Source organism: Corvus cornix, chromosome 2 (assembly GCF_000738735.6).
Source record: "Corvus cornix cornix isolate S_Up_H32 chromosome 2, ASM73873v5, whole genome shotgun sequence".
In the NCBI taxonomy this organism is placed as follows: domain Eukaryota; kingdom Metazoa; phylum Chordata; class Aves; order Passeriformes; family Corvidae; genus Corvus; species Corvus cornix.
Window position 1 is genome coordinate 97965556 of NC_046333.1, and position 72089 is coordinate 98037644.

The 72089-nt window shown below is 37.0% G+C and overlaps 1 protein-coding gene across 8 annotated transcripts; it reads right to left on the reverse strand.

The window, feature by feature from the left end:
- Nucleotides 1–22862: 22862 nt before the first annotated feature.
- On the reverse strand, nt 22863–35224 carry LOC109144185. 8 transcript variants are annotated; one of them, XM_019283976.3, is made up of 5 exons: nt 35181–35219; nt 29446–29560; nt 28675–28840; nt 24985–25135; nt 22863–23198 (listed from the first exon to the last, which is right to left on the reverse strand). In XM_019283976.3, exons 2-5 carry the CDS (start codon nt 29486–29488, stop codon nt 22932–22934), a joined length of 627 nt encoding a protein of 208 aa, XP_019139521.3. In that variant the 5' UTR covers nt 29489–29560; nt 35181–35219; the 3' UTR covers nt 22863–22931. The 8 variants fall into 8 exon arrangements, 3 of the variants coding, with proteins under 3 accessions (XP_019139521.3, XP_019139522.3, XP_039405936.1); XM_019283977.3 differs by lacking the exon at nt 29446–29560 and adding an exon at nt 29250–29321 and having other exon boundaries at nt 35178–35213; XR_002273349.2 differs by lacking the exon at nt 35181–35219 and adding an exon at nt 30665–35079 and having other exon boundaries at nt 28675–29560.
- Between the last annotated feature and the right edge of the window lie 36865 nt (nt 35225–72089).

The window sequence follows — 72089 nt, forward strand, 5'->3', positions numbered from 1 at the left end:
AAAAAAAAAAAAAAAAACAAAAAAAAAAAACACTTCAGAAAAAATAAATAAGGTTTTGAAAGGCTGGTCTTGGTGAGTAAAGATTATATTTGTTGGGTTTTACTGCCATAGAAACAATTATGGGAGACTTTAAAGCAAGCAAAGATTTTACTAGAGATTCTTTTAGTTTACAAAAATGTAGAAACTTCTTTGGGAACATTACTATTTAAAGCTTCAAAGAACCTTCTTCAAAATGTTCATGTCTTAAGAAGAAAACTATTTGGAACAAAAGGAAAACAAAACATAAGTTCTGAGGTGAGATAGAGAGCTGGAAAACATCCATGAACTCTTGGCATTTACAACTTTAATATCAGAGAGTCACTGATAATATACTGAATTATATGAAAGTGCAGCTGTCACTTTCCAGAATTGCGTGATTGAGTAGAAGGTGAAAATACACATCGAGGGTATCAGTATGGTATCAGAGGGAACAGAATTGTCTTTGTCCTTTTTTTTTTAAATTCTCTTTTAAATTTTTTTTTAAATTCTGTGGGGTTTTTTGCCGACATTTTCTTTCACACAAGAAGTCATGTTTAGTGTACCACAGTAAACCTGTTCTAGACAGTGCAGTGCTTTTTGATGAGCCCTTAACTTTTGATGAGCCCTTCTTTCCGTACTTATAATCACAGTCCTGGTAAAGTACTGCCACAGTACTAGAAGACTGTAGAGACATGGTCATGTGGTCACTGTCAATGTTTATTTTTAGTTCAGTCACTAACTAGTCTTGGCCTATGCTAGCTACCTTTATTCCAGACGATTACCAGGTGGGGTTTGCAATTTGCAGAGGTCAAGACAGGGTAATATGATAGTCACCTTGTTTTGAAGGACAAAATTCACCTTAACACCTCTGTTGGGGTTTTAGGAGCTCTCCTGGTTTTTCTTCTGTTAAAGGAATTTTGCCCATACATGTCGCATGGGGAGCAAATGTCTGGGTACTTCAGAAAAACAAAAGAGCTGGCCACAGAGTGGGGCGCATCTGGCTACTCTTTTGTTTTCACCTGAGTGTGTAGGGGCAGTCGGTCTCAGCGTTCGGACAGAGAGGGAAGCTGCTTTCTTCGGCCGCTTTTCCTTCTGCTGGAGAAGCCCTGGGATCCCAAAGCCCGCCTTCCCTGCCCCGCTTGGAGCCGGGCCGTGGCCGCCCTGCCCCGCTGTTGCTCCAAGCCTTCACTATGTTGTAGCCGTGCTCACCCTGCCTGCCCAGACCTCCAGGGGGTTCTCCATTTGGATACATCTCGTCTGCCATCCGGGATTTGTGCTTGTCCCTGCTGTTCCAGCCTGCTGTTCCCGAGGGTCTGGCTGGACACCGGGATTGGCTGCCCAGGGGTTTGTGAAGCCTTTGTCCCATCCCTTCCCGGGATCCCAGGCCGCCATTGCCGCGTGCTCCCCGAGCTCGCTCCGGAGCGCCCCCTGCAGCCGCGGGGGAACCATCGCACCTGCCCTGCTCACCGGGAGCCGCCAGAGCCCCTGCCGGCTGCGAGCAGAACTGCACCCAAGGGGAAAGGGCCCGACAGCCGAGAAGGCTGGGACTGGGTTTGTGATTGTTTGCTGTTATTGCCAGAGTTGTTGTTGTTTGTTTGACTGGTTATACACATATGGATATATAATAGTAAAGAACTGTTATTCCTATTTTCCCACATCTTTGCCTAAAAGCCCCTTGATTTCAAAATTACAAAAACTCGGAGGGAAGGGGGGTCGCATCTGCCATTCCAAGGGAGGCTTCTGCCTTCCTTGGCAGACACCTGTCTTTCAAACCAAGACAACCTCATAGATAATGAATTTTATATCCTGTGATGGCTTCAATCCTGTTTTCTGGTTAAGATGGCAGAGGAGCAGTGCATATATATCTGTACATTTGTACAGAAATTAGTCATTTTGTTTGTGATATTGAGAGGAACTAAAAATAACACATACTCTGACAACTTCATCTGAGGTATTTTATGGCAGAGGATAATTTAAACATCATAGCACAAAGGTCTTACAGATGTGTTTATGTAAGCATCACTCCTATGTGTATATATATAAATATAAATATATATATATATATATATATAAAATACATACATATATGTCTTAGAGCAGATTTGATTTCTAATCCATAAACATTTCTCATGAAGAAACACATTTTTTTGTGGTGTTAAGTGATTGTTGTGATAGTCCACAACAGGCAAGAATTACACTGCAAATTGTAATAAAAAAAAATTGGTTTGTAAAAGCTTGTAAATTCAAAATAAAACACACAGACACATTGCCAATGAAATGGATGTTTGCTGTGAAATAAATGTAAGACTGAGGTTGAATAACAGCAGAATATTTCCTTCTTTTTCCAAAATATTCTGGAAAATTTGTGTTAGTACGTTATTAAATATAGTTATTTTTTTATGCGTCTTTAAAACAGAAGAATGAAACCAAGATCCATCCAAAATGACGAAAGCAATGCCATGAGTATGCTTTTACTATTCAATTAATTTTTGAGTACATTCCTCTAACAATACAACAAAGTGGATTCTGTTTTTCATTAAAGTACCTCTTATTTTTGCACAAATAATTTAAATTTTGTTCTGGTAATGTATAACTTAAAGCAGGAAAGCAGGATATTGAGACATTTTATTTTGTTAGGAGAGGGATTTTTTCTTCCCCAGAAGCAATATAATCTGAAATCTCAGAGCAGAAGTGGTTACTTTGCCTATGCAGGTTTTTTTACCAGAAAATAAAGCATTTGTTTTTAAGAGGGAATTGTATTAAAAGTTCCATCCAAATAATTTCTTGGTCTCACTTTACATTAAAAGAGCTATTGAATATAGTAATCTCTTCACACAACATTCCTGTATTCTCAAATTTTCAGACTCTTATTATGATGATGAATTAATAGGAACGATTAGGAAGATGCATCCCAAGGTTTTCATGAATCTTTCTTTTTTCTTTTTAAGGAACAGATTGTGTCATGCAGGGCAATTGTAGAGCTGCATTAGCATGGAGTGAGGCTAAGGGCAATGCTGCATCTGCTCTGAAGAATACAAATAAAAGGATAGCCTTTGTATCTAAGCAACAGTCCTGCCTGATGCTGAAGGAGAACATCATCTCTCATGCTTAACTATTCCTTTAACATGAATGAACCCCTGGAGGCACTTGTATGAAGACTTGCTTGTGCTCCAGGGCTGCCATTCTGCAAAATTTAAAATACAGTGCCTTATTTCCTAGGTTTAACACAGTTCTCCAAACAATCACAGGAGAATTGAACTAGCTCAATAAATGACTGCATTTTTATCAGTTGTTTAGATTAATACCACGTCAATCCCTACTTCAGTCAAAACAGCTGGGAGTTTTTCTGAAGTCAGTGTAGAAATCATGACAACCAAGTATGATTCCTACCACACAGAGCTCTCTGCTGAGAGCAAAAACTAACTCAGTCTGAAGGATACAGAAAATCCTACAGCTCTGCAGATGTTTGCAGACTGCACTGGATTCTTCCTCAAGACCAATATTGTAAATTTTGATAAATTATTGAGATTTCTTCTGGAAAAATAGCAATAAAATCACACCACAGATAGTAAGAACCCATCTTTATGATGTTTTTATCTTTTTAAAATTTTGAAGACCAAGAAGATAGCGCATCAGTACATTTTCTAATAAGCTTTTTCACTGATCCTATGAGTTTAAGATGGACTAAATACTGTTCTTTATGATGTAAGAATCATGGAATGAAGAGAAAACTGTTTAAGACAGGCTCAAAGTATTGCCATGAACACATAAAAGGGTATTAATGGAAAATGAAGTGGGAACTGTGGGTTAATATTTGCAAACTGAAAGTGTGAACATGAAATTGTATTGTGTGGATCTATGCATCGACAAAATGTTCTTTGAGATTACTGCTTTTAGTCCTAAAAGCAGTAATCATATGCTGTTCCACCTTGTCTCTTCAATGTCATAAACCCCCATTTTTGAAAGCAAATTTTGTATTAAATCTCCAAGTTCCTCTTCGATTTGAGCAAACTGCATATTACTGAAACTGGTGTTAATTTTGCTCACTGAGGAAACATACAGACTTAGTGGTAGAAATAGGGAAAAAATGCTCTCATTTGCTAAGTTTCTAGCTTTACTTTGAGTCCTGGACGTAACTGCAGAATGCATGAGGGAATTTAATTTATAGGGTAGGCAGATATTTGTCATTTTCCTTCTTCAAGTTTTGAGAGGACAGGATACTAGGATCTCTTGTTCTCATTGATCAAAGCCAAGGTTACCTAGCCTATGTATTATGTCAAGGACAAGTTCTGCTAATTCCTAGAATGTAGATTTATCTGATTTTTGCTTTGATATCTGAAGAGTAATTACATTAAGCGCAATACTGTTTAAATGAGAAAGGTGTGTGCATCCAAACAATTGTCTGAATGAGAATAAGCTAAGGACCTGAGGTCCTGTTTGTATATGCATTTCCCCAGCAACAAGTTGCATTTAATATTGTTAATAAAACCACAAAAGTCTGTAATTTTTTAAAGAACTAATGGATCTCTCTTTAAAACCTATACAATCTAGGATAAAATCAGGATCTGTAAGATGCACTGATCTTCCTTTCATTTTTCTCCTACAACAATACATCTCGGGAGAGCAGCAGTCTCAGTAAGTCTGACAGATAAGGAGGTGGTTTGCTTTCTATGGTTGCTGAGCCAGTCTCAACACCTGCTCTGTTCCTGTGTAATTTCTCTGCACACAGCTTCAAATAGTGTTTGATGATCACCCACAGTATTCGTAATAAAAACCGAATAAGAGCTCCATACAAACAAAATAAATGTATCTCTAGTGAGCTTGAATGTGGATTTGAGACATGGAAGAAAATACAGTTCTTCAATATTAAATAAGACTTTCTCACTGAACTAGAGGTAGGACATTGATCTTCAGTTCTGCAGTCAGAGAAGAAATACAGTGAAGTCTGCTTTTATTTTGCTGGAACTGGCAAAGGAAATTTAATTCAAGAATGAAGAGCAGTTACAGGAAAACAAAACAAACAAGCAAAATCTTTTCCATTTGGCAAAAAGACTGCATAACATTATTCTGTATGTGGACTTTGCTGTGGTAATCTGGGCTTTGCAGTCCCTGAGCTCGAATGTAACAATGACCAGGCCTGAGAAACAGTAAAGTCTTCATCTAAGTAGTTCAAGAGGACAAGTACCAGCACAGTGAAGGTGACCTGCCTACCTTGTGGCAGTTTGTGCACCTGCCTAAAATTGAAGGATTCTGTTGATTTCAATACATCAATATCATTTGAATGACCCTGTGCTTAATTTGATTTGTCAGTCAGTTCCTGCAATCAAGTTCAAAGTTTTTGTTTGAACCTTATGTTTACTTCACAACCACTTGAGAAAATGGATGATTTTTTCAGTGGTTGGCCTTGAATAGTGATGAGGCATTGGGACATATTTTTCCTAGTAGTAGTTCAGGAGTGAGGGAGAAATACTGTTGTCATATAGATCTCTTCAAAATCATTTTAGCTTTTTGATTTTGCCAGTCTTGGTTTGGTATCACAAAACACTTGCATGGATATCTCATAAGTATTTAGATTTTTTAGATGTGGTTTAAGCAAAATATTTTTAAAACTAAGTATCTCAAGTCCCATAGTCAAACCCAGTTTAATTTCTGAATTTGAAAGCTATGATAATACTATGCTACAGTATTGAAGGATATTTAGTCCTGACTTCAACACTCAGTGCCTGCCACTATAAATAATGAATGATATATTGAAAAGTAAATCTGAAAGAAGAGTCCATTCCCATACTGAATTCAATTCAATGACATCTAAAAGCTATAAATATTTCTTTCTTTAACAAAGGATTCTGGGTTTTTTGGCTAATAAAATTTGCTGAAGATAATCTTCTTAAATAAAAGGACTATCTGCAACCAACCATGTTTGGTTTTTGCTGATGACCTTTATGAGAAAAACCTCCCAACAACAACAAAACAAACAAAAACCACCAAAAGATTTTGTTTACAGAAGAAAACTATGGCTGTTATAAATCTCTGCTGAGTCTGATAATATGTATTTTAAATCCCATTAATTAAATGCCTTCAGCAAAACCAATTTGCCTTGTTGGAGTTTCTGTTAATCTATCTTAAATGTCATCAACACACAGAAGAGACCTCTGTGCTGTTTGTGCTGCTGCAGCACACAGATTAGTGCTGTGTATCACGGAAGGGCACTGTCTCACCACGGTACCATCTGCTTGAAAGCGCAGGGGTAAATTCTGAGCACTACTCTGAGTTTCATGCCATAAAAACAGTGAATAGGAGCTCATTAGCCTACAGCAGTTCCCATTGTAATCACATACTCATGCAGAGAAAATTGCCTGCCTGAAGTAGTAAGTTCTTCCTATTGTTTAACACTGGTTGGATGCTTCCTGCCATTTCTGCAGCCCAGATCACTTTAATTGTTTTCACTACTGGAGAAATACTTTGTGGACTTTCAACTTGAACAGCATTCTGCAATGTCTAGTGAAAGTTACCGTTTCATAGAGCAATAGTCTGAATTGGAACTTGATTGGAATTTGATTTCTCATGTTATCGTATCTTTTGTTTAATGAAATAATTTTCTTCAAGGAAAAAGTAAATGATAAAAAGAAAATCACTAGCTCAGATACCAGAAAGACAAATTGTGTAAAGGGTAATCAAGTACATTGCAAGCTCTCTGAAATATTACTCCAGTACTTTCCCCTCCCACCCCCTGAGTTGCATAATCCTTGCAGTTTAAAAACTCTTTTGGTTTTGATCGTTGGTATAAAAAGAGGTAAGAAAAATACGCTCTATAACATTGAGTTTCATACTGATTAAAGGTTAAACAGAAGTGGTAGATGGACTGAACCATTTATGTTTTCCACTGTTGACCATAGGGCCGTGCTGGTGTGCTCCAGTTACAAACCTCAAACAGAATAATTATTTACTTAGAAGAAGTAAAAGTAACCGTAGAAGTTACAGGGTTAGGTTTGAAAAGCACCCCAATCTGTTGTTCTTCCAGCATTACATACCAGTGAATGAAAAGTTGAACCAGTCAAATGTAATAATATTTTCACACTTTTTTTCTGTTTGAAACCTTAGCCTATTTCTTTTGCTGTGCTGTGTGTAAGGGTAGGCATTGTGAAGCACAGTTTGCTGTAATGTGTTTTGCTGCATGTACACTAATATGTTCCAGGTATTTACCAGGGAGGTAAATTCAGTTGTGGTTGTCAACTGTTCCATGCTAAGTCTGCTTCTCTACACTCTGAATTCGGTGAGTACAAAGAGTTAGTGGCTTGCACATTTTGTTTAAATGAGGTCATCAAGAGGCAAATATGTAGAATGCTTCACAACCTCTGAGATCTTTCGCATTTGTAATGAAAAAAATTACCATGCAACCTGCACTCAGGGTTACTAAATGGAAAGGTTAAAGTATTTCTTTTTTATACTTTTCCCATCTGTCTTTGTATTTCAGTTATGAGTCGACTGAGATACAAAAAAGCTCCTGTAACCCTAAAAATTAATCAAATGTGGTGATGGTGGTAACAAATGTGGTGTTCATGGTGATGATATCTAAAAAAAAATATTTATTTTCATTTTGTTTCCCAACATACTCATCCTCAACACCATGCTCAGGTTTAACATCAGTCTTTGCCTGAAAGGGTTTTTATTTTATTTCTGTGCTCCCTCAGTGAATATGGGAGATTTTCTGGCCTTACTCGAGTGAAAGAGAATTTTTACTGTTTTTCATTTGAGACAGAGACTGAACATTAGTAATCTGATTTGTATGCAATTTGTTTATGTTTAGAGTTCTGGTATAACAATGAATATGAAGAGGTAGAAAATATTTCAAACAGCCTGTGGTCTAGGTCTAGGTCTAGGTACTGTACTTCTCCTGAGCTACAGGTGAATTCCAAAACTTTATCCTTTTTCTTGTGGTTTTATGAGAAACTGAGGGGAACCCATGGACCTATGTATTTTTTCCTTGTGCTTTGTGTCTTAATTTGCTTTCTTTTACCCTGTTTTCCCATAATTTTCCTCTTAATTTATGCTATATCCATCCAGCTTTTCCTGACAAACATTTTAGACTGTCTGGAAATAACCTTGGAACTTCATTTGGTAGCATTGCACCCCAATTGGGCAACTGGTGACTCTAGGGATGCCGTGCATCTCTTATCTGGAGCACTGGAGCAGAGCACAAATGGAAAACAGTTTATGTCCATTAAAAGCTACTGGGATTTTTTTTAATTACTTTTATTTGAAGTGAAAGCAAATGAGTCCCATCTAGTCCTTGAGTTTGAACTTTACATGTAAGTTTGGCATCTAAGATACAGATTTTATGGAAAGACCTTTTCTCTTCCTAAACCTCCCAATTTTGTCACATGATAAAAGAATTAACCTGCTTTATTCTATATGGAGAAAAACTATTGTGGGTTCCTCAATATTTTAAGGTTTTTGAAAATCTTCTTTAAATCCTCATCTCCATGATATGATCATACTGCAGAGCCCAAATTCATGCTTTTACAGAAATCTGGACTGTTTCAGTTTATTTATGAGCAATTTTAGTTATTAAAATGCTTTTATGAATTCTTTTCTTATTTGTTTTCAAGAAAAATAACTGTGGTAATTGATAAGATTAATCTGAATCATTATTGTAGAAAACTTAAAGGTAAATAAATTCCTAAGTGCTCATTCCCTATCCATTCATTGTATTGCAGCAGATAGGTTAGTTTTCACAGCACTTTGTGCATTAGATTTGTTTATAATCAAAGATTGGCTAATTACAATTTTAAAATGTAATTTGTTTTGGGTCAGGACAGAGAAATTTACAAATAAGTAAATGCTTGGAATTAATATGCCATTTTCTTTAAGGCTTAAGCACTTCTAATCCCCTATCTACCTTCATTAAATCTGTGAAATTGCTGTAGTCATTTATGGGTATACATGTTAATCTTGATTATAAAATAAATGGGGATGTGGTTTTTAATCACCATATAATTAAGGAAACAATCATCATCTCATGAGAAATAGTAAATATAAATTAAACTCTTTAAGTCTTAATTGTAAAGTGCTAATGGACTGAATTACGATTTAAGCATGAAAAACTAGAGATTTCTGAGACTGTATATTTGAAAGTTGAGGGGTTTCCCAGTATGGAACCAAAACAACCTGCTTAATTCATTCAACAAACACTGTGCCAGTTTCCCTCCATATTTTGGCGTTGTTTCATTGGGCTTTCTAGGGAAATTTTTGGAATAGATATATTCAGAGAGAACAGATATTTAAAAATATAGTTCTTACTTGAGGTGAATCTCAGAACTATGTTATCGGATTGTACTAGTTTGAAAACAAACCAGTGGGAGGCACCAAGTCAGAATAACAATTTAATGGAGAAGTTAAAAAAAAAGAAAAGAAAAAAACTAAAAGAAAACACTGGTGCAAACTGACAGAGTCAAGATACAACCTGACTCCCTGTTAGGCAGGGTGATGGTAGCAGTCTGATAGAATGGTGGCTGCAGTCCTCTGAAGCAGTGATCCTGTAGAAAAAGGGTCTGCTCTTCCTCAGAAGGTCCAGTGGTGGCTGTGTAGCTCCTGTCCTCTGGAAATCCAGTGGAAAGGTGTTGTCTCTGGTGTTCAGTCTCAGCTTATATCCACGATGATCGGTTCCTCCCTCTGGGTGGAGCATCTCACAATGGGGTAATGAGTCATGAGGCCAAGTGTTGATTAGGCTCATTAACAGAAGATAGTCCAGAGGGAGTTATCTCTGAGTCATGTGGCAGGACAATGATGGGCCATTAACAGCAATATAGTCTGGGTGGAGGAGGCAAGGAAACAGTGCCCCACCTGATTTCAACAGCTCATGAGGATGGTAATGGAATACACTGCAACCCAGGACACTGATGAAAAGAACAAATCTCTTACCCAAGAATGTATGGGTCTTCTCATCCCTCCACAACACCAACTGGGTAAACTGCCTTTTTTTTACATTGTTTTCCATGCAGACTTCTGCCAGAAGTTTGATTTTGTAACAATACAGGGAAAGATGGCTCTCTATTCACTGTAGAAGTCTGCAATTACTTCAGTTTCATGATGAAGAGATATCCCAGTTTCATCAATAGAATTTAAAATTTTGCTCTTGTTCACAACACTGCTTTCACTTCTTTTCGTCTTAGTGTCCTCAAAAAACTTTCAAAGTGTATTCCTTATTCTGTCACGTGCACCATCAATATATGAGATAGCAATGGCATTGGGGTTGCTCAAGTTTACCTTCTGCTACTCCCGCTTGGGTTGACAGCCCAGTTGACAATTCATGTTTGTTAATTGCCTTCAGAGGGTTTTGGTTTGTTTTGGTTTAGCTTTAATAAATGTTGTCTTTATGATAAATTAGCTAGATGATTTTTTAATGATTATCTTTAAATATCTGACAGAGTGACAAAGTATTGTAGAAGAAAGATCCATAACTGCTACATGGGAAAAGCTGCCCCCACACTTCCCCTGTGACCCCTTGCTCTTTTTGTAGTTAGCTTTTGGTATATTTATTGGTAAAAATTTAGAAGTGCAAATGTATTGCCTCTTTCGTTAAGTATCTGTTCTTCCAATTATTCTTCACTTAAAACCTTTACTATCTTGTTTTTATCTTGTCTGTGAAATGGACTTGATATTTTTAAAATAGGAAAGTGATCTTTTTACTTACTTTCTGCATTCCTTCCTCTTTTCAAGCACTAACATACAGCGGGGGTTTGTGTTTGTTTTATTTTACAGAGTAAATTTTATTTGCTCTAAGCAACTTGGTTCATTTTTCTACCTCTAGCAAGGAATTAGTTGTGCATAGCCATCTCTAAATTGAATCAGTTTGCAGATGGTCATCTTACCTGTTTGCTTTAGAGGGATTAAAAACTCAGTGTTCAGAATACTGACTGACCTCTGCAACTTCAAATTTTTTCTTCTTCTTTGTTTTAAAGCAATTTATTTATCAGTTCTAATGTCCAGGGTTTTATCTATGAAGCTCTTAAGCTTATTAGGAACCTGCCATCTGGAACAGTATATTAGGAAAAGCTTCTCAGAGGAATCTGTTATAATTATAACATATTTGTTTCGATGTGTGTGCTTAAAATTTTTATTTCTTCTCATCAAGGCTTAGAAGTCAACTGAAACTCATCTTTAAGTCAAATATGCATACAGAGTGAATTAAAATTTGAGGGGTCAGGATACATAATCTAAATGAAAGCAGATGAGGTATTTGGAGGGTGAAGGTTGATCATGATTTCTGTGACACATGAACAGATAGCAAAACACAAGCTCATCAAGCCTCACCAATTACTATTACACGTATTCCACTGAGTATAACTTTGATAAATAATAAGCATGGGTGATTAATAAAATTGCACTATTCTTCAGGCTAAGATTATTTATTTATTATAATCCAAGTAATATTGTTTCCTATCATTAATTCAAACCAAAAGGTTTTTGAATGACAGAGTTAATTTTAGCAATTTTCTAAATTTAAAAGAAAAACTAAGAGGATAATATTTTATAAATTTTACTGTTTTCAATTATTTCTTAAAATGAAGAATGTTTTACTGTTCAAAATTTATTTCTTAAAGCAGTTATGTTAGAAATGCAAACACTGAGAAACATGAAAGGAACTGTTAAGTAATATACAATATATACATGATGCAGTAATGTGAAGAAATGTCCAGATTAGTTTGTAGTAACATGCCTACATATTTTAGGGTGGCATTGCTCAGATATGATAATCCCACAACTTGGAAATCAACTAACAATGCTTATGTGGAATTGAACCCAGATATGTTGACACTGATTCTTCTGGCTCTGGAATGACCTTGAAACACTTTGTACTATGTAAAGTTGATTTATAATTTTTGTCTTCAAACTTCTGTACCTTAGAGCGGCATCAAAGGGAGTCACCTGGGGTGTGTTTGCTGTCTCTTTTTCGCTCCTGAGTCTGTCCCCAACTCAGAATGTTGATTCTGGGTTGCTGGGAGTCTTCCATGTTAAAACTTTGCATCTTCAAGACCATATTGACATCAAGACTGGAGGATTTTAAAACACACAGATCTTATTAATGGCTTCATTCTTGGTTTTATGGATTTCAGGAAGACCATCTTATGTTTATGTCCAAGTATTTTTACAAAGGTTCGGCTTTAAAAAAAAAATCATCTAGCTTTTCCATATGCAGTCCATGAAGACCAAAATAAAAAGTAAGAAAAACCTTTTTACAGGTTCAATTTATTAGTTAATTATTTCAAACATGATACTCTTTAGTGGTATTGTGAGTTAAGCAGTAATTTAATCATTATTTCAATACTGTCCATGTGATTTATTTGTGAGAGTATTTTGGGAATATTCTCCTAATCAATTTTATAGCTTGTTTTATGATGCTAAATATCCCACATTCATCTTTAATCATTTGCTAGTTACTGTATTATGGAGTTGAAATACATGTTTCTTGGTTAAAATTTACATTATTTTTCTTTCAGGAAACTGGTTTTCCACCCCCTCCTTTTAGTAGTCCTTCAACACAAGTTGATCACTGGTGTTCTGCAGTAGGAAGTTTGTTAAAAATAAACTGTTTCATGTTTTTAGTCTGGCTGGAAAGCTGTTAGAATAAATATAGAGGATCAGGAGGTGGTTCGAAACTAGTTTCTAGTGATGTCTGAACTAGTCCCTAAATTTGTTTGGTTTGTGTTAAAGAGATTTTCTAGAAATTCTTCCAGCTTCTGGCAAACTTGGACACTCCTGCCAGTCCTCTCTGGGTGAGTGAGAGCATAGAAACTGTACCAGTGAGCTCTGCGCTACTGCAGGGTTTCTGCATCCCTGAGGAAGTAGCCACAGAAAAACATGTATTTTCTTATGACTGGGAGAACTGTACGAACTCCATTGATACAGCTCTACATTTTTTCATAGCTTCCATATGAAGATTTCCCATTTGAAGCTTTCCTGGTGTCCTGGAGTGCATCGGGAAGAGCATGGCCCGCAGGCCAAGGGAGGTGATCCTGCCCCTCTACTCAGCCCTAGTTAGGCCACATCTGGAATTTTGTGTCCAGCTGGGCTCAACAGTATAAGAAAGACAAGGAGGTACTGCAGAGGGTGCAGCAGAGGCCCAAAGATGATGAGGGGTCTGGAGCATTGCTCTTACGAGGAGAGACTGTGGGGGCTGGGCCTGTTCAGTCTGGAGAAGAGAAGAGTGAGAGGGGACCTCACCAATACATCCAAACATCTCATAGCGGGGCACCAAGAGGAGGGTGCCAGACTCTTTTCAGTGGTGCCCAGTGACAGGACGAGGAGCAAACGGCCATAAACTACAGCACAAGAAGTTGTACCTCAGCATGAGGAAGAACATCTTTTCCTTGAGGGTGGGAGAGCACTTCAACAGGCTGCCTAGGGAGATTGTGGAGTCTCCCTCTATGGAGACATGGAAAATCCACCTGGACAGGTTTCTGGGTTACCTGCTCTAGGTGACCCTGCCTTGGCAGGAAAGTTGAACTAGATGATCTCCAGAAGTCCCTTACAGCCCCTAATCATCCTGGGATTCTGTTAAACCAGTGCATTGTGTGTATAATGTGTATCATTCTGTGCATGAGTGTAGATAGAGGCTTCATCTTCTTTCTTAACTACTTCTAGGGTCTTCTTTTTGTAAGTGTAATTTTCCTAAAGTACTTTTGTCGCTTAAATATTTAGAAAAAAAATGGGGGAAGAGAGGCAGAATTTCAATGCAGTTTTTCTCCAAATTTAAACTTGAGTGATGGTACTTCATGTGAGTTACAAGCATGGAACTGTAAGAATTGAGTTCTTGAGTTATGGTGGGAAACAACAGCATCTTTGATAATTTTTCATAAAATTTAGGGCAGAGAAGAAGCATGACGTTATGATGATATGACCTCTTGTAATTGCAGATGTTTCATTTTCATCTAGTCAACTGGATCAGGCTTTTAATATTTTATGTCATAAAATTTTTGTTTAATGAGATTAAGCATCTGCCACTCTACTCAGCAGCAGTTCCAATGACTTAGCATTCACATTGTTCATACCAAAAACCCTATGTATTTACTTAAAAGCGAAATTTATAGCAGCTGCTATCAGTTCTATAGATGAAAATGGAATTTATTTCTAATTTCACTAGAAATAAAAACAAATCAATATGGAAGAATTAAAATAAAAATTTTACTAATGGTTGAGAGACAAGAAAATCTTGAGAGAAATAGATACTTTTTTGTCCAAAACAAGAGAGAAGGCTGAAAAATGTTTATTAGAATTTTATTAAGTCAGGAATACTCTAGGTTGCCATTATCCCCTTAGTAAGATTTTATTTTGTTCAGTGAATATAGGGTTCTCAGAAGTATGTCTTGTATTAAAAGTTCAGTGTTCACTTCTTCTTTTTGTTACTCACTTTGAATTGGTACTGCACAAGAAATCCTGAAGTGTTTTTAAAAAAAGATTTTTAAAAAGTGCTGTTCACTGGAATTTTTCTTTGATCATAACCAATTATGTTCAATATCACTAAATTCTGAGTGAGCAATAATCCTAATACAAAACAAATGCTACTAACTCTTACTTATGCACCTTTTTTATTCCTATTGTAGCCTTACAAGACATAATAAAGACATTACAAGTGCAATTTAACTGTGCAGATATTTCTTTTACTGTTGCAAATTTCCCTGGTTTTTCTTTTCTTTTTTTTTTTTTAATTTTGTTTTGTTGTTTTTTTGTTGGCAAGAAATCTTCTTGGTTTTAGTTTTGACTGCCTGATCATGTTTTTTGGATTTCTAACTATTAAACTCCTTCTGAAACAGTCTTTTAATATCTCTCACTGAATGGAATCTCTCTGTATAAACCCTCATACATGCTGGCTAGCCCTTTGTCATATATAATCTGTTCAGTGCTCTGATTATTTTTTTTAATTATTTCATTGAATCCTCAGAACAGCTTGAAGACAAGTCCAGCAGCACTCTTAATCACCACAGTGACTATGATAGCCTCTGAAAATATGAAAAAAATGCACCAAATTGAAATTTTTTGGAACATGTGTAGTCATAGATGTGAAAAGGATCCATTCCCTTAAATATGGCTATCTTTACAGGACTGGGAATCCTTGTTTTTCACTTTGTCTTTTTCAGACATATTATTTAGCATCTGGCAGTGTTTGTTAGTCAAAATGTTAGTCAACTACAGTGATGAAATTTAATTACTCTTGGATAAAAGAAAAGTTTCAGTCATAAAATATATGAAATACACAGGAACTCTTGTTCTGCTAAAAAATGTTTTATAAGCTGCATGCATGTTATTGAAATTAAGTTTGTGTATAATAGAGAGTAGCATCATAGATGCTCTCAACCAGCTCCACAAATCAAGCGATTGCTTCTGACACAAAATCATCTGTAGTTGTGTGTGATATTTGGCCAAAGTACAGAAAGGATTTCGTACTAATGACAAGTACAGTTCTTCTGGAAAATACTACATGCCACACTTCAGCAAGTGTTCTCCAATATTGTGATGAAATGAGATTTTTGATTTTTTTTTTTTAGTTCAGAGGTGCATGTCGGTGTGAATGCAGATGAGATGGATTTTAATTAAATTCTGTTCTTCATTCTGTGAAGACTGCCATCTGATTTATATTGGTTTTCTGGACCTACACACATTTTAAGAGACGGTGTTTGTGCCAAGTGAATCTTTTTGAGACTGCATCTGCAATGACATGTTTTTAACCCTGCTGTCACATTGAGGATTTTCCCAGCAACTTCACTGAAACTAAATGAGCCTTTTCATGCAGTGAGGATGGAACAGAGCTTTCTTTTTTGATCTACACATAAACATTTGTCAATGACCAACTTCAGTAAACACTGATCCTTACGTTTCCCTTCCTATATTAAAGGTTTAGATATTCAGTACCATAAAAAAAAAATCTATTTATAAATACACACACACACACACACACACACAAACGTATCATTACCATGTATCACTGTTTAGATTTCTAAAGCTGGAAATTATTTGTGAAAGTAAAAAAATTCGGGAATCTATGCACTATGTACAGACATTCTGGGTTATGGAATATACAAGAAAAATGAGGAACAATGTGTGTGTGTTGACTGGTCTTGATCAACCTCTTTCGAAAGGGAGTGGCTTAAATGCCCGTACAATAAAGCAGAGAATATTACTGTATGAGAAAAGTGTCACAAATGTTTCTATTTGAACTAACTAAACTCATACTCAACTGCGGTCATCACAAAAGTTCATCCCCTCTCCAGTCAGCAACTTTGATTTCCTTTTACCACTTTTTCCTAGTAAGTTACTTTCCTTCCAGGTTAGTGATTTTTTTTGCTCTAATTTAATTTATTACATCCAGATTTCTTGTAAAAACACATCTGAAAGTAACAGCTACATTTTTTATGGCCAATATGAGGGAAGAGAGGGAAATCTCTTACCTCACTATTGTTCCTGGTGTCATATTTGTACTGCACAGTACATATCATTGCTTTATCCCACTTCTTAGTAAAAACGGTATTAGCAAAAGTTGCAAGGTCTGAGCTGCTATGTTGGAGCTTGCTGCAAAGGTCTTAGGACAGCACACCGTAACAAAACACTAACCTTGTAAGATTAGCAGCTTATAGGAAAGCCTTTACATTTAAACTCTAAAAGTTTCAACTCTTGAAGTTATTAACTTGAAAATTCCAATATGCCCCTTATTTTTCCAATGTGGTATGTAGTACCATGTAATATTGTTTTACTGACCACTTTTCCTCATCTAGATCAGCACATGCTGTGCCAGCAGTAAGATTTTTAGGCTAAAATTCTGCATTAGAAGCCTACTGACTTGGTTAAAGCTTTCTGCCAACAGCCAAAAAGCTATGGAATTGACAAAGGTCACCTCCATCAGAAAGAAATTTGCAGGACTCCCATGACAGCTGAAGGGATGTGTATTTCCAGCACTGCAGTACTCCTGAACGCCAGCTTGTGCCTTAGTAGTGACTCAGACTTCCTCTTGCCATATAAACTCAGATATACATCTTCTGATACATCCAGCCAGGTGGGAAACTGTTTGTGGCCAGCTGGACAGAAATAAAAACACAGCAGGGAACTGCAAAGGCTGTAAAGAGAAGATCTGAAGGGACTCTGCCCTTAGTCTTTAGGATAAGGCTCACATTTCTGCATGTAATCACAGCATGTCTGATGCCCTCATCACATAAGCTAGGAGCACATGTGGAAATGGGAAAGACAAGAAAGACTGGGACATCTTGTCAGGCAAAGAGCACTTGATTGTTTTTGTATGTCTGTATTCTGCTATCAGTTGTTTTTAGCTACGTATTCAAGGGCCTTTTGAAACTACACTCTTCAATAGCTGGATTTCATAATTTTTAATTTTCTGTACCAAGTCTTATAAGGAACTATTAAATTTGGCTATTTTTATTTGAATCCAGAAGTAACCACAAATTACAAATTCCTTTATATTGACTGGATATAGTGGGATCTAGTGTTTTGAGATTGTGAACAAAATTTCACTGCTTTGAACTGATCTGGAATTAAGTAAAACCTATTAATTAAATAAAACCATAATGCTAATTATAAAAATAATATGAAAACTCTTATTTCAGCCAAAATTTATGCTGTAGCTTATATTTTTGCTGGAAGAAAAATGAAAGTTTAATGTAAAATCAAACCAGTTTGATACTTCCTGCTTTTAATGGGCTATAAAATTTAATAGATGCTGTTTTAAAGGCAGTCTCCAATATCATATTGACCATAACATGAACAATGAGATGTCTATTTATCCTAAAGTTTAAAAGAAGTTCAGATTCATAATTCATTTAGAATCACAAAATATTTTGTGTTGGAAGGGACCACCAGAGATCCTGAAGTCCAGCTATTAAGCCAATGGCCCCTACAGGGATCACACCCACAATCTTGGCATTATCAGCACCATGCTGTGACTAACACCTTGTTCAATACCATTGTTTCTTTTTTCCCAATGAATTATCATGATTTATGTGTAGTACTTTTCTTGGGAAAACTGCTGTTCACTAGAGACTTGGTTGAGCTCAAAAAAGTACATTTAATTTATAACTGCACGTTTCACTTGAATAAGATTGATGTAGCCCAAGTCCACTAAATATGAACTGAGAGAATGAAACCTATTTTCTTCGAAAGTATTAGGAAAACACCAGGGAACATTATACACAGGACTGTAAATGCTTTCATGTTGCAACAGATAACGTTCCTTACCAAAAGAAGGGAAAACACAGAAGTTGTCCTACTGTACTTAGAAATGCATTCTCAAAAACAGTGTATTACCATGTCAGTTTGGATGTTCAGTTTCGTATGCCGTTTAGGCAGTAACTGCCTTCAGGAAATGTATCTTTTTGCCCCTTGGAAAGAATTGTACTAGAGCTGAGGTAGCAATGAAAAGTTTGTCTTGAATAACCTATTAATTTTGAGATGTCTTCTCCAAAGTTAACATATGAGAGGTGCTATTTGGAAATAGTTCCTCTAGCTGTGGACTCATAATTTCTTTTAAAAATAGGTATTGGTCTCTGGTTAACACAGCTGAGCACAGATTGTATTGTGGTTTTCATCTGAAACTGACTGTGACAAGCACAATTCCTCTCTGTAGAAAACAGGGAAAGGAAGAAAAGATGGAGGAACATAACCTTGTCATGCTTTGGTACGAAGAGAGAAATCCATGGGAGAGTGTGCTATGGTATAAAAGCTAATTTTTACATTCCTGTTGATTGTGCATGTTCCTATTAATATTCCTTCATGTTTTGACTCAGCACTGCCTCAGGAGTGTAACTGAAGGTGAAATAAAGAAGAGAATAACTTGTGTATGTCTTACAGGGTCTTCCCATCACCATGCCTTTATCCAGTAACCTACCCATGCATGTGCAATAAACTGTCTTGACAAATATAGATCTTCTGTGGCCAAAGTGTCACCTCTGTTGTTTTTTGTGAGTAGGGGCATTGCAGATAAATTCTGTGTATTTTCTTAATTCCCTAAGTAAAACCATCAGGATTTTGTTAGGAAAGAAGCATCTTAGCCTGTGACTGCTGTGAAAATCACCAGATTTTCCTTCCTAGACATAAATTAGCTTCCATTTCAAGAAGATAATTTCTCTATCTCTTAACTAAGTCTCTGCAAAAAATACAAGGTAATGAAATATAACATTTACATGGAAAGTCTTAAACCACACTATATTAAATGGATGTTGCATGTATTTTGAGGTATTTGGGGTGATGCTAATAAATTCCAGCTTCATTTGCCACAGGACATTGATGTAAAAACAAGCATATTGGTTTTGGTTGCAAAGAATTCTATTAAAGATAAATATAAATTTCCATTTGTTTTGGAGTTTGTGAGGCAAAAAATACAATCAGTGAGAGTCATTAACAACCCTGTAAATACACAGTGCAGAACTGGATGGTTGGAAGTTGTGTTCAAATAGATTCAGAAGATGAGAAATTATGACAGTTCAAAATTTCACAGTTGAATTCAGCCAATATATCTTGAAAAAGCCTTTGGTTTCGATAAGAAGCACAACATTAGAGAGCTGCTTCAAGCATTTTAGAGGGGATTTTTTAAATGTATGAATTTAAAAACAGATATGCAATACTTTTTTCAGCTGCTCAGTTCTTGGATAAAATAGTGGCATCAGTGCTGAAGAGCAATTTATATTTAAGGACTACTAAAAAAATCAGGGGGGGAGGGGGTGTCCTTTACAAGGCTAACCCTGCAGGTGAGTTAATATGGATCCCAATTTGAAGGAGACATCTCTCTCCATACTAGAGTAAATAACAAAAATCTGGATTTACTTTGATTCATAGACTCTGTCTCAGGTACGTCTGCTAGTAAGCTCCCTGCTTAGAGCGCTACCTTCTCTTTGGAGCTGTAAGCTCCTCCTATACGTTATACACAATTTCAATGCCCCTTCAGGAAGCTGTTACAGGATTGGAGTCTCTGCATGCTTGGGGGCATGTAAAGTCCCTTAAAAGTCAGGAGCCCAGCCTTTAGATTCAGCATGCTGTATACATATCCACCCTATGTCAGTGCTCAGACCCTGTCCCCCAAAGAGAGCTGTTGCCTGCTGGGCAGGACCGGGATCAGAGGCTGTAGGGTATTCAGCTCAAAGCAGCAGCCTGGAGCCTGGATGGAGTTCTGTGGGTCTAGTCTTTTCTAGCCCTTTCAGCTCACAAATGAAAGCATTGCAGTGTCACTTCATGTCAGCAAGAAATCAGGATCTATTTGCATATCTTCCCCCTGCAATGAAACTAAGCTGTCTAAAACATTTTTAGGCTTTTTTTTTTCTCCCCTGACTATGCAAGTGTTGAATGGCTTCCCAAGTATTTTACATTTATTCAATTAGTCAGATGGATTGTTTTGTTGGTTTGTTTTTCAGTCTGGTATTGTAGCTGGCTGTTTTTCTCACAACCTGGCTGCTAACATCTTTCACTCCAGACTCGTAGTTCTGCTAGTTTAGCCAGGTGCTGGCTGATGTTGCCAACTGAAGCATCTCAGGGATAAAGCTATGCTTTTCAGAAGTGTGCTATTAATTCTGACTTCTGAGAATGTTCCCTTGGAGGCTTTAGCATCACTGCTATCTCTATGAACTAGTTGGCCTGGATACAAATTCTCTCATTCGTTTGTCAATGTGATCTGAGAAACAGCATTTTCATTATCCTCCCCTCTCTTATCTGTGTGTAATGACTTGGGTATTGTACTTTTCCCCAGTCAGTTTACAGAACATGATTGTGGCATAGCTGTGGTGTGATGACTTTTATGGGTTTCCAGCTGTTAGAGTTTTTGAGGTAAATTGTCAGTACAAATTGCTGGTTTTCTGTGTTTGTGCTTGATGGTTTTTCCTTGTGTGTGCAACAGTATATTCTTACCTAAGTATTACTTTGTCAGGCTTTTAACATTTCAAGTATGATATGTAAGTGGACAAATATATTTATATAATGTAGGAGATCAAAGTCTCTTTTAATGAAATAGCTTGGTCTGGGAGTTAATCTCTCCTGTAAATACTGAAACAAATTATGACCTACTTATTTAGAGTAGCTCATGAGCTTTTGGCTTTTCATATTGTGTTATCTGCATATCTCTTTATAATATGTCCTGAACTTTTCAAACACTGATTTGATTTTTTTCTGTAAACCAGAAAGTAGTTTTGTCTACTTGACTTCTTTCAAACAAAAATAACTGAACGGAAAAAACCTGTGCAACCTCAAGCTAATTTGTCTTCTCAGGTTCTCTGAAAACCAACATAAGCTGTTAATATATTGAGGCCCATAAGGTCTCTCCTGCTCTGTTAAAACATGCTTTAAATAATGCCTAAAGATTTTTAGCTTTTACATATTTTCACATATTTGTAGCTTTGTTGATTGCTAATACATGGTTGTAGCTTCTAGTACTTTTCCTACCCTTTTTCCCTACATTTAAGCACATTGCAGTGCTTTGTAATTCTTCACTTCCTATGAAATAGTTCAGATATGGAAGAGCAGCTTAAGAACACATTATTACTGATGTCACTAACATTTGATTTTCTCACAGGTATTTTTATTAGTTCATCCCAACTAAGCAGGTTCAACTGAACTTCATATTCTGTAGCAGATTGATTTCTAGGTTATACCAGCTTAGTCAACATATCTACAAAAGATAAAGAGCAAACAAAAGTAAAAAATCATTAGACATTGTCCTGGTTCTGGCCAGGACAGTGTTAATTTTTGCAGTAACCAGAAGGGGCGATGGCTAGGATCTCAAGGTTATTCCATACCACCTCACTGTGTTATGACAAATCATAACAGCATGAGAAATCTTCTTCTAGGTCATCAAATCCTATTCTTTCAGATTCCATCTGTTTGCTGTATTTTAAAAACTGTTTTAAGAAAGACTAAGCAAGATTTACTATTGTTAGAGAGGCAGATTGGGCTTCTCAATCTCACAGATTTAGGCCTTTAAGCAGTACTTTCTGTACAAGATGCTCTCATCAGAGACCTGAAAGGGGCTGTGCTAGATTCTAAGTGCACAAGATAAATTTAACTTTTACTCTGTCATTTTTACATTTAAACTAAAGTAGATCCTGTGGTTCAAGAGGAAAACAGTAAAGAATAGTTTTGCAATTTGTGCGTGTATGTACGGAAATAAATCATCAGTTTTCATTGCAAATTTCTGGAGTCACATATTTTTTCTAAGACCTATTTCCCTTAAATGCAATTTCAGATACTGTTTCTTTATAGAATATTTATTATCTTACTATTGACCAATTTATGTAATCTTTAGCAGTATCAGAGTATAGTGTTTCGTCTATAAATCCACAAATTTGTTGACAAAAGCTCAGGTGTTTAATTTACTTGTGCAGATACTTCAAGTAATTTTGCTTTGTAAGAGTTTTACAAATTACTTGATTCAGAGGGGCAAAGAGTCTTCAAATGATCTGTGATAATGTTGTCTTAGATGTCCAATATATGGACATTTTTCCTGTCTAGGAGTGACTTGAATGAAGCTGGTTATAATATTATTCCACTTAAAATGTTCTATGAAATTTCAATTATATAACAATCAGTCAGTCAGATGTTAATGGATAACCATCCTGCTTCTTCACATCATGTGTGTATGTGTGTTTTAGTGTTGGAAAGCCAGCAGGCTCTGAAAGGAGTGAACCACAGCAATATCCAGAAAGCAGACTGAGGACTTGGATTATGGCCTTCTCTCCTGGTTTGAGACAAATTAGGAGGAATGTCCAAAGATGAATGTCCTCTGATAGAAGGCAGGTTTCAACCATCCCTCCCCCACCAGGTTTGGGAAAAAAAATTCTCCTCCAAGGAAAGTGAAAGGAAAAAACTATTTATTTAACAGACACAATGCACAATGGGAAAAGAATAATAATGCTAAATAATAAAACCTCTCACTGGGGAGAGAAACCTGATAAGATTTTAGAGGCCTTTCTTTGGACGTAGTCTCTCTCTCTCCTCTTCGGAGCTGGGTCGGCATAGGCCCTGCTCCAGGCCAGTGGTGTAGGGTCTCCCAGTATGTTCTGGTATTGTTGAACAGTCCAGAAGAGAAGAAGCCAAAGTCCCAGGGAGAAAAAAATATTTAATGCTCCATCTCTCTCCAGATAAACAGAGCTGAAAGCTGGCTGAAAAGCAGGAAAAGGGTGCTTCCTCCGTGCTTGCTGCCGCAGAAGCACACAGAGAAGATAGAGTGACCTTGGAGCACAAACAGCTTTGAAAAGTTTGTCTGACTTTTTTTCTTTCTCTTGCACCCAGTTTTAAAGACACAGAAAGGCACAGGAATCATGTTGGGGCATAGAGTGATGATAGGGGATACGACATCATAAAGTCACCCCAAGACACCTTCCTTTTCTTTTTTTTCTCTCAGCTGTCGAGCTTCATATACATCAAATACAGACATTGAAAGCAGGAAACTGTCACATTACTTGTTACCCTATGAATCCACATGTCCTACCATAGTTGAGTAAGTGATAGTGCCAGGTAGTAGAGTGGAGGTTGCTACAGGGATGGCTTTTGTGAGAAGCTGCCAGAAGCTTCTCCCCTGTCCAGCAGAAGACTGGGAGACTGTAATTCTGACATTTTCTGGCTCTGGAATTTTCAGAGTTAATTAGGAATTTTAATATAGTTTTCATGTGCTTATAAAAAGGAGATAGTTATGTTCTAATAATATTCAATTACATGTTTGGGAATGGGAGCAAATTACTTGTAGTAACCAAATATGTATTCCAGCAGAAGGATCCATGCTGGAGCAATTAGTGAAAAATTGCAGCCTGTGGGAAGGGCTCACATTGGAGAAGTTCACGGAGGAACTCCACACTGGGGCAGGGGAAGTGTGTTAGGAGTCCTTATCCCAAGGAGGAAGGAGTGTGTCAGAGACTGAAGATAGTTCATGCCTCAAACATTGATATAAAGTTTTTCTCTTGATAAAGAAGCTACAACCGAAGAAGTTTCCCTGAAGGTGGGACTTTGAACTGAAAGTCAAACTGTTGACTAGATAAAGCATTGTTCAATCATCTCGGGCTGAGGGAAAGGTTTGCATCCACAAAAGGCCAAAGCCACCAGCTGCAGCTATCCCCGGCTGAGTTTGGGGTGGGGAGAGCACAGCTCACAGAAGCCAGGTTTACACAGACTCCCCGCAACCGAGGGGGGAGGAGGAGGTTTTGGGTGCATGGTGCAACCTCTGGTGAGAGGCAACAAACACCCATCCTCCATTACACAAAGTGGCCCAGCTGTGGAACCCCCAGCCCCACAGGCCACATCCACCGGACTTTCACGTGAGAGGCTTGGCCCCACAGGACTGCACATGGTGCAACAGACCCAGAGTCTGCTGTGAGAGACTGACCCCCACCCCAGGGGGACATGCCTGGACATTGCTACCTGGCTCAAGGGCATATAAACCCATCAGATTCTGTGCTTTTGGGGGGAGACCTTCACCACCAAGAAGACCAGCTGGAGAGGATCAACAAACATCACTGGGATCATGGTGATATTTTCCTTATTCTGTCCCTGTCATTCTTTCTGTCCCCCCCACCTATTTTCTACTTCTTTCTTTCTCTCTCTTTCTCTCTCTCATATTTACCATCAAATAAAACCCTTACTACTGTCACTGGCATGTGGTCTCGTTTGCACCTTAATTCAGGCAGAGGCATTTCTAAGAACCTTAAAACTGGATCATAACAGACTGGCAGAGACAAATGCAATGAACTGACTGCAACCCCTTGTGCTGCTTGGTGGGAGGAAGTTGCGAAAATCAGGGGTGAAATTGAGCCCCAGAAGTAAGCAGAGGTTGGGGGAAGGTGTTCTTTAAGGTTTGTGTTTATTTCTCATTACCCTACTCTGATTTGATTGGCAATAAAACTAATTTTCCTAAGTCATAAACCAGAGGTTGTAGTGAATTGGGGCACTGTGAGAAGAGTGTTGTTCAGTCTGTTCAGAAATGTCACTTACGGAATTTAAGAAACTTTTGTCCATGGCAGTTGAGCAGCGCTTGGGTTCTGTGGCTGTGAATTTGCTGTGTGGTGCTAGGAAAATTCCATAAACAAAGTGCCTGCAGCAAGTCAATGATGTCTTCCATATCTCTGTTGATGGAACTTGGGTTCTGGAAAGCATGAATAATTGAACCATTTTAGCATTCATGCTAGGAACATGAGAAGCCTCTTAATGTTGTTGAGAACTTTTAAAAAATTAGGCGGCTCAAATGCATAGTCACGTTCAATGATTTTAGCATAAATTTGTCTATGCCCACCTCTGATACATTAAATAGCTTTAATAATGATCTCAAGTAATTTTTGTCTCAGATGGGAATTGTGGCGATAAATGATGCGATAGGAAAACCACAGAAAAGCCCACGACAAAATTAATATAATTTGGATAATGTGCAGTTAATAATGCATTGATCCACACAGTGAATGAGAAAATAACCCCCAACACTAATAAGAAAACCCAAAACTCCAGCACTGAATAGCTCCACAGTCAGTGAATACCATCCATGTCAGGAACTGAATTAATTGAGGGCAGTATGTTGGTGACAGTATTCAGTTCATGATGTGAAACTTACACCATAAAACATAAAGCACTTTAATGTAGACTATAATTCTGGCATTTTCTGGCTCTCGAATTTTCAGAGTTAATTAGGAATTTTAATATAGTTTTCATATGCTTATAAACAGGAGATAGTTATGTTCTAATTATATTCAATTACGTGTTTGGAAATGGGAGCAAATTACTTTTACTAACCAAACATGTATTCCAGTTCTCAAAAGAGATAATACAATATGTTCTTAACTCAGTGGATCACATCTAATGTTCTGGCAAAATTTTCCGAATAGGTTTATAGTTAAGAAAATAAGATGAGGCATCAAGACATTCTGAGTCATTACTAATGCTTTATGACTCAGTATTCGTTGCTTGTAAACAATGAAACATCCTTTCGAAAGATACAACAAAGCAGCTCCTTTGGATTTTTTGTTTTAAACAATAGCTCACTTAGCAAGCACATTTTCATCTACAATGATATTAATAGGCAGAATTTTGTATAACTAGATGACAAGCCCTTGGGTCTGAAAGTATTTACTTTGTGTAAAAATATATTAATATATGGAGAATTCAGCTGAAGAATGTAATTACATTCACTTACTGCTTGCTTTTCATTCTAAGATATGTTTGTTTTCTAGATTTTTTTTCTAAAGTCTTAATCAGGGAATTGAATTTCTTTAATCAGTTTGTTCTCCATATTATATTGTATTATATTATATTACATTGTATTTTAATTTAAAATTATTTAATTTGCTGGTTTTCTGCAGTGCTATACTGTGACGAAAACAAAATTTAGAAAATACTCTTTGCAGACTAACACGATATTTCATCCATTGTCCTGCTCCTGTGTCAAGAACAGACTAGTCTTTAAATTGCAATTTAAGTGGAAAATCTATTGCTCTTTTATAATTTAAAGACTGATTTTATTTATGTGAAGGGATATTCCAGAAGTATATACTTAGGGTGTCACTCTGATTCTTGAATGTGTTGCATCATCCAAGAGGGAAAAAGGGACAAAATGGGGATCCGCTAATTGAGAAGTCCTTCAAAATCCTCTGAATGAGGGTGGTGAAGAGATAAAAGTCAGAGAGTCCAGTCATGGTTCTCTGCTGGAGCTGGTGGTGCACTCGAACACTGAAAATAAATTTTAATAGTAATTTAACCATGTCCAAGAAAGCTTGATGCTGGCCCAAGTTTGACATACTGCCTGTCAACTCCTGTCCCAGGAAACATTATCTATGCCAGTGGATTGGCATATAGCATGTCATGACTACTATAACCTCTGTGATAGTGTGGGCATTTTGGTGGTGTGTTTTTTTCCAAGCAGTTTTGAGATACAGGCATAGCCCACAGAAGTGTCTCCATTTCTGCCCTTTCAAATGCAAGTAAAACTTCTCAAATGGTTTTCTGATATGGTTAAATGTACTTTTTTTTTCTTGTAACAGCTAAGAATTTTTTTAATGTGGAATTATTTTAAATTTGCTACATACACTTTGGATAATATAACTGTTATTTTTTCTGAATTTCCTATGCTACGTGAGACGCTAATGGTTGTTCCCATACACTAATTAATTTTTCTTTAGATGGCAGGGCATTTTTCAAAGATTATGAGGAATGTTGTAGATATTTTATATACAAATTAAATATTTGTATTAAGTTTTGGCTTAAAGATTTCTTATTCCTTCTCTTAGTATTTGTAAAGAAATGCTGCTGTCTGTCAATGCATAAAAATTGATGAATTACATTTTTTACTTTTCTAATTTACAGCAGTTCAAGTATAAAGGCAAAATTTCAATGTCTCTTTTTTCCTTCTCTTGAATCTACTTGGAGATTAATCTCGTACCTAAGTAATGCTAAGTTATCAATCAGTCATGCTGCTAAATGTCAAAGGCAAAGGAACACACTGTGCAGTGACTGAACTCTGGTTCTAAAGAAAAAAATTCCATTTCTATAATGAAAAAATGTTTTAATTTTTTAATGATATTTACTTGAAAAATGGTAGACAGTTAAATTCCATGTTGTGTTGTTGAAAAAGCTTATTTAAAAAAAAATGAACAGTTTTCAGTTGTACTCATAGTCTGACAAAGAGGAAAACAGTCTACTACCTAATGAGAGATGGGCATTAAAATAGGAGACTGCTAAGAGTGATGATTCAAAGAGGCTGTCAGTGAGATAACAGATGAAGAGACAGAAGAGTGTAAGGCCAGAGGATAAAATATTTCAAGGTTTCTTTAGCTGTAACACAATCAAAGATGTTGGAAACTTTCATGCCTCCCTTCCACTCCCTCTCCTCATGCTAGCATGTGTCTGATTAATGCAGCTAATACCGTGTTTAATGTTTAAAATAAATGTTCTCAGGCACTTGTACTTCCTGCTGTCCAGGAGCTAGCAGAAACATTAACTGAATTACACATAGAACTAGGAAGGAAGACTCTGAAAACATAGTGCTTTCTTGGTACCACTGAGAAAATGCTGCTGCTCACATTTCTTTTCTTTCCTCCTATCTACTGTGTTTTGTTACTGCTAAAACCTCTCTGCAAGAGCACTCAAAATAACAGGAAATACTTTCAAGTGTGGAAAGCTTAGGTAATTTTATGATCCCTCTGTACCATATACTTCAGAGAGTACATCTTCACACTGATATTTGTTAATTCCAAACTTTTTGAGTGTGTTCAGGATGTTGGGAACAGCCATTATGGAGTCCTTTTGAGTCATCAAATTAACTGCTCTAAGTGATAGAAGCACAGCCCTACCCTCCTCTCTACCTGCCACTCTCTTTGACGCTCTCCAAGTTAACAAGCACACACAGACAGACAGGTCCCTCGAGTACCACCATGGACACTCTGTCTGCCTGGCACACCTGCCCAGATAGTGGCTCCTTACCTGCTTCACAGTCCCTGACTCACCAGCTGGTGCAGTTCAATGCTCGCTGGCAAATTTATCTCTCATGAGCTCCACATTCTCAAGTCCCCTGCAGCACATGGACCTCCTGTTAACCCATTACCCTGGCCTAAAACAAAGGGTCCTTTACTTGCTGTGGAGTCCAGTTTAAAATTTGAGTGGAAGTTCTCCAGACACAATCACACAGAAGTGCACACTCACCTGGTTTGAGTAAGAGACGAACACTTCTCAGCCCCCAGCGGCTGGCAGCTGGCACATAGGCTGTGCCCCATGGTCCTGCTCCAGCTGCCCGTGCAGAAACCCTCACTCACACCAGTCCTCCCAGAAGCAGGATTTGGGAACACACACTCCATTCCAGCCCCTGCAGCTGGAAGTTAAAGATCCCAGTTCATTTCAGTAGCTGTTGCTAAGACCCCACTTGCTGCAGTAGCTGACGCCACGGGCCAGGGGTGCCTGTACCCCAGTCTGGCTCCAGTACCTGACACTCAGTCTGATCAGGGTCCACCAGCTGTGCATGCAGGGCACACATACACATGGGATAGAGACTGAGATCATGCAGTGAGAGAACTGAGAAAAGAATTGATGAGATTATTGGATAGACTGGTGATCAGGCGCAGACAAGTGTACTGACCTGTCTCATTCTACATGAAGCTGGCCCCTTTTATACCCTTTTCTGTCTACTCCCCCTCCCAGATTACCTTCACTTGCACATTGATTCATCAGTTGGCATAGTCCCTCTGCCCTCCCCACCTGCAGTATCCTCTTTGTCTCCTTACCATTTGCAAAGACTCAGATGGCCTGCAGTTTCTTGGTAGCCCATCAATTAGTGTGAATTAACAGGTACATTTCTGCTTATTGTCTCCATTAAGGGTAATTGTTCAGGTTTTATATCTGTTTGTCTCTCTCCCTTATCAACCCAATTTTGCAAGGTCATTACTCAGACAATCATACGGAAGAAAAACAAAACCTCACCTCCACACCAATTAGGGTGATTGGCTGGGTTTATTCTTATCATGACTTTCCTTATCAATTGTCACTCAGGTTTCCCTCTGTAAATTCTTGTTTATGGTTCCTTTGTCCAGATACCCTTAAAAGAGCAGATATTATTCTCCCACATACCCTTGCAGATTGTTTATTTATTAGTAAAATGATCTTACATATAAATTCTCATTTACTTCAAGCTTTTATAGCAATGGGTTAGCGATGTCTAAACAGCTCTTCCTTTGGACCTCAAGATTTGGTTTGTTCAGTGCATCTAGTCAGACTAGACATGAACCTAAAATTCTTTGCAACCAGTTTGGGTATATATATACATATAATTGATTGGAAATGTTGTCAGTGATATATTGATTATGGGAATACAGGTCAATGGCTTATGTTTTCCTTTTTGCCATGGGGTAAGTCTAGAATTATATTTGTAGAATTACTCCGTATTTATAAAATGTTTCTGAAATCAGGCTGTGCCTGGTGTCTTTGACCACAATCACTGAAAACTGTAAACTTTACAAATTTGTGCTTCATTTTCAAAACAAAGAAACTTTATACTTTCATGCCTAAAACAGTAGTTGCATTGTAGGCTACAAGATTCATGGGTGCAAAAGCGCTATGGAAGACTACTCAGCATCCATATTGTAGGCTACAAGACTGAAAGGTAACACTGAGTGAAAAGATAAAAAGATCTCTTAGCCTGATAATGCTTGATTTAATTCCACCTTTTGAAGAATGTCAGAAAAACTGCCGCACTGAAACTGTTGCCTGACAATTTAATCACTGCTATCTAAAGAAACTACAATTAATTTTTGTGTGCAGTTCAAGAAAGTATTTGAAATTAGAAAAGTGTTTATCTTGCTAAGGTAACGAGAGAGACTTGGATAAGATTAGATCACAAATTTAGTTAAAGAAAACAAAACAAAATACACCCCTCAAGAAAGAACACCTCAAAAAACCCAACCAACCAATCCAAAAAAATACCAAAAACCCAAAGAAACAGACACCAAGAAACAGAGAACCAGAAATTTTATAAAGTTTTAGAGATTGTAGAAGACAGATAATGATGTACTCCCCATTCCTCAGAAGTCAAAGATAAAATCATCACTTCCTTTAGCTAGACTTTTGTCTCCTCTCAACTGAATTTAGCCTCCCTTTTTGTCCTGTTCAAAGAGTAGACAAAACAGGTGGAAAGAACAGACACCTCCCAGCTTGCTGTGAAGTCTTCCTGCTCTGTACACAGTGCACATCTTTGTCCATTCCCATGTTCTGTATGAACCTGCGGTGCATTTTTCCATCCATCTCTTGTTGATGCCTTTGCCTGACATATGAAAAAGCAGGATACGATGACTGCTTCATAAAACATGAACAGGAATTGCCTGCTTATATCCAAACAGCTCTACATACTTGCTGAGTATGTTCTGTGTGCTCTTTTCTTTCATTGACTATTTATGAATAAGGGAAGCAGAATTATTTTCCAGAGAAGATACCAAGAGTATTTGGATAGTAATCTAATTTTCTGTATCTAAGTCAAATCTAAGACTAAATTCACTGGCCCCAAGTACCCCACAGCCAGATGTTTCAGACCTTGAATTACAGATTGGAATAGGTAATTTGCTTACTGGAGTCCTGGACATAAATTACAGCTGGAATTACATGATCATCTAATTGACAAAAAAGGAAGTCAGTTTGTTTTTCAGTGGGCAAAAATTGTCTTTATAGCTCAAGATTCTTTGGTTTCATGGAAGTCTTTATCTCATGCTGCATTTTGTTCCGTTTTGTTTCCATTTGACTAATTAAGATAATGAAAGAGGCAAGAAATAGAATTTGTGGGATAAATATGATTAAGTAACATATTAATAAAATTCTTTGGTGCTACATCCAAACCAAATTTTTCTCAGTGGATTCCTGTTTGTCTAAAGGAAATGAAGCCTAGAGAGATAAGTTTTTTTCAATACACTTCAGTGAATCATTTAATTTTATCAGGCTTTCATACTGCCACTAATAACATCACCTGAAAAAATGCCTTTTCCTTTCAGAAAGCTTGGAAAGGCTTATGTGGATGGTGGCTTCAATGCAATCTGCCTAAGTTAAGAAAAACAAAGAAAGAAAGGAAGGTGGTATCTGCTTTAGCTAGTTAAAAACCAATGTATTGTGCTAATATTTCAGAAAAAATATTCTGTTGAAAGAGCTTTCTCTCTTATTTTCTAGCTGTGTACAGCAACAGCTAATAGGTTCTGTCTAATGTTTCATTGCTCTGATGTGAGATAAGAGGAAAAAAGCCTATGGGTAAGAATTAGATCTTAAAAGTTTTTCCTCTTGACTTTAAAAAAGCTTTGGACATGGTCTCCCACAGCAGTCTGTGTTGGGAGGTAACAGTCTTTGTTCTCTCAGGGAGTAATAGAGAATGAATGAAAACACGTTTGGACTGTGGTTGGTGACTGGTGCTTTGCTTGGAGGTCAGTAACAACTGGAGCACCTCTGGAGTGTCTCCTTGGAGTTGGCCTGTTTCTTATCTCTATCAGTGACCTGTAGGAGGAAGCAGAAGGTACCCTGGTACATTTCCCAAGTCTAAGTATGACAACAAACAAGGGACAGCAGCTAACAAGCCTGGAGGCAGGGCTGCTGTAGAGAATGTCCTGGGCAGGCTGGAGACACAGGCCCACAGAGACCTTGTAAAGTTGAGCAAGAACAACACAGGCCCTCACGGTCGCTTTTGTCTTTTTGTCTATGTATATAAAAGAAAAGGTGATTAGGAGGACAGAGCCAGGCTCTTGTGGGCAGGAGGTTAGATTGGAGACCTCCCAAAGTTTACCTGATCAGCCTGGATTATCTTACGATTTTATGAGCTCCAAAAGCACATAGTGACACACTAAGTATTTGGATTTTAGGAAATCAGTATTTTTAGGCAAATTTGTGTGCATGACCTCTTGAGCTTAATACATGAATTATAGAATTTCCATTGTCAACAATAGGTTGGAAGTTTATTTCTGTGGGGTTTTTATACAGTGATGAATTTCACCTACATTATCACCTTGCCTTCTCTGTCATGTATATCACACCAAATCTTGATATGTGTGGAAATTTATATCTATACTTTTGCACTGTTTAATTTTCTTTATATGTGTTATTTTTTGTCTGTTGCCCATTGATATCAATTGGAGAATGGTGAAGAATTTTTTTATAAATTTAAATAGGAGCCTATCAGTAGGGGTATTTTAATTAAGTAGGGGTATTTAATGACCAGGTACTTTCATCCTTTATCTTAAAAAAGGCCAACTCTTCTCCTTAATGATGACAAAACCATGATTGATTTCTGACAAGAGAAAAAAAATTATGCATGACTTTCACTGCAAAGAGTTTTCCTTTGAACTAGAAACTTCCTTAACATAGAGCTTCAGTAGAACAGTTCTCATCTATGATAATAACTCTAATTAGGGTTCATTTGAATTTTTAGTGCCTACAGTTTGAATAAGGATGTAAATGAAAGGAATATTTTTCATATTTTTAAAGGGTACAAGTATGTGTGTGACAAAAAAAAGAATGTATTTTCTTTATTTAAGGACATTTTTTCTTTCTTTTTTAAAAAAGTGATTTAGATTAGTTTGGAAGGATTTAAATGTGCTGTTTTAAGAATTTCAAAAATATATTTTTCATACTAGCCCTGTGAAGCAACATGCCTTCAAAATTTTAAATAAAAGAGTTACGCAATACTCAATATTGGTGATGTGGCAATTAAAACTGATAATAGAACTAGAATAGAAAATGTACAGATCTGCTTGTGATTCAAGTAAGTGGGTGCTTTAGTTCACTGTAAAAGAATTTTGTAAGCATGTGGGCATCTTGTTCGCTACCTTTCCTTGAAAAAACAAAATGATGTAACTTGGTGATTAATGGTGTGCAATAGCTTGTGTTTAGTGACAAAAAACATCAGGTAATTTAAAAATTAAATTTATAAAGTTTATCAAGCACTGAATTCATCAGCACACTGTGTTGCCAAAGTCTTTTCCTACTATGCAGAGAGCAAAAAGCCAGAAAACCCAACACCCTTTCCTAAATGTAATGCTTAGAAGCCTTGAAACTTGTTCAGCTTTTACACGATTGGCATAAGCCAGTATATTAGTGAATTGCTACTTTAAAGCCTTGGTCACTCTTGCTCACTCCTTTCTCCCAGTCCTTTTCTTCCTCATGCCCATCCTTCTCTTTACTCTCCTCTCCCTTTCAAGTATGATTTCACACACAGTCCTGTGTCAGCTCTAGCAATTGCGTAGCTATCTCATGAGATCAGCTGGATGTTCCATCAGTTGGTCTGATGGAAACGAATATTCCTTTCTGGTACAGTCAGAGCTTCAAGGGGAGTATGACAGTACTGTTTTAGCATGGCTTATTCCATCCATGGATACTTTTCCTGGAATAATTAAGTAGGAGCAAATGTAATCTTAGAAGCAAGGAGTTTCACCACATCATTATAAGCATGATGCAAGAAATGCAGGGCTGGTTAAAGAAAGAAAAGAGCAATGGAAGAACTATCAAGGTTTTGGGTTTTTTTTTGTTTTTTTTCCAAGCCAGATATTGTTCTCTGTCAGAAAAACAAATGAAATTTGTATACACACACAGGGAAGTGATATTAGATATTCTAGCACAGACTGTAAAATATTTTTACTCTGGGTAAGCATCAGATTTAGATCTTAGTATGGATGTCATTAAAGCAGTATAATTCATTTACACAGTCTCATGGTGCAAAAATTGGGCTTTATTTGGGAGGATATTGTCAATTTACATCAAGGTGTGTTTATTAGAGGAATAGAGTTCAGGACTGAGGATGTTAGTTAAGGCTGCTGCAAATCAAGTAACTGTTGTTGACTGCAAAGACACAATTTTGCATCATCTTTGTAAACAACTCCAGTTCCTGCTGAAAAACTCTCTTATCTCAAAATAGGATATTACAAAAACAAAGAAACAAACAAAAAAATCTAATGATCTGTAACTCTGCCACAAACCAATTTAATTAAATTATAATCCTCTTTATTTTTAATCTAATTCTGTTATGATCTCCCACTTAATTTCTGATGATTTTACGTAGGCACTTTTGGGTGTTTTTCATTGTCCATTTCCTTTAGTCCTTCCATTTTTTTGGTTTTTTTAATACGGAGGATTTTTTTGTTGACTACTGCATTGCTGGAAAAGTGTCCCAACTCATTTAATTAGTGTCCAGTATAATGCTGTAAAATTTAGCTTTCAGTTAGTCATCAGGGTCAAACATTGTCCTCTTGAGCACAAAGAATAAAAATTTAAAATATTTTAATCTCTTTATTAAAAGATTCTCTTGGTTACAGAATCAGATTAAAATTTATGCTATCTAAGGTGGTGAGTCTGCCAAATGTGCCTTTGTAACTAATTCTAAAAGTCTGGGGATATTTTCAGCATGTTAGGGAATAAAATGACAGGTGGAGATATCATACTAGAAAGCTGCATAAGCTGGCATCATTGCAAATGGAAATAATCCTAATTTTCTTTCAGAAAGATCCCTTTGTATATTAAATTTGCTTTCAATGTATTTTTTAAAATGCTGTTGCAAGGTGTGCTAGTTTGAAAACAAACTAGTGGGAGACACTAAGTCAGAATAACAATTTAATAGGGAAATAAAAAGAGGGGGAAAGAAAAAAAAAACCAATAAAAGTAGATAACACTGGGTTAAACTGACAGAGTTAGGATACAACCTGGCACCCTGTTAGTCAGGGTGGTGGTGGCAGTCTGGTAGAATGGTGGCTGCAGTCCTCCGGAAGTGGTGATCCTGTAGAAACAAAGGGTCTGCTCCTCCTCAGAAGGTCCTGTGGTAGCTGTGTAGCTCCTGTCCTCTGGAAATCCAGTGGAAAGGCATTGCCTCTCGTGGTCAGAGTCCCAGATTATATCCACGATGGGATGCTTGGTTCCTCCCTCTGGGTGGAGCATCTCACAATGGGGTAATGAGTCATGAGGCCAAGTGTTGATTAGGCTCATTAACAGAAGATGGTCTGGAGGGAGTTATCTCTGAGTCATGTGGCAGGACAATGATGGGCCATTAACAGCAAGATAGTCTGGGTGGAGGAGGCAAGGAAACACTGCCCCACCTGGTTTCAACGGCTCCTGAGGATGGTAATGGAATACACTGCAACCCAGGACACAAGGTTTGTTCTGCTCACATCTGGTCCTTAAAACATGTTCATTAGGTGAATATTTGATGGTAATTAAAGAAGAAATGTTGTCATGTTCACTGTCTGATATCAAAACACATGACTGTCATATTAGGATGTTCCTCCTCTGGATCTATTATTATGCAGGCAAAACATGATTGCAGCATCCAAAAAACCCCCCCAAACCAACCTAACAAACAACCCCAACCAAACAACCAAACCAAAAGCCACAGAAAGCTTAGAGGTGGATCAGGTACTCATTGCAAACTGTAATCCATACAGTTACACAGTTGAATTTCACACCTCCTCCCTTACACAGTATGCTTTTTTCTATAATTGTGTTACTTCATTCTAATATTGTATGCCAGACATGTCTTCCTTCCTTCTTGTTTTCTTTCTCTCTCCCTTTTTGTTTGGTTTGTTGATTTTCTCCGCAGGCAGGTGGATGGGCATGACAAGTCCAAGTCTTCATATGTGATACTTGGAAAATAGGATTGTAGTAGAGAATGGAGTGGAGTTTGGTCCACAGTTTCCAACATCTAATAGCTATGGGCACCAGTTTCTCCAGACGTTACTGATCATCTAGTCTTTATTTCTGTGGGAAAACTAATGCAATCATAGGATATGAAAGTGTAGGACTTGTAAAATATTCCTGCTTTGAGTATCATTATAATAAATGCTGAGTTATCCTAGATAGGGAAAAATTACCGTTGAATAAACCTTTCATTTCTATTTTGTGATAAACACAGCAGTACATTTATTTTCTGAAATGGCTGGGAGGTTGAGAGAGGGTAGTTATAGCTACACCTAAAATAATATTCAATTAGTAATATATTTTGGTTCCATTGTTACAAATTAGATTTCACAACCAATATAGAGTGTATAAAGAACTGTGAAAAGTAATTTTTATTTTGTGCTTATATATGTTTCTCTTCCTCTTTTTTTCCCAAGGGGTATATTTAGCTTTTCTTATCATCGTCTGTAGATATTATTAAGTCCTTCATAAGAAAGAATGGTAGAAGTGAGATATTATACTGTAACCAATAAATCACGCATCAGTGACTTTTTAGTAATTTAGAGGAGGACCATGGCTCAGAAAGAGCTTTTCATATGACATATTTTGTAATAAAAAACAGTTTGTAGAATTTGTTGTAATGAAGTTTTAGAAAAAAAGTTCAATGACATTTAAAATTGTTTGAATACTTTTTTTTTGTTTCACATTCTATTGTGAGATATAGAAACACTCACTGAAAACTTTTAACATTTTTGAGATTTGTGGGAATGCCTCTTAAAACTAGAATATTGTTACAGTGTGTACCCAGATCTGAATGTTTTTTCTGCCATCATTGGGTACCATATCCTGCAACAGGTCAGTGCAAGAAGAGCATCTCTTGTTGTTTATTTTAGCTTGATATGATTTCATGCTTCTTTTAAGATTAAAAAGTGTAAACTGTAGATACTTTTTTTTGGCTCTGCCCAATTTTCAGAATTTTAAGTCTTGGATCTTGTCAGTGAGGTCAGATACAAAAGAAATAAACTCCTGTGCCACAGCGGAATCTGGAAACTATTATAGCTTTTGCTCTTTTTCTTCACCTAACCTTTTTGCTCTTTGAACATGTTATCCATTTTATTTTTGTACTACAGAAATATTTACTACCGGAGAAAAATTCTGCCTTCAAATACGTGTAGAAAGTCTCATTCACATCAAAGGATGTTCTTCTCTACCTATATGGTAACCTCCAGGTCCTCATTTTGGAGAAAGAAAATAGTGAAATGTATTTGTTTTCAACAGGGCAAGTAGGTGTCCTGAGTATCAAGTTTGAGCAAGCTTTTAAAATATAACAGCAAAAAGGTTTTAATGTATTACAATTTTTTCAAATCTCAACAGAAAGTTTTGATAAATTTGCATTTAATGGCAAAATATATATGATTTAGAGTAAAAAAAAATTCTTCCTATATCAAAATAGAGTTAGTCTGAACCACAAATTCCACCTGCAGCTATCTGAGACCTTATCCATGCTTTGAAAATCACTACTCACAGTATCAGGTATTCCTTTATCTGCAGTATTAATGGTGGCTCACGTTTTCTCCTCTCTGACTGCACTGTATAGTAATATATACTGCACAATACTTAGTGATGTATGCAAACTACAGGAAGTTATTCTATGAAATGGGATTATATTGATGGGGAGACAGCTGGTAGAAACAAAGAGGCATAAGTAAGCAGAACAGAAAATTATGAGTATAAAGAATTTCTCAATGAGTTCCTGTTATCTCATTATCCCACTTAGACTGAATTGATTAGCAACAGTAAGTACACCAACACTGCTTTTAGCCTTCTGTTACCACAAGCTCTGTTGACACACGTAAATAAGACAAGGTGGGAGACCTTTCTCTAGCCTTAAGGCCTAACTATATTACTTATCCTTGGATTTTCTCTTGGCTATTTGATATGACAGCTGCCTTAAGATGTATGAATATAATTTTTGTTTATATTATTTTCTTTTTTCAGAATGCCTAAAATAGGGTGAAAATGGAATCACAGGCTACTTTCATACCAAGAAATGGACAGTATATATTGAAATCCCCAATGTGTGGCAATTGAGCAAATGTAGTTCAGAGCAAGTGATGTAGAAGCCTGGAAATTCAAGAGTAAATTTGAGTTTTATTGAGCAGACTAGTTTAAACTACATTGAAAGTTGCAGGTATTTGTGTAGTCTCTTGTATATTATGGCTCACTTGATGACTCAAGTGACATAGATTGAGGTCTGAGCTTGTGAAAGTACCATTTCTACTTCCTGAGCCCATCCAATCCTTGGAGAGCTTTTGTTGGTTTTCTTGTTATTAAGCTTCATCTCAGAGAATAAAAGTTCTATTTAAATAGAGGTCATGAGAAACAAAACAACCAAAAAGCTATTATGGATTTTTAATGATGCTTATAAACCCTCTGTGAAACTGCACAAACTTGGTACTTATGCATATCCTTATTTACAACAATTCCATACCCACAGAAACAATTCTTATGTGTATGGATTTTTCTACAACAAGTTTATTCAATCAGGTCTGAGTCACGGAATTTAAAGCATGCAATATCTTTTTTTCTACTGGTCTGAATGAAAATTAACAGAGATACTACTTTTAAAAATACTAACTGTGTCCTCTGTACTTGTTAAAAAACAAAGTATAATTTATTATTCTTTTACATTGTCATTTTATCTCAGTTGTAGATACATGCTTTTTAAAAATTATTTCTATCCCTACACCTTTTTTTTTTCATGGGGTTTCCAATTCTCGCAATGCTTTAAGGTAAAAATAAATTTAGTAGAAAATATTAGGAAAGCACTAAAATATCAGATTGAGCTATATAAAGTTATTCTGCCAAATAGAAGGTGACTCTCTAAAGAAGAGGATAGCAGTTCTTTTTCTATATTAGTGCCAAGAATTCTTCTCTAATCTAATCCTACCTAATCTTATTATCTTGAAATGTATTACTCTGAAGATTTCCCCATCAATGTGTTTATGTATCCTTCCTAACAGTCTTCTACAGCATTACAAATGTGTAAGGCTTCCAAAATCAAAAGAGTTTTAGGAAAATTATAATTCAGAAACTGAATATGAAGCATATACAAATGTAAAAGGATAGAGGGTATGCAAAAATGAAGCCTCATTTTTAAAGGGAAGGAATGATAACCACCCAAAAGGAGATAAAAACGCATTTACAGTTCCAATCACTTCTTCAAATCCTTGATTTTACCCTCATCTAAATATGAAGGATGAAAATACAGTATAGCTTTATGGTTAAATCACAGGACACAGCAGACTGTTCACTGATCAATATTAGTGTTGAAATTAATATTTTTGTTATTAAGCTAATTTAATCAAAACTTAATGTGCAATAGAACTTAGTGTCTGAATACTATTTTTCTACCAGTTCTTTGTCTATATCAGAATCATTGCAGGAGAAAGGACTTCATATCTCAGAGCTCTAAAAGCAGGAAGATAATTATTCATTTCTGAGAATGAAGTTTTTTTCATCAAAGAAAATACAATGATCTTTTTCTCTTTTTGAGTCCTTTCTTTGTTTATTTCCAATTTTTCCTCTGGATATATTTTGGACATTTTGCAGGGTTGCTTGACATAAAAAACAAAGTAACTTCTGTGAGCATAATTATCCCATGTGCACTGAAGTAATGAGCTTATTACTTTTGAGACATCCATAGATTTTATCTGCATTATGTACAGAGCCAATTGTAAATAACCTTTGGTCTATGACAGTAAATAAAGTTATTAATTTAGAAGACAAGTGCTTCACTGTAGTTATTTTGAAAATCTGTTTCCAGTGTTTTGCAGTATGCTTCCCTCTTCTTGTATCATCTCCCCCACATTACAAGAGTTCATTAAAAACCAGACCAAACGAAACCAAAAGGAAACAAAACAAAACAACAAAACTCCCCAAACAAAACCTAACCAAACCACACCAAACCAAAAAAACCCCAACCCAAAACAAAACAGAAAGCAAAAGCAAAACCAAAACAAAACAACAAAACTCCCCAAACAAAACCTAACCAAACCACACCAAACCAAAAAAAACCCAACCCAAAACAAAACAGAAAGCAAAAGCAAAACCAAACCCAAACACCAAACCAGACCTATCTATTTTAGTCAGCTAACCAATGTATAAACAGTAAAAAGGTGCATAGTTGAAGCCTGAGCTACAAACTCTGTTTTTCTGAGCATTTGCAAACTGTGTACTAGTTTGAAAGCAAACCAGTGAGAGACCCAAAATCAAAATTGTGAGAACTACAATTTAATAGGAAAATTAAAAATAAAAGCAGTAGTACAGAAACACTGACAGAGTCAGGGTACAACCTGACACCCTGCCTGGTGGGGTGGTGGTAGCAGCCCGATTAAATGGTGGCTGCAGTTCTCTTGAGGTGATAGATGTGGTTGTGTTGAAACAGTGATCCTGTAGAAGGGTCTCGTCTTCCTCTGGAGGTCTAGTGGTGGTTTTGTAGCTCTTGTCCTCTGGGAATCCAGTAGGTGAGGCTGGCTGTGGTGCTCCAAACCTCAGATTATATCCAGGTAGCAATGCTTGGTTCCTCCCCCTGGGCAGAGCATCTCACAATGGGATGATGTAATTTTATGAGCCATGCAGTGAGGCTGGATGGCCCATTAACAGAAGATATCCCTCTGGAGGGAGTTATCAGGGATGTGTCATGGAAGAGATAAAGAACACTGCCCCACCTGGTTTCAACAGCTGGTGATAGAATACATACCTTTGGTTACATCTTACATTGTAACCTAAGACACTATGCAGGCCCAGTAGTGTTTTTGAGAGAAGTGTGCACTCCCACTGTTTTAAAGTCATGTAGATATATCTGGTTAACTTGTTCTCGTAAGAGCCTGTGAAAATCCTGTTATATTGATATTTGTTTCACAGAGTGACCCCTTGAAAGGTTTAAACTAACTTTACTTCTGTACTGAGATCAGTTCTGTGATATAAATCCATTAGTCTTTTTTTCACATATGTGTTGCACATCTTTTTTACTTTTGATAGGAAAATTTAGCCATAGAAGAAACAATGTTTCCTCTCCTCAGGAACATGGTAGGAACACTTTATCTGTCAAATTATATTTTCATACGGATTCTTCTTTTCTGAGCAGCTTGACATGAGAAGATTAGGCTATGAAATCTCCTTTATCTCTCATCTCTGAGAAATGTCATTGCTTGTACATGTCAGAAATATTTCCAATACTGCAGTTATTTGTATTTGCCAAGCCTAATGTAAAAAATATGACAAAAATCCAGAAATTACATCTATTTGTTAGCAACCTTTTTCTGTTGTTGTGACTTACATATTTTATGTATACATACATACATATATATCTCTATATGTAATCAGCCACAATAATGCTAAGCTTAAAAGAGACCAACTCCAATATGTCACGAAGTATAAAGTGCTGCAAACCAATAGTAGTAGAGTATACCAACAAAACTAGAATGGACCGAGGAAAGGACTACTGATACAGTTTCCTCACATATGGTCCACCAACACACCTGTTCCGGTTTGGCCAAATTTAGAAATATATCCTCTGAGAGAAGGCACAACCACCCCTCCCCCACCAGGTTCGGGAAAAAAAAAAATAAATTTTCCTCGAAGGAAAGTGAAGATGATAAAACTATTTATTTAACAAGCACACGGGAAAGGAAAATAATGTTAAATGGTAAAATCTTTCGCTGTAGAGGAAAAACCTGGGAAAGCGTTCGAGTCCTCCCTTTGGTCTCCTTGGAGCTGGGGCTTGGGCCAGGGCCAGGCCCTCTGTGCCCGGTGGAAGGTCCTCCTGATGTGCTCTGATGTTACAGCAATCAGGCAGTCCAGTAGAAAAGGGAGAAAATCTGAAATTCCAGAGAAGGGAAAATTCAACTCTCAGTCTCTCTCTGGAGAAAAAGCAGCTGAACCACTGGCCAAAAAACTGTCCTGGGAGCAGCAATCCGGGTGCTTCCTCCCTCCCCTGCCGCAGCTGGGAAACAAATTGCTATCTTTTTGTGACCTTGAACAAGCTGCAAACTGCTTTGAAAAAGTTTTGCTCAGTTTTTTCCTTCCTCCTCTCAGGCTCAGTTTAGAGGCATAGAAAGGCACAGGAAGGAATTTCTGGGCATAGGCAGCGATATGGGATACACATCATAAGGTCACCCCAAGACAACACCTTAACAAAACCAGAACAGAATCTGTCATGTTTTTTTTTTTTTTTTTCCTGATGAAATCTCTGTATTCTAATTATTCTTCAAATTGTTAAATCCTGGCTTCTCTTTCACATTTCAGTTACTTGAAACTGTACTTTTTCACCCTGAAATCCTTGTATATTTTTTCTATTTCACAACCTACCCTATCTCATTCTACCATCACAGATCATTACCAGTGATCAATACCCTCTCCCAAGGTATATCTTTTCCCTCCTAAGGCATTCATCACTCTGCTTTAATCTTCTCCATCTGGTGGGGTTTCCAGCCACACATCTTTTCAATAGGTCTATGGAGAGCACTGACATTTCTTATTTCCTGCATCTACTTTACTCTGAGCAGCTCCATGCAGGCAGAACATGGGTAACAAGTGGGACAGCGCCACACTGATGTGTTGTGATGCGCCACTGAGCAAGCTGTTATCATCTTGTCCTTTCCTTTTCGTTTCAGCTGGCCCAAGCAGAGCAACATCCATCAAGGCTAGAGACAAAAGATAAAGCATCATCTAAAATATCTGTCATTGGACCTGGCCTGCTCAGGGATTAGATAATGTGGGAATGCTTTGCTGGTGTTCTCTCTCTAGATGGTACAGTGCACACCACATAACAAGGCTGTGCTGTAAACATCTGTGTAATAACACATTGTGTATAATGAACCAATCTCAGCTATGCATTGTTTAAAATATTTTAAGACATCTCAATTGCAATGTCCTTTCTTAACTGCATTCTCCTCTTGACATAGACTTTTGACATCTTAAAATGGTTTGTGAAATATTCAAAGCATATCAGATGTACAGAGAACTCTTTTAACAAGTTGATCCCTCCAAGGATTTCCAAATTTCTCAAAACTGCAGTAGAAAGTAGATATAAGGCATTGTCAGTACCCACTGAAAAATTTGTATATTAGTGTTTTTGAAACCCCACTGTACACTTTCTTAAACACATTTCTTCTATACGACACTGCTTTATTCACATAATTGTGTTTCAGATGTAACATCAGGCATTCACTAGCCAGTACATGTTACCTTAACATACACGTACATACATCACTGTTTCTTTTCACCTACAAAATTACAGTAATTAGTAGTTACTCTTAATTAAAAATAATTCTAAACAGGCAAAAAGAAGAGTGAGGAAACACCTTTTAGCCTTTTATTTCTTAAAGTCAGTGTTCCTGTGAATCTTGTGTTACTGTGTTTACTGTTAGTCTTGTCACCATTTATTTTGATTAAGATGTGTTATGCAGCCTTTTTAAATGAGAAGAAATAAATCTTCCTGTCTTCATCTCTTCCTACCCCACTGTGAAGGGAATGGTGTTGTAAGTTTCATTATATGGAGAGAGAAGCTGATCTTTAACAGAGTAGACACTCTCTGCAGAGCAGCACTTTACAGCTTTTGCTCTATTTTACTCCTCCTTTGGTAAATCTAATTTTAGATGTGAAACTTCAGAACAAGAAATAATTGTACAGTGAAACACAGAGTTTATAAATGCACAGTATTTGTGACAAAAATTTATCGGATTTTTGTATGTAATTTTTTTTCCCCTACTGGTCGAATAAAAGAGACAACAAACAACACGAGTTGAAAAGTAAGAGAAGTATTGAGTGAAAACAGAAATAGTTGATGGTGTTCATTAAGCTGCATTATTTCAGGTTTATTTTTCATTTTCTTTTCTCCTTTTATTTTTTCCTTATTTTCCTTTTCATTTTCCTTTTTATCATTCTATTTTTTCCACTTTAAACCGTTGCAATAAACTGATACATTTCAAATATGTTTGTCTACTAGGGAAGCTCTTTTTTGCTAGACTATGATTTATATAGTTATAGTCAGTTTGAAGTGCACCTTAAATAAAAAAAAGTAGTCTTTCAGAGATGACACTTAGGAAATGGATGGTCCTACAACATTGTGCACTTATATTCTTTACACATGGAAGACTCAAAGAAAAAAACTGGGAAATAGCTTGAGGAAACAATCCAGAGGATGATACATACAGACAGAAAGCTAACATGTGAAAATGAGAGTTCGTAGCTATCAGTGATGTGTGCAGCATGCCATAAATCACAGATATTTATGTAACCATTTTGCCCAGAGCATCTCTTACAACATTGAGCACCACTCAGTATCTTATAGCAAGCTTAGAAACTTTAGTATAGGGGTGGCTGAACTAAACACATTATCTACTTCTGTTCAGCTCAGTTGTTCATGTAGTCCTTGCAGTAATCCTAAAAAGATCCAAATACTGCCATGGGCAGATGGTGCGTGTGCATCATGAGCTTGAAAGTAACACCTTTTGTGTTAGACTAATATGATTACACTGACACTGTAAAATTACTCCAAGAAACCATGTGGAAGTAATCATCAGGCAAAAGATTTAATATTATTTCCAGATTCTGAAGACATACCATCAAAACCTGAATGAGCTAGATGTCACAAAGTTTTTTTATGAGCATCTTGATGATACTACACTAAAAGTGAATACTTGCTTTGACCAGGAAACAGAAACGGTTTGTGAGATGATTGAGAACAATTTTTTTTCTTTCTGTGGCTATTGATATTTGTGTTTTCCCTTGTAAAAAATGTGTTTGTATTTTCTAATTTATGAGTAAGGGTAACTAGTATATAGATACTGGTTTTTTACACCTCGCTCAAAATTCCAAAGGTCTTTCAAACAACACATTTCTTCTAGTTGAGCAATATGAAGATTTTAAAAAACATGACAGTCATCTAGACCCCAGTGAAAATGATTTGATGTGCTTTTGTTCAGATTTTCTTCATTTTTCATCTATAGAAAAAAAACCTAATTCACAACATTCCTCAGAATCTGTTACTGATGGAACTAAAAAGCATGTGGCCTTGTGTAGTACTGTGATTTCTAGTGTTATAATTGGGCCACCATATTTAATATACTTAATATTTACAGATGTCAACAAATCTCAGTTTTTACCAGTGTCCAAGTATGTCTGTGGGTATGTGTTTGCCACAGTTTCTGAGCTAAAGATTCAATTTTCATTTCCCTTCCTCTCTCCATTTCTTTATTTTGGTCACAGTTTTGGTCTAAGATGTGGTCTGGGTAGTGAAAATATTTTCCTTGAACTGTCTTCTGGAATAAACTGCCTTACAGATATGTTCAGAATCTTCTTTTTCACTCACCTGAGAAAATAGGAAATAGTTTAACTGGCCTACTTTTAGTAAATCCACTTTTAATATCCTGATATTTTTCACTACGTACCATGTGATGATGTTTTCATAAAAGGATAAACATTATCGTCTGCTAGACATTCAGATGAGCTACTACAGCTTGATGATATTATTGTTTCTTAAGTACTGATCTTGTAAATGTTTTCAGTTTCATCATAGCTATAACTGTAATATGTATCAATACCACATTTTTTAGTATTCTTTTTTTGTCCCTTAGAGCTCTCTTTTTAGTTTTCCTAATAAAAGACATTCTCACAGTGTGATTGATACTGTAGAATGCAGGATAGCAAATTTTAAAAGCATTATAAAATGCAAAGTGAAATAAAACCCCAAATGGTCAAAACCCAACAGGTGAATTTAGGTTATGCTTAAAGTTGTGCCAATGGCACTCTCAAATATGGTGATGATATCAGAAATTGGTATGGACAAATTTATGTCACAGCTAATAAAAAGAACTTGTTTGAATTTCTAAATGTACTTATGATATTACATGTAGAGGTTTTTTGGGGGGAGTTGTGTGGATTTTTGTTTTGTTTTGGGGGAGTTGTTTGGTTTTGTTTTTTGTTAATTTGTTTGGTTGTATTTTTTTTTCTTTAAATAAAATAACCATAGTTATTTTTTCCTCTGTTTGAAATGTGCCTGGATGGTATGAAAACAGCTAAATTTCTTCATGACAGCCTGTAGCACAGTCATGTCAGGCAGTGTTGATTTGCTCTTCAGTCTATGAGTATGATCTAACATTGAATTTTGATCCAATTTTGAAATAGATCCTGCTTTCATTAGAGAGTTAGACCAGATGACCTCCAGAAGCAGCTTTCAACCTAGAGTATTTTGTAATTCTATCACACTTATTTAGTGGTGTGCTACTCTTCCTCTTCTTCCTCCTCTTTCTCCTCTTCCTTTTCTTACTCCTCTTCCTCCTTCTTGTCATGTTTTTTGTACAATCTCAGTCTCTAAAATAAGGTAAGTGCATCTTGCTATCTTTGTTTTCCAAAGAAATTGAGACCTTAGAGACTTAGCTGTTACTCATCTTAGAAAGCCCCCAAGATTAGTCATTATGGTTTGGTGAATTTACTGATTTAATGTTGTAGTAAATTTACTGATTTAACTAGCCACTTTTAGTGCAGAAGTACAGTAGCTTGCATAATTTAGCTTGAATAATAAGCCATAATTCAAACCGTCCAGGTTGGAAGGGACCTTCAAATTCTTATAAATACCTTTGGATCAAAACTGAGTTCACACATTCAGTTCAAGTAATTCTGCCCTATGATTTCTACTTCTTAAGCAAATAAGCTTTTAGGCATTTTGTGTCTGAGTTTGCTTGTGTAAAATGAAGATAATGCAATTCCAGGCTCATAGTGTTATGGACCTGTTGGTATTATTTTTTAAAAGGTCTTTTTTTTTAGGTCATCCTTAAGATTACACAAGGGGAAAGTAATAATTTATGTTCAATACCTGATTAGAATGTTATATATTTTGTAAAACAAAATATGGAAATGATTATAGGAAGAAAACCTAAATATTTACTATTTCAAAGGAGTCTACAAAATACTTCAAAATTCAAAATTTTGAAGGGACTTTCCTTCACAAGTGCAATATTGAGAGTGGGATTGAAGATGCACAGGAGATATGAGTTATGGTACACAAGACATTCTAAAAATAGGATCTGTAGGTCATGTAAATTTAGTGTAATAGTACTAAAGTCCACAAGGTTACATGAGGTAATAAGAACTTAGAATTCTTAAGTTATAGCAACAGACACTAGGAGTGAAACAAACCTAAATCTACAATCAGAACTGTCCATAGGCTGATGGAAAAGATAATCTGGTTAGTATATTTAGTCAGCTATGATTCTTTCTTTTTGGTATTCTTATCTGCAAGTAACTGGGAAAGGTCACCTAGTTCTTTATTAATTCTCTAGAACAGAATTCTGGTCCCGATGCTCTCAGAACGCTTCTTTTCACACTATCATCCTTTCATTTGTAACTATTCTTTTAGAAAAAAAAGCATAGAAATGTATTCATAATAAAAATTCTTCATATGTTTCTAGATGAAAATTTCCTTTCTCTTTACCTTCCCCCCACCTCTTTAAGCTTTGATATATCCTGTTATCTATAAACCCTAAAAAAATGTATTTGCTAATATGTAGATATCATTATATAAGGGAAACTTAGAGAAAGAAACTCCTAGTTCAAATAATGGGAAGATTTTTTTTTTCAATGCTGCCTTCCTGTACTCTATATTACTTCATTTTCCTTCCTTTTGTACTTGTGGTTTAGCTACTATTCTATTCCTATGTTATTTATTTTCTCTTCTATATTTTATGTGTCACCACTGCTTAAAGTGTATCTACCTAAATGTTTTAGTTCAGATCAGAGTTGTGTATGGGGAATAGATATCCCGGTAATTCCACTTAACTCTCTTTGGTAGCTTAGAGTAGTCATGAAGAGTGAAAGGCAGATCTTTTCAAGATGAAACTGAACAGAAAAATTTATTGCAGAATGTGATAGATAATTCATGGATCAGACTAAGGATACTCTAGTCTCTGAATATATGCATGTTGTGCACAAAGTATCATCGGTACCATACACTTTATTCCACAAACCTGCTCCAATTTGGCCACACTTTTATGGAAGCTAGCCTTAGCCGCTTGAGAACTAGTGGTACTCAATGGAAAATAGCTCTCCCACCCCCTCACAAGTTTAATTAACTTATGCCAATTAAACCATGACTATGAGGATGGAGGAAAACTGAGGATTTGAAGAGGTGTGATAAAAAGACTGCCCTGGTTTCTGCCTGGGTAGATATTTCCTTTTAAGGTTCTTATTTATATTCTAGTTTCCTGATTTTTTCCCAATCCTGCCTCCTCAAGAAGAGAAAGATTATTTGTTGCTTCTTTCATCCAAATACAGTACACATATGAGGCACACTTGTTTTTCTTGAGTTTTTTTATTGGCTTTCTAAAGTGCTGTTGTGTTTGGTCCTGTTTCAGCTATCAGTCATCCCAAGTGTCTATAGAATAAAACTGCTGCTGGTGACATATGTATGTATGAGCTTTTAGGAAAACTCTCCATGGGAAAATTCAAGCATCTCTATGGAAAAAAAAAAGGCTAAGTGGGCACGTGTAAGGTGATAGAAGTCTTGAATAATGGTGACTGGTAGAAAAACTTAAAGACCTTCTATTTATTTCATAAAAAAACAGAATGGTTGTGTGCCATATTTTAAAGAAATTATTAATTTGCCTATTCCATTAGGAATTGAGGGCATAAATTAAAAGTTTCCTGCTGTCTGTCCACTAAGAGAAGGAGGTGTTTTTTTCATTTCCATTCCAGCTCTGAGTGCAATATTGATGTGTGTGTCTTCATTTCTCCTAGAACAAATATAAATTTATGGGCAATTGAATCAAATTTCTAAAGTGGTTTCACTTTGTCTGTAGAGTTCAAATATTAGTATGAATTGATTTTTATATTTACTGTAGTAACCATCCAGCAGTGAATTTTTTGCTGCTAATACTTATTTGTAATTCTTGCTTGCATAGTGTATCCATTTATCAAACAATAATACTGTAGTTTTCCTTCTTCTGTTTACCGTGCAAATTCATGCTTATCAGGTTATCAGGTCTTTTTCTATAAATTTATTCCTCTTCATCTAATTTCTTTCTTATTTTGTGACTGAGAACCTTTTTTCTGTAAGCCCAATTAAATACAAAGAAATGCCCATCTGTAAGGTTATGGGAGCAAATAGCAAAGTGAATGGGAGAAATGGTATTGGTTATTCAGATGGCTCAGGAATATGCAGACAGCATCACCCATGAAGAGCCTGACTCCAATGCTTTCCTGATAAACCTATGCTCCAGCCTAGGGCAACTTTGGGATACAAACAGCACTCAGTGATTAAAAATCTTCCTTAGTGTGATGGAATGGTCAGCACATAAAATCAGATATTTTTGTCTTTTAACTTCTTTGAATGAACAACCCTAAGGGATCAAAATCAGCTTGTCTAATGTCTGGATGGGGACAGCTTGTTTTGACTGAGGTTGCAATTCCAGTCAAAATTATGATTTTTCTTAATTCAAAATATATTTGAGGGCATTTGCTCTATTTGAACTATGAATAAATCTGTTACAATAGAGTAACATCCCAATGCGTGCAAAGACTCTGGAGGAATTATTGGAGAAACTGAGTTGAAGACCCCTGAATCATAAAACATAAGGTTTTTCTAGTGCAAATATCATTTAGGTCAGGGTAGCACGTCTGCTATTACCATTGTGAGCAGAGGCTATCTGCTAGGGGGAGATGACAAAGCTACATGTTGTTTTGTGGAGTGCACACTTGCCCTTAAGCATATGGTCTTCTGCCACTGTTTGAAGAAGCTCTGCTGGACAGATAATTAGAAACTTTGTGATAAAGTCTCTGCTCTTCAGGCAAAATAATCATAAGAGTGGTGAATTAACACAAGCAGCAGAACATCAAGAAATATTTAATCTTCTAAAACAATCTACTCTGCTTTAAAGTGAGCGTTAACAGTGAACTAATATATTCTTTTCCAAGGAAGACTATAATACTACCATTTGCTGTGCCACAGAGAGAGAGAAATGTGCATCTCTCCTTTGAAAAAAGTGGTTCTCCACTTACTGGGATAATAACGCTTGCGGAAGTTGGAATCAGCAGCACCAACCAGCAACAGATGTTCCAAGTTTGTTCATGATGCATGATTTGTAAAATATTTGCTTTTGTTTATGGGATTGACTTCGGAGTCTTAAATCTTAGGCACATATGTTTCTTTCTCCTCTTCTTAATAGAAAACGTGAATAAGAGACAGTAAATGCACAATTGCTTAATGAGTGCTAATGAGTAAATGAGTGTTCCTCTCATCAATACAGTAATCTTGCTCTAAAGCTCTGTGTGCACCACTGATAACTGAGGTTACTGTTGCTTTCCAATGAAAAGTGTCTTCAGTTTCTTACTGTGTCATAAGAAGGAAGGAAATATTGCCAATATTTTGTCTAATAATATGAATTACCTACTCTTCACTGAAGAACAGAAATAAGGAATTTGTGAAATGTTTGCCTTTCTGCAGATTTACTTTTTGCAATTGTATGCAAATAGCATTCAAAATATACCACCTGCAATAAGCTGACCACCACTGCCTCTCTGGTTGCAGTTTACACTACCCTTTTGGCTGAGCATGTTCTAATTTAAATGAAAAATCCGTCTGCACATTTTGGTTACATCTGAGCTTGAATATAAAGAACTTGGGTGTTTCTGTGCCATTTGTAAAGTTGCTCCCTCATACTCCTTGAAAGCAAAGAGGAGGGAAATCAACTTGTCTTAAAAAGTGTGGCTGGAAAAAGTAAAATTTAAAAAAATGGATATGGGAGTAGATACTGTGAGAGAAAACTTAATGGAATAATATGGAAGTGAACAGAGAACGATAAGGAAGTGAGAATATATCCTTGTTGTTTTTCATAGGCATCTCCTCACCCAGTAAGAGTTAACTGCTGAGCAATAGGGAGGACAGCAACGGTCTGTGACTGGGGCTATGATAATAAATGCAAAGGAAAACACTTAAGAAAGATGTCAAGTGTTTACTATGCCTTGAATAAGTAAGCCCTGGTTTTAAATAGATGCTTGTTAAGAGATTTTTTCCCATTTTATGACTCAAGCAAATTGGTATTCCTGCTGACAGAGATGAGAAATACTGAATTTAATTACATGGTTTAAGGAATAGGTCTTGTCTCTTTCATATTGGAGTGTTTTAAGGGCTGGATGTGATATGTTGCCTCAATTCCTATATAGAAAATGTAAAAAAACTGAAACATAGGAAAAAACAGAACAAGGATTATAATTTGGATTCACACAGAACACTATTTTCAAAAATTAGTTTTACAGTGTGAATATTTAGGAAATTACTGGGTGTAAAATGGACTCATATGCCATTTCTTCTCCTGTTATATTAAATTAAACAGTTCAATATAATTTGTCTTTATAAATTCCAAAATGAGCACTGATACCTCTATATTGGAATATTTTAGATTGTTTCCTTCTAGGATGCAAGTTTCTCCTTAAATTTCATTAAATACTCTCTGATTTCAGAGATTCCTAGCATGGTACCTCTTACAGTGCATTTTCCTGAGTGTTTGCATGTGTAATTTGAGTAAAAAATGGGATATTTAAACCACAGTTTAAAATGTAAACATTCAATTCCCTGTACATAAAGGTTGTGTAACTGCAAAGAAAAAATGTAGCAAGGCCTATAGATATATTGGTCACCTCAGTCCCTGGAAGGTGATGGAGCAATTTCCAGGCACATGAAGGTCAAGGTCATCAGGAGTATCATCATGGATTCACCACTGCGATGTCATGATTGCCTGACTTGGTACACCTCTGTGACAAAGTGGCTGTCTTGGTAGTAGAAGGGAGAGCAGTGGGTATTGTCTGCCTAGACTTCGGGAAAGTTTTCCATACTGTCCCTCACAAAAGCCTCACAGAGAAGCTGATAAGTATGAGCTGGATGATCAGGCTGTGATGGTGCATTGGAAACTTGACAGCAGGGCTCTGAGTGGTGGTGATCACTGGAACAAAGTCTAGTTGGGAGCCAGCAATGCACCCCGGGGGCCAATATTGGATCAAACACTATTAAATTCTCCATTAATGACATGGATGACAGGGAGGAGTGCACCCTCTGCACAACCTGGGTTTCTGCTTTAAGTTCTGGGCTCCCCAGTACAAGAGACACAGGTATGGAGTTACAGAAGGAAGTCTGGCAAGTAAGATGATTTTCTTACACAAGCAATCTTTTAAAGGAAAAGAGCTGGTGTTTCAGGGAATGAAGATCAGTCCCAGGCCAGGGGGTTTCATGAAACACTAAGAGAAGGGGCTGGACAGAGTAGGAGGAAGAGACAGATTTATTAGATGAGAATAAGCTGAATTCTTAAGAAACCACTCAACTACCAAAAATCAGTACCAGAAAATGAACCATTAAGAATTAGAAATACAAAATGAACTAAGCACACATAATGGGTCTCTGGGAAGTTAATTGCTCAGGAGGTGCAGATACTCTCCATTGTCAATGAGTGGCCCATGGGGGAAGAGGCTGCCAGCACCTCTGGTGCTCAAAGATTCAACTTCACTGTCCTCTGGTCCCGCATTCTCAGACACTGAATATTGTGTCTTCTTGAAAGTTGGCCTCAAGTCCTGCCTTTGTAAATCTTTGTCTTCCATCCTACTCTGTTGCCGCACTGTGGGTGCTCAAGGGGTGAGTAAGAGCTCCTGGTGAGCAGCTTTGAGCGAGAAGCAATCAGCAGCACTGCCAAACTGCACAGGTGGCACCAGGCTGAACCCATCACATTTATAAAGAGCTGCACTTGGCAGGAGCAGGTGCTCTGCTGGCGGGGACTCCGTGTCAAATTTAATTTACTGGATGATCTGGCTCGGCAAACATTCAGCATAGATGCTTGCTCCTGCCTAATGTTAAGTAGCTGAGTAAATTCAATAGAAGATCTCCACAAGTGTTAAACAGCTGCTGAAAAATACAAAGTCGAGAAATGTACAAGTGCACAAGAAGTATTTTTACTTGTTTTACTGCTAATATGCCTAATTTGTACATTATCTCAAAGCAACATTGCTTCCAGATTATCCAGGAGCTTGAAAATTTCTCAAAGGTCTTTGCATATATTCCCTAAGTGGGAGGAAGTGAATTTTGGTTGTGTGGTGTCAAAGCCTCTGCTCCGAATAAGACAGAGGGGATGAGCACCCACTACAGGAGGCTCTGGGTTTTGAGCCAGAAAAGGGAGAATGTTGATAAGAAGCGGATCCTTTGGAGGCAGGATGTTGCTGCTTATCATTCCAATTGTCCTCTTTTACAAAACTCAGTTGTAAAGCTGCCCACCCAGCCCCTGCCCCAGAAAGGTCACGTTCACACAGGACAGGATGTTCACATTCACACCTGAGGGTACTCATAGCTGAGGGTATTCATCCCTTCTGATGGGGCCTAACTGGCTCAACTATGCTGGCATGAGAGGCAGCTGTCATGTCTTAGGAGAGGCCATAAACCATCAAAGACCCCCAAAGTCAGAGTCTGTCTTATTTTTTTATATTTGTAAATACATTGTCCCTGATAGACTGATTCCCAAGGCCTTCCACCAGAGGTCTGCACATGATCCACAGTGTTGCAACAGATACAGAGTCTTTTGCAAAAGTGAAAGTGTAAAAAACCCGCTCCAGGGAAGATGTTTGGGTGCTCCCACACATACCTGTATATGTGAATGTATATTAACCCATTGAATTACATGTTTCGGTGGCTTTCCCTCACCCATGACTGATCGTGACTGTGACCATCACTTCGACCAACACCTTGTTGCTGGATCCAAAGGTGGTGATATATTTCTATTCTTATCCTTTCTTTCTCTTCCTTTCTTTTCCTTATACATTTTCTAAAGTGTTATTTTTAGTCTTTCATATTGTTCTATCACCATAGATAATACAAAACAGCCACATACTTCCTTCAATTGCAACCAAATTGTTCTAAAGTAAAACTACTACTCTTACAAATTCATGAGAGAATTATAAAACAGGGATTTCTGCCTCTCAACAACAAAATCTGCTTTTAATTATTTTTTTTCTTTAAAGACAAAGCAAATGTAGATGCATTTTTCAGTGATCTGAAAACATGCTACTTTTTAGTTTAAACTGGAAATCACTGGTATCAGCAGAGGCTGGGGAATAAACAGATCAAGAGCAGCTCTGGCAAGAAAAACATGAGGTGCTGGTGGAGGAGGGGTTGGACAAGACCCAGCAACATGCTCGCACAGCCCAGAAAGGCCAGAAAGCCAAACATGTCCTGGGCTGCATCCAAAGCAGCGTGGGCAGCAGGGTGAGGGAGGGGATTCTGCCCCTCTGCTCTGCTCTGGTGAGACCCCACCTGGAGCACTGCATCCAGCTCTGGGATCCCCAACACAAGAAGGATGTGGACATGTTCAAGTGAGTTCAGAGAAAGACCTTGGAGAGGATCAGAGGGCTGGAGCATCTCTGCTCTGAAGACAGGCTGACAGAGTTTGGGCTGTTCAGCAAAACATCATGCAGTGGAACTTACAGAGGGATTATTTACAGTGACAGTATTATTTATTATGACATCTGCTTGGAAAAATGAAAATAACTCAAACTTGCTGGTCTCATATTCAGATAGCTCCTTGTTGTGTTCCTTATAAGTACTATAGAACTCTGGAGTTCCATTGTTTTGTTGCTGTTGTTCTTTCTTTTTTCACGTATTTCACTTTTACAGCATGCTGTACAAAAATTCCAGCTTGTTAGAAACATGTTACACAAGAATAACACAAGGAGGTTATTTGTAAACACCTGAAAACCTGCAGATCTTGTCTCGACTAGACAAACACTTGCAAACATCCTGTTTGAAACATTTTTTAGAATATAGTTCAGTCCTTGTTTCAGCTGGAATAGAGTCAGTTTTCCTCCTAGCTGGTATAGTGCTGTCTTTTGAATTCAGTTGAGACTAATGTTGATGACCCACCGATGTTTTGGTTGTTGCTAAGTGGTTCTTACCCTAAGTGAAGGACTTTTACCCTAAGTGACGGACTTTTCAATGTCTCATGCTCTACAAGTAAGGAAATGCACAAGAAGTTGAAAGGGAGCATAACCCCGGCAACCAGACCAAACTGGCAAAAGGGATATTCCGTACCACAGAATGCCGTGCTCAATACATAAATGGGGGGGAGTTGGCCAGGAGATGCCAGCTGCTCATGAGGAACAGGCTGAACATCAGTCCACTGATTGGGGGGCATGACCAATTCCTTGCTTCTCTTAGATTTTATTTCTCTCTCCCTCTCTTCTTTTCATTATTCTTGTTTTATTCTTATTCTATTTTGTTTTGTTTCAATAATTGAACAGTTCTTATCTCAACCTGTGAGTTTTACTTACTTTTTTTTTTCAATTCTCCTCCCTGCTGTGTCAGAGGGGTGAGTGAGAAGCTGCATGGTGCGAAGTTGCCAGCTGGGGTTAAACCACAAGGGGTTCTCTCTTTATCACACAGCTTAAGAGTCTTAGGGAAACAGACTTGAAGTAAATTGTTAATGTGCTGCAGATATTCTCACACGTGACTACACAGGCTTCATAGACATTTTGAGAAATTGAATTCTTTTAATGTGATCACAGGAATAAATAATCAAATAAAGCAGAATCTTGCATTTAGATGATGGTGTGTTTGGTCATATCTTGTTTTCTGTTTATTAAACTTTTTATATCACCTAAAATATTGTCACATTGTTATATGAATAGTTTATGTGGCTGTGACAGAAAATATGCTAGTTTAAAAAAGGTTAGGGACTGCTGTAAGAACCTGACTCCAAAGTCTGTGATACTTGTTAATTCATACATTACTGCTACATGTTATTAAGGCTTGATGTATTTGCTGTTAGGCGGTATGGAAAATGATCCTTATGTTTGTATTAGATCACTGCTGTAACAGGTTTGGTCACGTTTGTGAGGTAACAGAGAGAGGTGATAACAGAACAAAGCTCTTTTTTGTTCTAAACTTAATAGCTTCTATGAAATCTTTCACCTCTACTGCTTCCATGGGCTGTTTCTGCCTTCCTAAAGGAAAAATGTTATAGTAGGTGTAAAATAAACAGATGCATCCTTTCTCCACTCCTCTCCCTCCTTTTGTCAGCAGAAGCTACAGAACGAAGCTCACTTAACTTTCTGAAATGGAAATGTGCTGTTATGTAGAGGCTCTGAGTAGCATCCTTTCTTCTTCAGTGCTCTCAGGTGCACTGGGAAGAAGTCAGCTGAAAAGACAAAAGTTTCAAAGTTTGAATATAGGTCTGGGTTTTCCAGAGTAGCTCCGGAATGTTATGAAGAAGAGCTCAGTGTCAAAACCTATATGCCATGTTCCTGTTTTACAAGTGATGTATTACCTGAAACAAGCATAGCAGGAAGGGCCTCTGGACACCTCTTTCTCAAGGTTTCTCAGCTCTATCACACGAAAAAGTTGTCTTTCAGGGCTTTCCAAAGAATGAGACATTATGTAATCTAAAATGTGAGTCATTGCTGTAGATTACGTTTGGTTTATTTCTTACAGGTTTCTCAGGACTTCCTAATTATCTGTGTACCTGATTATTTTCAGGGGTAGAAACATGATAAACTATGTTTTCCAAAATTTTTTCAAATTTCCAAGAAGCTTCTGCACAGACATGATACTTACATAGAGATGTATGTATCCGCCTCTCTGAAAAACAAGGGTAAAAATTATTTTCAGTCAAAGAAACAAAGGAAATCTTATGATCCTAATTAATGGCAACTTCAAGCTCTAAGTGTTGAATCCTCAGATTATATTCATGAGTTTTTGGTCTAAGTTTCACTGAAAGTTCAAAATGAAAGATTATTTTTGACTTTAGTTTTAAAAGGTACTTTTACCTTCCTTTTTCAAGCATTTCCCATTGGCAGCATCCCTCAAAAAATATTCTGACAAAATATAGTTTTCTAAAAAATTCCTACCTCTGGGATTGGGCTGTTTCTGCAGTTTTTCCAAAATTAAAAGCAGTTGAAGAAAGAGTTTATAAAAGGGAAAAAGTTACAAATTATTTTTCATAGTGAAATTCTTAAGAAACTTTGAATTTCTTTCTTGAGCAACATATATGTTAAAACTACAGCTGTTTTATCAGCTATGACTAGCAAAGGACAATTTAAAATTGTGCCTAACCAGTAACTTAGAAGGGAAGAACTTTCCCTTATATGATTTCTCACTCATATTTCTTTCTACTGTAAAACAGTCTAGCAAATTTTTCTTGAGGAGGTCTTAGTAAAAGGACAAAGGAAAAGCTTAAGAAAAGTGGGGAATCTGTATGTTAAATAAAAGAGGTTTGCTTGCTAATCCTGCAATATATTAGTGACAAATATGAGGAAAAACCTAGGACTTATAAAGTTAATTTTGTTTGTTTAGGGTTTTATTTTTCTCACTGTTAAGACTATTTTCTCTTGAAATGTGAAGATCCAAGAAGCTACAAAGTCAGTCCTTCACTCCTTTTTATTAAATTAAGAAACACCATGAAAAATGTAGGAGAAGAATATCCAGATGTCCTGGTAGGACCATGCTAATTTCAGGAGGAAGCACCTTCATTATAAGCATTAGGAACTCTGGCCTGCATGCCTTCAGTGAGCGTTCAATCTGGGTAAAAAAAATATCTGAAAACTACTAATTTATATTCTTCTTTCCTTTTTATTTTCTGTTTTCACATGACCTGTGCTTATGCAAGATTACGGTCTTATGTCATTGCGAGAGGATAATGAGTTCCTCTGGGAACCAGACACAGACTGGTATAAACCAATGCCCAGGCTGTTTGTGTTTTACACACAAGACAAAATAGTATCAGCCTTTTCTGTTTACCAAATGTAGAGATGATAAGTACTTACAAAGCAGAGCGAGTTGCAATTAAATCTGTTTACCCAAATCAGGCTTGTTACAACTCATGGATTTGTTTTGAGTTGTGCTATTGACACTACTTTTTGCACAGCTGTACTTGCAATTTCCTTTCTAATTAACTGCTATTTTTAAAAAGCAATCACTTATGCTAAGAGAGGAAACCCTTGTTTTTATAAAAACCTTCTGTCAGTAGAGGTGACTTCCTGAATATAATGTACAGGGTAATTTCATTGCCTTTAATAACTGTTCTCATGGAAAATAATTGCATTGACACAGGAAATCCAAAGAAAGTATCCTAACTGTTGAAAAAGGAAAATGACAGATTACTAACCTTGGAACAGAGACATAGAAGAGCAAATAGGACACTAACCTGAGAAGCTTAGATTTTATTCTTGGTTGGGGTACATTTTTCTCATTATCTTTTTTTCACTGCTCACTTGTGTAAAATTTAATTTCCTGGCATGATGTAACACTCATTACTTAGAGGACTTTTACAGCATTTTTGGTGAGAACCTTTAGATACTAGCCCTGTTGATTGTCTCTTTTTCTCATGCTAGATTAATTAAAAAAAAAAGTCTTAATAAATGTCCTCTGTAACTAAATGTTACTGCTTTCTATTTTAGAAAATAATTATTTCTTTATCTTGATGCATATGTTTAACACCTGGTACTTTTGCATATATTCTAGCAAGGTGTATATAGAAGTGTATTTATTTTGCTTCTGTGCAAAAACCTGATGTTATCAGAGTTCATTCAATTAGTGAACTGCAAAATCTCTTTTATGCTGCTGCTTATCTATATCTTTGAAGGCTGCTTTCTGATGATAAGAAACAGTTTGTTTGACACTATTTGTTCGGAGCTGTAAATCGTCAGGAGGAAAACAGCCATGCTTTTTTCTCTTTTCTCCAGCAACAGGTGGAGTACTTTGAGTTCATCAGAATCTGAACTCAACTTTTTGATCTGTCCTTTTTATTTGCAATTTAAACCGGAGTAATTTAATCAAGAAAGAGTGAAGAGATTTTAAAACAAACAAAATTAATATTTATCCAATGCCTTTTTGGTAGGGATAGGACCTAGTCTTTGACATACCTTTTTTCAACCCTGTTTCACTTTGTTTTTTTCAAATTTAGTTTTCCTTTTTGAATCTCACATCTATGGGACCTATGTATACTTATCTCTGGATGACTATATCATACTTCATTACAAAAATGAAAGCAAAATATTCTATCTCCATCAGGAAAAAAGCCATATGTCCCTTCAATTTCCCAAATCTGTAGTAATTTCCTCTCATTGTACTACTTCTTTTCCCACAGCAAATAGTTTGCTTTCATATCAATAAATGTAGGAGGAGAAAAGAAGGAATGAAGCAAGAATAGATGTTAAATTTAGCCCAACTTAAGCTGTATATATTACATGTTGATATTAATATTATGCAAGGACTTTTCTGATTTAGTGCACTAAATTATTCACTTGAAATATATAATTACAGTTTTAGTTTCAAGAAATACCCACTGCCAGTAATATTCAGTATCAAGAATACCATTAGTGTCACAGAATTCGTTCTTACATTGAACATCTGGTTTGTGATTCAAAATGTGAGGCTTTGATAGATCAACTTTCTACTTGTAGCTGTTTCAGAAATCTTTATGATTTTAAGCAAACATTGCAACCTTTCCTGACTTGTTTTTTTTTCTACATACAGTAATGTACTTTCAAGTGGTAGGGATTAAATAAAACTGCCATGTCTATACTATCCACAAAAGCTGTAGGAACCTCTAATCTTTCCAGGCTGTTACAAAAATTAATCCACCTGAGTCTCCAAACGCTACAGGGTTAAAAGATGTTTCAAAGACTGGTAAATTACACCTTTGCCCTGCACTTCCTGGGTACCTCTCCGTTCTGGTTTACGTGTACCTAAACAAGAGGAAGGTACGCAAGAGAAATAAGCAGTTAAAAAGAAAATTTGGAACCAGCATCAGCCTCAGGTAGAAATACAGAATTTATAACATCATAATTGCCTTTTTCCTGTTCTTGTTCATGTAAATGTATTCATACTTATGTTTATACACATTTATAGACACATAAAATATGAGTTTAGAATGCAAGGATACTTTTAGGAACCTATACCAGTATTGTTCATTATGATCAGATAAATAGCAACTATTATGAAGATTATAGTAATGTTTAGTGAAATTGTTTACTCTGCTGAACTACTGTGATAGCTATATTTTTTATTTCTCTATGGATTTTCTTCTAGTGCCTTCTGTCACTAAGTATGTAAGCTGTGTATTCATAGGTTGGTTGGTCCACATTGACTTCACATTCCTGGACCATGACTTTTATTTTTAACAAAAGTATGAAGAGTTGCCAGGATGCTTCTTTTCAGGGGAGAGGAGAAGCTGAAAGAACTTTATTTCCACATAGAGTTAGTAGACCAAATCTTAAAGGGCAAAAAGATTTCTTTCAATATATGCTTTGTCATACCAGACCCGTCTCTGTGGCCTTTTAGAGAAATCCTACCTCCACAGAATATTAATTGTTAAAATACCACCCACAGGGCAAAAGTGCTTTGTAGGCATTGCTTTTTGTGAGTTTAAATTTTTATGTAATGAATATCATAAATGATGTCATAAAGAAACTTGTTTTGTTTACAAGGCTATACCATTACATATTCCAGCTAAGATGCTCAGAAAGCTTTTGGAAATATATTCTGTTATTCCGAAAAAATTTCCTTTTCATTTAATTTATGTTCATCATCAACTAGGCCACACAACAACAAAGGATCCTTTGTGTCCCCCATCCAAATAATTTTGATCAAACAGGCAAATCAGAGGTATAGTTTGGCTATCTCAATTTATATTATTTTACTGTGAGTATACTTCAGATAAATAAGCCTGTTTCTAAAAGCATCCAAATATGAGAACTGAAGTGCAAATCTTTAATTTCAGTTCTCGTCATATATATGAACGAGACTTATAACAGAAGTAGCCAAAGAACCAAGTATAAATATTTCAGCAAAATAGTTTTTAAGTTCCTATGAACCAAATGGGAAAGGCAAGCCTACATCAACTATCTTGGTTCTGCAGTGTTGAATTACAAAATTTTTCATGTCAAGTCTCCATTGTCCTACTTTACTTCATACAGTTAAGTTCCAGTCCCAAACACTATTTGATAACCTGTTTAAAAAAACCAGTTAAAATTCCTAGATCTTGGAATGCCTTTAGGAAACATAAGGTTGTTTTTGACTATACCGGATAATGTTATTGACAAGGGCTTTTGTCATTTTGCACTTTGATATATGAAAGCATGGTTATAATAGAAGTTCTATAGAGGCTTTTTATATCCTGTTTTACTGTTATTTGCCTTAAAACCACTGTTTACCAAAGTGACTTCTCTATGAGAGTTACACCTTTCCTATCAATGAGATTTTTTCCTTTCTGGCTGAAAGCCAGATGTGCTCATAAAAATCTCTTTAAAAGTTACAGTTAACTGCCAGCAGCCATGAAATAACTCACAACCCTTTCAACAAAAATATTAAAATCTATTTCTCCTCCAATTTGAAGAAAGAATTATGTATAATTCTCTCTATTTTGCATGTAACCCAAGAAAGAATAAGTGATTCTGCATTAGTGTTTCCTATCACACTGAAGCACCTAGGGGCTAAATTTACCTACTGAGAGGCAGTTGCAGACTGATGGCCTGCTTAATTTCTCATACTAAATAGCCAGGTTTATAGTACAGATGTAAGAGATTTCCATCAGAGAAACATATACAGAAGCTTTAGAGAGTTTGTAAACAGTCACCATCAATTATTGGAAGCTCTTAGCTGATATGGAGTTGCTATATCTATTTGAGGTGAGAGAACAGGGTTGAGCAGCTTTTATATGACATGCACAAAAGGCTGCATGGAGGACTTTGTCTGTGTTTACGAGAACCTGAAGTGTTGTTCAGTGTGTATTTTACATCTTAGCACTTCGTTTGTCAGAATCATTTAGAGTTAGATGAGAGGTAATAATGCACACTGTTAATAATCCAGAAAAATAATGTCAAAGGGGAAGGCACAGAAAGCTAAGCTTCCCTTTGAAACCAGAGACATGAGGATTCCTAAACTCATAGATTTACAACCTTTCAGATCTTCTCCTAATTATTTGCTTGTTATGCTTGTTCAAATCTTTGAAAATCTCAGTTATTTTTACTAAGTATCTTACATGATTTTATTTTCTTGTTTGGTACAAATGTATAAGACAGCTGTTTTTCCATTTCATTAAAGAAGCCATGTCTAATGAAGTCTGCTGGTGTATGTATACATTGTAAAGGCTTTTAACAGACTTAAGAATGCCTGTGAAGTTTCGGCTTTCTTCAGCACCTGGATAGCACAATGACAACCTGTTTTTCATGTTTTACACTGCAGATAGTTTAAAACCTGTGGTGGATTGACCCTGCCTGGACATCTCACAATGGCCTTCATCATGGGATGCAGGAGAATCTCAGCTCTGGCAGCTGGAGCAGCTTCTCCCTCTCCTTCTTCACTGACTTTTGTACCTGTAGTTTCTCTCACATATTCTCACTCCTCTCTATCTCTGCAATTCCTGGTGTGCAGGTCTTTCTTTTCCCCTTTTAACTATGCTACCTGGGAGGTACCACCACTTTCACCGATGGTCTCAGCCTTGACCAGTGACAAACCTGTCTTGGATTTGGCTGGCACTGCGTCTATCAGACATGGATGGGAGAAGGTTCTGACAGTTTTTCAGAGAGGCCACCTTGTAACCATCCCTGCTACTGAAACCTTGCCACACAAACCCAATGCAAAAGCAAAACACTTTCAAGAAAATTTTAGAAAAGGATTAGGCTGCACATGCAACTGGGATGATATGGGATAACTGCCCATAATTTGTGGTTTCATCTTGTGAAGGAAATAATTTAATCATCAGTATGTTTGTCCTTGAAAAGTGCTTGTTGCATAAGGAAAAAAAAAATCTGAGTATCTTTTCCAAGTTAAAAGTGTTATAAATGTTCCTATGTAAAACAATTTCTTCTATACTTATTTTTTTATATAAGACACTGTTGTTAATAATTTATTGTCTTTCTACAGGTACACAGATCACTTGTTGTTTTGTCACCTAAATTCCAAGTGTTCTCTGGTGTTATCTGTTCTGTGGTTTCAAAATAATTTGTGTTTGCTAGGCACAGATATATATTATCTTGATATCTTTCCTTAACTTGTGCTGCTGTACCTCCTTTGATGTATTTCTCACCTGCCTCCCTTCTGGACTTTTACATTGTGGTATGCATGCCAGTTTGAACTGGTTTTATTTGTGTATTTCAGTGAATGTAGACTCTGCCTTATGTTTGGAGTAATTTTTAGAGAAAATTTCCTTTCAGGTTAGTATAAGCTAACTTTGATCCAAGATTTCGGTTTTTGTGAAATGGCTTTGGTGATCTACAGGGTTTAGTCTACTCTTTTTTGTTTGTTTGTTTTATTCTTAACTAGTTAAGAATGTTGAGAATTTCTGAAATTAATTATAATGTACTTCCTAGCACATTCCTCTTCTATTCAGTTTGCTTTCTAGGTATATATAGAAACAAAACTCACTAGTGCTTAGTCTTTTCTGGCAACTTTTGCTTTTTTAATACCCCAGATAAACTATTAATCTGAATTAGAATTTGCTTTTCTTTGTTATGATTAGTGATGATGTACTTATTGTGGAATTCAACACTTTTTGCTTCTTCTGGTTCCTCTTATACAAACCAAACAAAACTAGAGAAAGGAAAGAACTTTCATACCTCAGTTGTTAACATTAAGAAGGCTTATAAATTATGTTTAGTAATTTTGAGTTTTGTTTTGCCAAGCAATTTCAGCGCAGAAACTGATTATCATGTCTAATGTCATGTCAAGAACTTGCACAAATGTTGCAGTCTTGCAAAGCTGTTTTGCATTACTGCATACAAATTATTTTTATTGGCAGCTGGTTAACTTATTTCAAGATTATTAGTTGCTATATGTATTAGTACTCCAGTTAGATCTCTGTCGCTGATGTGGAGATTTAGTTTCATACTTTTTCTTAATGATATAGTGATATAGTGGTATATAGAGTCTTAGAATGACTGAAAATTCCAATTTTCTGTTAATTTGATTCTGGTGTATTTCGGTATTGTCATGTGATAGGTATGACTAAGCATAATAATTCAATTTGTTCTAAGATATACAGTTCTGTTTCTAAGCTGGGAAGGTTCAAATTTTATTAAAGATCAGACAAAAGATTTTAAGAATTGTGTCTGCTTTGTGAGTTATCTCTGTGCGTCATCAATTACTTTACTGAAATATTGGCTCTGTTAGGTAGAAACATGAGTGTTCAATGGGACTTTTGCATGTATTTCTGTCTTTGTGTCCTGAAGTGTGTGTAATCAAGCACAGATGAAAGGTTTCAAGCTTCTCAGAGTTACAGCTCAGGTAACAATCTTCACTTTTTTCTAGGGCTGTTTAACTGCTGTGCAAATCAAAGAATCGTATTTCAAAACAGTTTTATTTACTTCTGTTCAGTTACTAAGGACAGTACTTATTTAATTTGTCTGTTTTGTTTATAAATATTAGCTATAGAACGCACGAGTGAATAACTTTCTTAAGGTGACAATGGAAGGAAGAAGTGTTTGTCTTTGACACCTTGTAGTGGGTTTAACCTGAGTTGATGGAGAGTCTTTTAGACTAATGACACTTCTCACAATTTACATATTTAAACTGCGCGGAAAGGCGGGAATTTCCTTTCGTTCGAGCTCGCCTGCTGGAAGGTGAGGGGGGCCTCTGAACCTCCGGGCCTGCCAGGCCGGGCAGGGCCTCCACCACCCCACCCCCCCCCGCCCCTTTCCCAACACCACGGCACGGACCCTAGGTCACTGGGGGGGACTGTCCCAGAGCCGCAGGCAGCTAAAACCAGCCATGGACTGCCACAGCTAAAACCAGCCATGGACTGCTCACAGCTAAAACCAGCCATGGACTGCCATAGCTAAAACCACCATGGACTGCTCACAGCTAAACCCATCCAGCGCGGCTTCCTGGGACCGGCGGGTCCTTCTCCTCTCCATGTGGAGCCGGCAGAGTCAACGGGAGCTGGCGGAGCCTCCTGTCTGCAGCCAGCACACTTCGTGCTGAACTGAAGAAGACACCGTGCAGCCAGCAGCAGAAAGGGAGCGAGGCTTTATCCTCCATAAAGCCTGAACAAGGACACTCTTCAACATGGCGGCGTCAGAGTCAGAGAGAAAGAGAAGTGAGTCACGTGGGATGGAGCTGAGCATGGCGGCGGGAGAAAAGAGGGCGGTGCCGCGATTCTGGCGCGCAGCTTAAAAAACCTTCTTGCATGCCGTGGTAAGAAACTGTAATACCACAAACTGTTTGTCTCTTTAATCCATTTGAAGTACATGGGGAGATGAAAAGTTCATGTGTGGCCCGTGGAAATTGTGAAGAGTGCCTATGCCAGGCTACATAGAAGCATTGAGAGGCTTTTTAGAGACTTGTGGTGAAGAAAGCCTTTGTGTTCAGGCCAAAGTAACTCATCCTTAAAAAGATTAATAACCCCATGTGATGGTTTTGCAGTGCGAAGGAACTGTGAGATTTTTCATGGGAGAGATGTTTTACACCACAGCAGATTGTTTCTTTCCAGGCGGGTCTGCTGTTGGTGGCAGTTTGGGAACCACGTGCAGCTGAAGAAAATCCTTTTTTCCTTAAGCATATGAAAGAGACTTTTCAAGAGCTGCAACACTGACTAACATCCCATGTTCTGTTACCCTTTGTGTGAGTTGGGTAAAAGGAGGAAAGTGCTGGAAAGGGGGATGGGGTTTGCTTTAATTTCTTGTTATTTCTCTTTACTTTTAATTCTATTAGTAATAAAACTCTTTCTTTGTACTGCAACTGTTTAAGTTTTGTGCCTGCTTTGCTTGCTCCTAATTCTTATCTCACAGAAGGAAAATAAGTAAGTAAATGGATATTTTGAGCCAAACCACTACACTAAATTGGTGTTTCTGCCCGGTTTACGAACTGAACCCGCTACACACCTGTTGAAAAAAAAAAACTTATTCAGGAGCTAAAAAATATTACCTCAGTTGAGAAAAAGCCCCAAAACAATAAGGAAAGATAATTAACTATCTTACAAGAATTCTCTTTGAAATATCTACAGCTTTCAATGTATTTAGTCGGTAAGTATTAATTTATTGTCAAGCCTATCTTATGAAGCATATTTGAATAGCAACTGCTCTAATGCCTTTTAGCTGGTGGAGATTTGCCCCCCTCCTGCTCACAGACAGTCAGAGTCAAGTACAGATTCTTCTTGTTCTGGAGTATATTTCATGCTCTGGTGTACCCTCTCTCAGGGTGCTCCTGACATTGGTAAATTGCAACTCCAGTGCAGCAGAGAAGAGTCACTCAGAGGGATTTTACTGATGTTAGAGAGTACTGGGGGGAATGGACTCCAGCATCCTCATGATTAGTGCCACCTTTGAAAAAACATGCGTGTTCTATTGACGGTTCTTCTTTGGTGGTATAAAATCACAGCACACTAATAAATCAGGAAGTTTCTGGCAGTGGAAATATTACGTCAATGAGAAAGACAGCAGCACTGAATTTCTAAACCTTTCTGTTCATCCAAGAGGAAATGATTTTCCTTATGCAACCCTTTTACCCATGGCCTATTTTAGTTCCATGTTTCCTGCTGTACAACGTCTGTGTTTCACAGAGTTGTTCTACAGAGATGGGTTGATTTTTAATAGATGATCTGATGATGTTTCTATGAAAGCACTTCTGCTAGAAATACCTTTTTGCTTACGGTTCAGGGAAAGCTGGTACAAAATACCGTGACTTCATTTTAAATCTTATTTCACACTCTCCAGTTCCTATTCATTGTTTTTCTTATTAACTTTAGATAAGATAAAAACAGAAGCTGGAGGCACAGTATTTTCCCCCAGATTCTTCCCTATGGATGTAACTTACTAAGTCTAATAAAAGCCAAGTGTGAGAAAAAATTATCTTATGTCTTTCTGTTATCAGGTCATCAGAAATTTCTTGGAATTTAGCTTTTCCCCACTGTATGCTTCAGATAATTTTTTCAAATTTTCTGTTCTCTGTGAGTCAGAATGGGTTTGAACAGAACAGCAAAACTGGGGAGATGGACCTGAAAGTTTCCCTTAAGGGATGTTGACATCAGGTGGTAAGACCTAGTGTGTCCCAGTGTTGCCAAGGAACAGCATAACGCTTGTGGAGGAGGTTGATGCATGTATTTCACAGAGAAGGGAGAATTTCACTGCTCTACACAGGATGCTGTGGGCAAATTGGCACATTGTGAATTCACTCTGTGTGATCATTAAGGCAGGTCTCTGTTGCGCAGTACTGCTCTTCTCCAAAGGAGCACTCTCCCAGGAACACATACAGCCAATGTCAGCAACCTCTTTGTACTTCTGTTCCCTTTTGCCTTGCTCATACTGGCAAATTTTTCCTAAGCTTTCTCCCACAGACAGCCTGGAAGCATGATAAGAAAGATACTGCCTAGGCTCATGCATTGGACTAGTGTAGCTCAAAGACCATCCTCTTCCTCATTTTCTCATTCTCCAAAGTAAATCTAGACCATTTCAGACACAGCTTGCAAAAAGTACTTTCATGAAAAGTGTGCTTGAAAATTCAGAAAAAAATCCCAAAACAACATTAGATGTCATATGCAGCTTATTATCTGGATAAAAGTCACTGTTTTTGTTAGTCTCACAATATGTGGCTATCTATCTTTCAAAAAGCCCTGCTGTCATGTGCATGTCCCTCGTTGTTGAGACAATCTTTTCTACCTTCCAGAAAGTAATGGAGACTCATGAGGAGCCTCTTTGCAGTAGTTAGGAGTTTCTATTTCATAGCCTCAGGTAGTCTCAACAAAATTGTACGGAATACATAAACAACAAAAGGGGTTTTGTTTGCTTGTTTTCCCTTTGGAGAGCACCAGGTCTTCTTTTCTAACATGGTCTTTTTTGTGTCTGTCAGTATCTTAAGAAAGATGCAAAATACTTCGTAGCAGTTATTTATTTGTACCAAGCACTTAGTTTAATGCTGTTTCTATACTCAAATCTGACGAAAGGACTAGTTTTTTGTGTGTTCCTTATTTTATTAAATATCTATTTAAATCTTGCCTTTTTTTGGTTATTTACAGTTTAGGTAATTCTTGCAGCATTTCTTTTCTTGGCTATTAGCTGAACACTTTTGTGCTGGCAGCCAAAGACTAGTGGATTATGGAAACAGAGAAGTGGAGAAAACCCTCTGAAAAAGTCTTTAACAGCCAAACTGTAAATAGTTTACATAAACTGAACAACTTTCAAACTAGAAATAGGCTTTTAGAACCATGCTCTCTGAAGGGAAGCTGATGCAAAAACTCCCATGTGTTATTAAAACAAGCCTACCAATACCCGTTCATTCCAATCTTGCCTTTAAGTGCAGACAAGTGTTTCGTTCTGTCTCCTGTCTCCTGATGAGGAATAATCATGCCTCTTTCAAAAAGCTGTTTCTCTCCATGTGACAATTGTAGCTGTGTGTGAGGTAGCCTGATGTCAGTGACCTGTACCAATTGCCTCTATCAGAGAGGGCTGCTAGCATGACCACAAGACACAGCTCTGCAGACCCTAGTACAGTACAAGCCTATACAGAAGTATCTAAGAGCAGACTTTCAGTCATTTTCAGCTGTCAGCATCTCTGATCCCTGACTGCAAGCCCATTGCTGACTATTTGTCCCCTCTCTCACGTCAGCACAAGAATCCATACAAACTTTTCCTACTCCCGTGTGTTCAATGGCCTCATTAACTCTTACACCTCATCAAAAGAAGTAAAAGCAAATAAGAAGGAAGAAGGGGTCAGCAGGAAAGGTTTATTTGGCCTCATTGCCAGTTTATGCCAGGTTAAATTGACTGTGAAACTATGACAGTAAGACTGAAATCAACTGAGACACTGATAGCAATCTGTTGCCTCCTTTTTTTCATTGTGCAGTAGAGGTGAGGGTGGGGTACTATAACCTCCTAAATAAGAAATACATGTTTGTTATTTTCTTTTGGTTTTCCCACATGGAAAAATGAGATTTTAGGTAATTTATTTGTATTTGATTTTACCTGACAACTCACTGTTCTCTTCTGCTTAGCCAGAAGTGAAAATAAATAGCACAGAATCTTGTCGTCTTTTAAGCCAGTTTTTTTTTATTCTATTGCTAGGGATTTCAAGCCCAGATGAGCCTAAAAGCAGAAAAATTAATCTGGATCTGGTAAATACGATTGAAACAATGATTTGGAAAAAAACATCTAGTTTATGGCATTAGATAGATGTTTTTCTGTTTTATTTGTGTCTTCATTAAAATAAGTTCAAAAAGTAAGGCATTCTAGTCTGACCTGTGTAAAACCTGACTGAAATGATTTTCTTATTTTTTTCAGCCTATGAGTTCTGAAAAATAGTAAAGTATACAGTAAAGAGAAGAAAGTGAAAAGGGTCTGGGCACTTCTGGTCTGACAGTTCTATTCCATACTTTGTGCAAGACCCTGACACATTTTTTTCCTTGCCTTAGTTTTTTCACCAATGAGTGTTTTAAGGTCACTTCAAGAATCACTGGCAAAGGTATCAACAAAAACAAGTTTGATATAAAAATGAAAGCATGACAAAATTCAATGGCAAGTTTCATTCTATTACTTACTAGATGCTTAAAGAGCACCAAGGAGAAACAAACAAAAATCTAAAAGAAGTCAGTCCAAACAAATAAATCCCAAACTATCTATGTGAAGGCTGGGAGGGTGAGGAGGGAAGAGAAAAGGATAGGAAAGGGTAAGGATAAAAAGGAATACAGAAGACCCTCCTGTTGAGTCGAAAGATTCAGAGTAGAGCATCGTGCTAAACTGAGCCTGGACTTGACTAAAAGTTTATGCCTAGAGGCCCAAGAGCATTTAACTTAAACTTAACTTCAACTTAACAGCACTTAAACTTAACAGTACTTAACTGATAACTGAAGCTAAACAGTTTAGCAAGAGATTAATATAGAATTTATTTTATCCCAATACTAACTCATTCACAGGCCTGACTTACTAAAAGTGTAAAGTACTTAAGAATCTAGGAGAACAACATTCATGGTACATTTCCTATAGGATATTCCCACTCACATGCACGCAGGCATAAAGAGTCTGTACAAGACACATACCTGTGAAAAAGTTCCCCTTGAATTCAATGAAGTCCTCACTTCAGATGTCCACAGCTTCTCAGTGGGTGAAGGGTTGAGCCTTGAGGAGGTGGGAGTATCAGCCCAAGATCCGCTGTTGTCATTTGGTGATCCTCTGAGTACAGCCAGCTGGAGAGTTCGCTGGTCTGAGAGGCAGACCACTCAGAGGGAGAATGCTGGTTGCAGCCTCCTGTGGTCCAGGAGAGCTCCAAGGGTTTCACTTTGGACCAATGTTTACAGGGTTGCAAGAGAGTGTGCTTTAGTCATAGTAATTTTTGATCCTGGCCACAATTCAAATTGGTAACTTTCTCTGAAGGTTTGATAACAAAAATATTATTCCACTTGATTTGTTATTCAGGCAAGAAAAATAAGTTTCCAAGGCTGTTCATTAAAAAACAGGAGCTTGTTAGACACCACTAGTATCTAGGAGCAGACAGTGTTTCTGCTAAGATCAAGAGAAGCTTAGCCCAGGTGCTGCTCATCAAGGCTGAGGCCTAACAAGCGTCTCTCAGATCACAGTGTGGCCTGAGGTGGTAGTTGGTGGTGGTAAAGTGCACTACCACAAGCTTCCTACCCATTATCGTATGATATTAAGAATTTTTGCATCAACTGCTTATTCAGGATTGCATTTCCAAAGAGATGTAATTCTAAAATTCTGAGTCTCACAACTTATGAAATGTGAAAAATCATAGTTAGGAAAACTTCCTGTGGAAACTTAGAATGATAGGATATGCTGAGTTGGAAGAGACCCATCAGGGTCATAGAGTCCAACTCTTGACACTGCGCAGGACACCCCAAGAGTCACACCATGTGCCTGAGAACATTGTCCAAACAATGAACAAAAATTGAACTCTGTCAGGCTGATGCTGTGACCACTTCCCTGGGGAGTCTGTTCCAGTGCCTGACCACCCTCTGGGTGAAAAACCTTTTCCTGGTATCTAACCTAAATCTCCCCTGACTCAGCTTCATGTCATTTCCTCCTGTCCTGACACTGGTCACAAGAGAGGAGAGATCAGTATTTGTTGCTCTGCTTCCCCTTGTGAGGATATTGAAGACACCTCACTGTCTGGCAAAGAAGTGAAAAAAATCAATTCCTTATGAAATACTTAAGACACTGATTGCCATGACAAACAGGCTTGTGAAATTTTATAGTTGTCTTGATTTTGCAAGGGAAAAAAATGCATTGTATAATTATGACTAAAGCTAAACTTGCCACTACCACGAAAAGTCTGTTTATTTGCTTCAATACCCTGTCTAAATAGTGGCTAACGTAAGATTATTTATTTGCTTCGTGTTGGAAAGAAGATTGAATTACACAAGTGAAAAGCATGTTGTGAGAGGTTTTTAAGCTTCTTGTAAAATATACTTTCTCAACTGAAAAACAAAACCAAAAGGGCTTTATAGACCCTTTCTCTTCTTTTTTCCACAAGATAAAAGACCTTAAGGACTTTTTGTTGGTATGTTCCATTAAGATGACAATCGATGTAATTTGCTTGTTTAGCAAGACACAAGGCAAGACAAAGGATTGCTATTTCCTGTAGCAGCAAGAGCATCAGTAAGATTGTGATAATTGCTACGAGATAAAGTGAGCCTAGTAGATTGTGTAAATTGGATGGGTTCATTTAAACTGCTTAGGAATGACAGATTTGCCGATTATTTGGATTGTTCCCTAATTTCTTTATGTCCATTGTGCCTTCATGTAAAATCTGGCATGCTTGTGTGCATTTTTACCTTCTTGCTACTGCCTTGGTAATTTTTTCAATGTACTTACTTTATTATAATAAAGTCATACAGCCATGTGATAGATTAATATACCTAATCATTAGTATATAGCCTTGGACAGTAGGTTGTCTTTGTTATCATACTACAAATTTG

What these genes read in the sequence shown, in the direction of transcription:
- LOC109144185 (XM_019283976.3), bottom strand. Translation starts at nt 29,488, where the DNA reads ATGATAAGAATAAACCCAGCCAATCACCCTAATTGGTGTGGAG. An exon ending in TCGTCTCTTACTCAAACCAG is followed by an intron (nt 25,136 to 28,674) that starts GTGAGTGTGCAC and finishes CATGCTTTCCAG; the next exon opens with AACCCAAGTTCCATCAACAG. An exon ending in ACAAAAGTTTCTTAAATTCC is followed by an intron (nt 23,199 to 24,984) that starts GTAAGTGACATT and finishes CTTCTGCGGCAG; the next exon opens with CAAGCACGGAGGAAGCACCC.